Source organism: Orcinus orca, chromosome 4 (assembly GCF_937001465.1).
Source record: "Orcinus orca chromosome 4, mOrcOrc1.1, whole genome shotgun sequence".
Classification (NCBI taxonomy): domain Eukaryota; kingdom Metazoa; phylum Chordata; class Mammalia; order Artiodactyla; family Delphinidae; genus Orcinus; species Orcinus orca.
This window is the reverse complement of record NC_064562.1, coordinates 95,340,803-95,412,891: the sequence shown is the minus strand read 5'-3', so window position 1 is coordinate 95,412,891 and position 72,089 is coordinate 95,340,803. Positions and strand designations below refer to the sequence as shown.

The 72,089-nt window shown below is 35.3% G+C and overlaps 1 pseudogene; it reads right to left on the bottom strand.

Annotated features, from left to right (window-relative positions):
• Positions 1-13,692: 13,692 nt before the first annotated feature.
• LOC117200076 (small nuclear ribonucleoprotein Sm D3-like) lies at positions 13,693-47,572 on the bottom strand (annotated as a pseudogene).
• Between the last annotated feature and the right edge of the window lie 24,517 nt (positions 47,573-72,089).

Here is a 72,089-nt window from a genome sequence, read left to right as displayed (position 1 = left end):
TTGTTGTTGTTAACGTTATCTTGGGACAAAACAATCTCACAAAGAAATGTGATTATTTGGGTTTAGTATGAAATCTTTTTATGATCTGAGTTTACTATAATGTATCACGCAATTAATACTAATTATTGGTATTATTAGTATTTTTTCTCTTTCTTTTTCTCCTAGTTTATGTATTAGCCTATTGGTTTGCAAACTGGACCCCTTAGAGGCAAAACTGAAGAAGGAGGCAGACCACTCCAGATTGCAGGTGGCAGGTTTAATAAGCAAGGGAATTTATACATGAAGCTTGTCTTGGGCGGCTGCAAGACCAGTAGATTGCCACACCCGCCTGCCAGAATCTTAAAGTTTATATAGAGAACTTAACTGGGTTCTGTCACATTTACCATCCAAATGGTCTCAATATCACATTGCTATCTCAAGGCTGTGTCCTTGGGCATCTTCTACTGTAGGGAAAGCAAATGGAACAAACATTCCAAAGACAGAATCTGATTGTCCAGATTCTACACTAAGATCAACAGGCAATCACATCCTCTCAATTACCTCCTCCAATTCAGCCATGTGCAGATTTTACTAAAAAAAAAAAAAATTCCTCCGTGATATCCACTTTGCTCTTTTGAAGATATTTCCAGGGGTGAAATAGTGTGTGGTGGAATGGGGAAAGGATAAAAAAAAATACATTTCTGTCTGATTTCTTCCTCAGCTTGTGCCTGGCAGTCAAAACTAATATTCAGGCATAATCCTGAGCGAGATGATGGCAGGTAGTGTGTCAAGGGCAGTCCTACAGGAGAGGGGGAGGAAGATACTGCTAAAAAGAGATAAGCACTATTGATCGTGCTTTCTATCCTGTTGCTTGTTATTCTAGCAAGAACAAAATAGAATGAGTTGATGATGCAGACTATGTCTCATTTATTTGATCAATATGTATTGAGTGCCAACTATAGAGGAAGCATCAGTCTAAGCTCTAGGCGTATATCAAAGAAAAAAATAGAAAAATCACTCTGTCTCATGAAGATTAGATTTCCCCATCAGCACAACTAAAGCTCTTTTAAACAGTACTTCTCCCGATCCAGCCCCAAAGCTAAACAGTGACAGAACAATAAATAAATACATAGCTTCCGTTCATGAACGATTATAAATTTGCATTGTGGTACGACACCATGATGAGCAGTTCACCCACGGCCAGTTAGCATATTTTATATATCTATAGTGTAATATGAGCATTTATGCTACATATTCTCTCTTCATAAATCCAAATTATAAATCATGGTAAAATGACCTGATTTCTAGTCAGACTTCTAGCAGTTGCTGTAAGCTGCTTGACATAATTGCCCTTTAGTTCCTGAATCTGTAAAATGTGAAATGTGAATGGTAATACAGTGAATTCAATTTTTTTACTGAGTGGATCAAGATGAAGATCATTCCATAAAAATGGATCTTCCTCAAGGGTGGTGATACATATGTGCCATTTAACTTAATGATTGTACAGGGGAGTGGGTGGGGAAAGTCAGTCCTCTATTCTACTTTACCACTGAAGGGGACAATATGTACCTGCTTTTATCTTCTCTTGTATATTTTACCTTTTGTGAGTGAATTACGATGTAAAACAACTCAATTAAAATGACAAAGGTACATAGTACTCTTAAATATTGCTGTCTGATCATACATATTATCAAGCTGTTATTCCCATTATGAGAGTTGACAGGCGTGTAAGGACCAGTTCTCCTCTTTCTCCCTTCCCTGCCTCATTTGGCATCAGTATTCTACGTTCTATTAATACTGCAGGCTCTTGAGAGACCTCAGACTTAACTGAGCCAAATTTCATGAGACACGTGTTAAAAGGTTTCTCCCTCACATCTCTCAGAACGGAAGAAAGCCCCCCAGGCCATATTCTCTTGTAATTTAACTGTGTCTGACACATGGAAAGATTTTAAAATATCAATTTTTTAAGGAATTAAAAAGCAAGTTAATTAATATATAAAGAGGCTTTTCTATAGAAGAATATTCTTCTATTAGCAGTCAAGGCTAATGTGTCTTCAGTTTTAATTGATAACCTACATAAGAAGAGGCTGTTTTTTACTGGGGCCTCTAATCAAAATTGATTTCTTAAATTTGCTAAAAGCACCAGCATGTCTGAGGAAGGCTACTCTTTTTGGATTCCTGACCTATCATTTAATGGGAAACTGAAAAACAGGAAGAGGAAAATAGACCAGATTGCCATAAAACAGTTGACATGTTAAGATATAAAGTAGAACACCACACACACACACACACACACACACACACACACTCTCTCTCTCTCAGAAATCATTATATGGAGATCAGGAAGAGAAGGTCACATTCAAAGCATGCTGGTGAATATCAATAGAAAAGAAAGATAATCTATTGACAGAACTTACAATTCAGGTTAAAAAAAGTGAGTGTATTTGTGACTGTTTCTTGAACTACTATGCAAGTGTCATATAATAAAATTATCTACAAATTTAGGAAGGTAAATGAAATATTGATCCTCAGCCCTTTTGTTAAGCACGGGGAGAGTCCCGAAGCATGCTGAAAGGTTAGAAATTCAGTGATCTTATTGCTTCTTGTGATAGTGAAGCTTGCTGCACAAACATTTGTATATGGATAAGTGACTTGGAAATAAGGGTATTTTCATCATCCATGGGCAATGTAAACACAATGGAATTTGATTTGAAGATTCTGTTGAAATGTTGGTCTTGAAAAGGTAAAAAGTTACAGCTTGCGATATTACAATTTATTCTATTGATCTTTGTAATTATCACAATGAATATATGTGAGCAGAGGTAGGGTTAATAAGAACTTCTGTTTATTACTGTTTGATAACATTATAGATGCCACCTCTAAAGCTATACTGGGTGTTCTACAAAATAGAAATATTTATTCCCCAATCATAAAGTAAGAGATTGCCTAAAGAACATTTTGTTGTCTTAATTTTTGTTTTTGGTGGTTAAATATTTGTCTAGGGCACTACTTCAGGAAAGGAGAATTTGGTCCTGACTAAACCATAATGCAAAATATTTAAATATTACCACACTCAAAATTGTACTAGCAGAATTTAAATGTACTTTTATCTTAGTTTCTATTAAAAATGCCAACATAAATGTAGTCAATATTTCTGTTGAGTTTTTAAAAATCAATTTCTTCTTATTACTATCTCTACTGTGTTTAGACAACTAAAGATAAACTACTACTTTTGTGTTGAAAAATTTGGTTTATCAGAAAAAAATCATCCTCTTACAGAAGCAGATTTGTTTAGAATTGTTTCTTCCTGCTTCATTCACACATATGTGCGTGTTTTAGGGTATTTTTATATAAGAATATATGCACTTTTCAAGAAATAAGATTGTCTTTCTCTCTTCATGGACTTAAAGAAGGACCTAGGCCTGATCTATTTCCATTGTAAGCATTTAACCAACATAGGCTCACTTGACTTCTCAAGAAATCCTGGGCTCTTTGTCCACAACTGTGGACATTATGAGAAACTGTAGTACAGTTGTAAATAAATTTTATCAAAGCAAGTCAAGGATGAGCTCTTAGGATTATACTTTAGGGGGGTATGTGGCAATCTGGTCTATTTTCCTCTTCCTATTTTTCAATTTACCATTAAACTCTAGGTCAGGAATCCAAAGTGAGCAGCCTTCCTCAATTAAAAAAACCTACTTAATTCTGTGAATACATTCATTCTTCTACAACATTAAAAAATTGAAATGTAACTTCTTGTTGTATACAAATGCATATAAATGTACGTATGTGCATAGATGTATGCACACATGTATATACATACATTATATGTATACACATACATTCATTATACATATGTAATATATAATATATATGTCTATTACAATATTACTCTTTGGTTTTAGATGCTTTCCCTTTATTTTTCATGAAGGAACCATTGCAAGCAGTCTAAAATACTCATTTTTAAAACTTCATTGAAATTCTGTTTCTTATTACTCTCATTTCTCTATGCCAAAGAACATTTTTAATTAAGGCTATATGCATCCAGGGTCATTAATTATCTGCAGATTAATTGCCACCACATGATTGTAAGATGGCTACTCCAGAAAGGTTATAAATTATGTTTAAGTTCTAAACGCTAGGCCATTCAAACTGAATAGAAAAATAGTGAGGGCTGATTAGTGGAGAAAATGGAGGGAAAGTAAGGGCAAGAAAATAAATAGTTTAAAAAACAATGTCTTTTAACGATGCTAGGTTGAGTATTCCATTCACCTGTTTTGGTAAACTTCCAGTTATGAAAAATTTACTAAATATAAAAGTAATGTCAACTCAGTTGACTTTAGAAATGTCTACATATGCAGATAGAGGTACTATTGTGTTGTTTTATTCTAACTTTTTCATATAACCCTATAGCTTATAAACTATGGTACCATCTTAAATTTAGCCATTAATTATATAAGAAATATATGTAATTTTAGGGACTTTCCTGGTGGCACAGTGGTTAAGAATGTGCCTGCCAATGCAGGGGACACAGGTTCGATCCCTGGCCTGGGAAGATCCCACATGTTGCAGAGCAACTAAGCCCGTGCGCCACAATGACTGAGCCTGCCCTCTAGAGCCTACAAGCCACAACTACTGAGCCCGCATGACACAACTACTGAAACCTGCGCACCTAGAGCCCGTGCTCAGCGACAAGAGAAGCCCCCACAATGAGAAGCCCGTGCACTGCAATGAAGGGTAGCCCCGCTTGCTGTAACTAGAGAAAGCCCACGCGCAGCAGCAAAGATCAATAAATAAATAAATAAATAAATAATAAATTTTAAAAAATGTGCAGACAGATGAGTAGTTTTTAGTATATTCACAGAGTTGTGGAACCATCACTACTATATAATTTTAGAATATCCCAACAACTTACAAAGAAATCTTGTACATACTATCAGTCATTCCCCATTCTCATTCTTCACTCCAGCTCCTCTTTCCACACACCACCAGCTCTAGGCAAACACTTATCTACTTTCTGTCTCTATGCATTTGCCTAATATGGAAATTTCACACAAATAGCATAATACATTATTTATAATTTTTGATTTGCTCATTTCACTTAGCAGAATGTTTTCAAGGTTCATCCATGACATAGCATTTATCGATACTTTATTCTTTTTTATTGCCAAATAATATCCCTTTGTATGTATATACTAAATTTTGTTTATCCATTCATCAGCAGATATTTAGGTTGTCTCTAGATTTCGTCTAATTTGAATAAGGCTGTTGTGAATATCTGTGTATTCGTTTTTTGTATAGACATATGTTTTCATTTCTCTTAGGTACATACCTAGTAACTGAATGCTGGGTCATATGGTAACTCCATGTTTACCATTTAGAGGAACTGTCAAACTGTTTTGCCAAATGGCTGAACCACTTTAAATTCCTACAAAGAATTATGCCTTTTTGTTTTGTTTAAAGAGGAACTTCTATGTTTTCTATTCCTGGCTATTTTCAAATTTGAGAATGTCTGTCTTTTGATTTAAACGGTAACATTTAAGGTGTAACTGTCTTGGACTTCTTTGTCGACTCTTCTGTTATCTTTTGTAATTGGAAAGAAAGAAAGAAAGAAGGAAAGCAAGAAAGAAAGAAAGAAAGAAAGAGAAAGAAAGAGAAAGAGGGAGAGAGGGAGGGAGGAAGGAAGGAAGGAAGGAAGAGAAAGAAAGAAAATTTGGAGAAATTGTGCATCTACCTTCCTTTTTCTTTCTTTTTTACTTATTTTTCCCTCTGGATGTCAAATTGTTTTATGTTTGGCAAAATCTTAACAATCATGTATTTTGGTGTTCAGAATTTTGCTTTGAATTTCGGAATGCAGAACAAGCTCTCTATTGTCAGCTACAGTATACCCTTCATTATATTATCAATGATGTGCTTTTGATTTTTTTTTAAACATCTTTATTGGAGTATAATTGCTTTACATGTGCTTTTGATTTTGAGGATTTGTTAAATACTTTAGGCCAATGATATATTTGTTTAGTTAGGACTGTGTATATCCTGCTTCAATATGCATTTCATGGCTTTGGATTTATAACACAACTCAATGTATAGCACTGAGGCTTTGACTTACCAGAGAGTTGTCCCAGTTATTTACTTTCCATGTTTCACCAGTTTCTTCCACAAAGCTGTTTCTTCTATTACCTAGTTAAAGGAGAGACGATGTAATGAGGATATCCATGAAGACTGCTGATTTTCAGATTTGAAGCTATTCATCAGAATTTTGTTCTCTATACCAATGTGACTTCTAGGTATAGGGATATGATCAGGAGCCTTTCCACAGTGTTTATACTGCCTCATTCATTTCTCTCCTCTCTCTCTCTCTCTCTCCTACCACCACTTACTGAAGTTGATGTGACCCTTCTTTGTTTAAGTACCAGTGGTGACAAACTCTGTGTGTGTGTGTGTGCACGTATGCATAGGTGTTTTAGTTCATTAAGTCTCAAATGAGTACAATTTGCTTCTGTGGTTTCATCCTTTTAAGAATATTCACACATTATGTTAATCATTATTGGTTGTACCTTAAAGTGTTTTTCAAGTATGCACGTGTATATAGTTTTTAATATGCTCGTTTGTTGATGCCAATCATATACAACTACCTTAAGAGATGTATCTGTTACACTTTATATCTTTATGTAGTATTTAATTGAGTTCAGGGTGTTTTATTTTTTCTCTCAGAATAAGCTATGTTACGTTTTGGTAGCAAGCAATACCAGAATCTCGGTGACATTAGAGCCAAAGTTTATTTCTTGCTCATGCTTTGCCGTGTCAAGTTTGAGTGACTCTCCAGGACAGCTGAATTCCATTTTATGGCACAGAATTCTGGACTGATTTAACCGTATGCCAGCTCTCTATCAACTACTATGATTACTGCAAAAGTGGAAGAGGGAGGGCTGTAACTTGTAGGCAGATATCATTGCTCAAAGGAAAATATTTGGCAATACTCAAGAATATGGGTATAAGTAATATCCACTTGTGCCCAGGAGGAGAGGAGGATGAGGATTAATGGTGAACAGCATTAAATAACAGAAATATATTATTAAATTTTAAAATATATTCATATCATTTTCATCTTATAACTGGAACAACGAAGAAAATGCAGTAGGACTATAGCACTTTCAAATGTACATCTCTTCTCCAAAGAGAAAGAATGAGACTAGTCCAACTTCTTTCTAATACATTTCCTTTGTAAACATGGAAGCTTAAAATACAATCTGAATTTTACTACCCCTGAAAAAGGTAATGCATTTTTCTCAAATGAAAACTGACTAGCTGCTTTATTAAAAAACTGATATTGATTGCTTTATTATTTTCTGAAATTTGCCTTGTTTAGTACAATGAAGGTCAGTAGATGTTAAAGATTTTTTTTTCCAGTTTCAAAAAGTTAGTCTTCTCTTAGTTAATAAATCACAAAGTAAAACATGAGGCATGATTTAGAAAGTGCTTAAGTGCTGAGCAAAAATTTAGATTAAAGATCTATAATTTGGCTGTCTATTAATTATAAATGGAAAAACCTGACAAAATATGTCAAAATTATAAGTAAATTGAAGCTAAAAAATTAACAGTGATTTTTCAAGGAGAAACGGATGCTTTATTTAAAAATCTTAGATATGTATATATGTGTCTTCTTCAGGTTTCATGACATGGCACTGAAATGTAAACTGAAGGGTTAAGCACCACACTAAGAAAGAGAATAGAAATAGAAAGCTAAGGGGAAGAGGAGGAAAAGAAGAGAAGCAAAGGTAATCCCCGGGGATGCAGTGAATGCCAGATGTCATTTTCAGTGTTGTCTTAAAATGCTCTACCTTTTTTGGTTTTCTTTGTTTTAGAAAATATCGTGTACCAGGAGCTGCAGCTTTGCTCTAGTTTCACGGCCTGTCATAGTCACAGTTGACAAACCTGGTCTTTTTACCACCAGTCTGAGTTCAACTATACTGCTGACTTCCTCAGTGAGAATGGAAAATTTATTTATTTAGGTGCACTTTATGCTTACAGCTATTGCAGCAGTGCTGGTAATAATACACTGACAGAACCCCAAGCAACTGCTATATGTGACAGAGGAGAGTAAATTCCTAAACACAATGTATCCCATATTGTATGTGAGGATACGGTTTAGTAAACAGCCCTGCACCACTACTGTGAGGTCCTCCATTAGCAGCCATCATTTCCAATGCTTGAATTATTTAGTATTTATTATTCATTCATTTTAACAATGAAGCAAACCAAGATTTTGTGCATGTACCATTTGGAATGTATATCTAGATGTTAAAAACATGATTAGAGTAAAAAATGTCTTCCAAGGTTTAGAGCTTACACAGTAAATGGAAATATCAGGCTTCGATTTTAGGAAGAAAAGAAAGAGTTTGCTTTTATACAAAGGAGTGAAACTTCTGTTTTTAATTTTAATATTTCAGGGTTTTCATTAACAAAGACAAAGGTAGTTTAAAGTTTCTTCCACTTGCAGCAAGGATCAGGATTCAAAAGTACAGTGTTTTCAGACTCTTCACTTACTACCTGTATGAACTTGAGCCAGTTGCTCATCAGCTGGTACTAAATCTTCTAATCAGTAAAATGGAAGAAATCAAAATACCTATTCCCTAGCACTGTGGCAAGCATGAAAGGAATTAATATGCATAAGATAAGTGAATGAATGTCATGTAGTAAATGCCAAGTAAGCTTAGCTATTGTTACCAGAAGAGTTTATCTTATCTCTTCCTTGAATGCCCTGTAAAGTCTGACCCTATATTTCCTATTCAAAGACATTTGAGTCAAAGTCCATCATTCTGGCACTTAATACCTTCTGTGACTTGACACTATTAATTCTTGAACATTAAAGGATTGAATCACTTTGGGGAAATCTGAGGTCAGTCCCAAACATATCTTCTACGTTGTATCCCACGTCATTAAGAAAAGGAAAGCACCATCTTCCCTTACTTCAGTTCAGTATCTTTATCTCACCACCTGACTGCCCAGATTTACTCAGCCCTGGTTCATTGACCATTAATGCTCACTCCTATCCCTTTTTGCTGTGCCCTCTGGAAACCTCAGCAGTTTTGTAGAAGGCTTTCTCCACTTTATGGATGTATCTGAAACCTAATCACCTTAGAACAGACTACTCAGATACCCCTCTTCTATATTGACTCCTCTTTCTCTAGCAGTTCCTAAACTAAATGTACTCTTTGGTTTGGCACATGGTATCAGTGGTATGCTTCCTATCTTCCTCTCCAGCCTGATCCCTGCCAGAATCTGCCCAGCAAATTATATCTTCTCATCAGAACATGGCTTCAAGTTCTTTGCATATGCTGTCACCTCATTGATTTATTCACTCATCCATGCAGGACTTCGTACATCACACAGTAATTGAGTATCCTCTATGGAAGATGTCAGCTATTTAGCTCTGAACAGAGGCAGAATTTTACCCTGTACTCATGTTGTTCCTAAGGTATGCTGTCCCAAACTTTCATTCCTTTACTTATGCTTTCTTCTGTCACCAAAAAAATAATAAGCATCTTTTAAAAATTAGGTAAGGAATTATCCAATCAGGGCACTTTTTCTTACACTTTTCTACCCCTAATCTGAGATAGATACCCCTACTCTTCATGTAAAGACCATGTTCCCCTATATGTCTACTGTTATGTTTATCAAATTATTTTGAATTATTTGTTCCCAGGTTAAAGGATTTCATCAGGAAGGGATTATATTCATATGTCCAGCTCCTAGAACCGTGGCTGATATAATATCTCCAGCTCCTAGCACCGTGGCTGATATATACTAGAAACTCAGTAATTGATTGGGTGCAAATGATATATTAACTAAAGGGAGAGACCCAATGCTCCTTTTATCATAGGAACTCATTAGACTGACGCATTTCATATTTGACTCCCTTCTACATCTGTCACAACATATAATCCTGTAGTTCAATACTTAATATGTCTTGGATAAGTAAACATTAGCCATTTTTTGAGCACAGTTAAAAGCTTGTAGGAAAAGATCAGTATAAGGTAGAGATTTGTCATTATTTAATATCCCTTAATGTCCTGTATCAGTGCTGGGAACATAATAGGTACTCAGTGAATATTTGATATCTCTCTGTGTAAAAATATAAGATGCTAGGCCTTACACTGGTGCTTTGCAAATTTCAGATTAAAAATACTTCAAGGTAATTTTATTAAAGATGACTATTTACAGCCAAAGGTGAAACTGAGGCATTATGACTAATGTAAAATACAAAGTTAGGGCTCAGAGTGCCTCATGGTTTTGTGCAATATATATTTCTGACAACAAAACAATTGTCACTTGCCATCTGGTTCTGCAAGAATGAAGTCACTAGCCACTGAAGTCACTGACCTTCAACACACCCTGAAATGTGTTCAGGGCAGAGATCACAAATGAAGGACTCAGTGCTCTGGAAAAACTGGCAGAACAGGCCTTCAGTTAGATATTTTCAGGAGAAAATATTATGAACCCAGTTTCTTGCATCTTCTCATAACTAGAAAAGCACTAAAATCATTAACAGAGATATCTTCTCCTGACTAGAAGCAACCTTCTACCGAGATGTGTGCTTGATTGCAAATACCCTCTTCACCAAAAGCACACATATACCAACCTCCCCCCTTACCTCTTTGGAGCAGTTCCTCAGAGCTATCCAATAGGCTGTCTCCCAGGCCATAGTCCTAAGTAAGTCCTCAGATAAAACTGAAACTCACAGCTCTCACATTGTATGTGGGTTTTTTTGTATTTATTTATTTACTTATTTTCAGTTGACAGTTCTGATCTAACCTTGTCTGAAATCTGAAAGTTAAAATCATGGTCTAATTTAGAGTAAAATTTTCCTAGATATGGAACAACATGCTCATTTATCTTTGAGATTCCTTTGTGAATGATATCTATATTAGGGACTTTTTCTGTAGTGTAACCATTTCTTTTAATTATAAATGTTTATTTTCAAAATGTATGAAGGCTTTAGTTTGTGTCCTTTTAGTGAAATATGTGTCTGCTGTGTTTTCTTGACAAATGGTTTTATCATGAGAGGTTTACTGTAGTGTGTCTTTATTTTTCACATCTATTCATAAACAGCCACCCAAGTAATAAAAAATAGAGGATACTGCTAGAGTTGAGGACACAGGCAGGGTGAGCAAAAGATGATCTGGAAACTTATAAAGGGAAGTTATTTTAGGAGATGGTCTCAAAATGTGGAGAGAGTTAAAATAATATAAAAATATTAAATAGTGGGACTTCCCTGGTGGTCCAGTGGTTAAGACTCCAAGCTTCATCTGCAGGGGGCACAGGTTCTATTCCTGGTGGGGGAACTAAGATCCCACATGTCATGTAGCCAAAAAAAAATAAAAATTAAATAGTACTTTGAGTATGTGATTGTATGATTATATGCATTTGTTGATTCCTTTTACCCTTCTATTTGTCTGGTTCATCAGAGAAGGAAGGTAAGGCAATGTGAAACCATGAACACTTAGTGTAATATTTAAACACACTACCAGTAGGTCTGACCAAGATAATCTTACAGTCCCCTTGGCTTGACTAAACTTCAGGCAGGCTTCTTCTTGACCTTGCTTTTCTTAGAGTTTTAGAACACTTACAATTATAGATTCTTTTTCTACCTCTTTGAGATATAAATCTTCTGCAGTCCAGAAATGTCTTTCTCAAGGACCTGGGAGCCTTCTCTTTGAAATGTAATCAAGAAAGGTTCCCTGTCTCTAGGTTCTGTGGGAGGGTAGGAGCTTAACTTCAAGTGACAATTAGCAAACACAGATGGCCTAAGCACATTGACTAACCTCCCATTTAATATCCTCCAGTACTCTTCCATTATCTCACTCTACCTTTTAAAAATCACTCCACCTTCTGCTTTAGTGGCTTTGAATGTAATCTCTCTCCCTGATTGCAATAATCTTGAAAAATGTCTTCCTTGTCTGTTTAACTGATCTGATGAAATTTTTCTTTTAGAGTTCTTAGGAGGTACAAGGCCAGTTGTCCAAAGATATGCAAAATTCTGTTACTATTTATACGCTTCTTTTCACTTTATCTTACTTCGTATTTTCCTAATTTGTGATAATTAGTATTCATATTGTCGGTTTCAAGTAAAATAAATGGAGCATCTCTTTCTCTCTCTCTCTCTCTTTCCTTTTTTTTTCTTCACCATTATTTTAAACCAAGTTCTTTTTTTTTTAATTTTTTTTATCTTTAAATAAGGCCATGGGAAGTATAAGTTTATCAGGAAATACATATGAGTGCATGCCTGAAGGCAGTATAAATGAGGAAAGCAATTTGAGTTCCTCAGACCTGACCTAAAATGTGTTGCATAAAATACAAATTAGTTAACCCACTTAGAAAAGAACTCATTCAAACACTGAGTCTAAGATTCATGAATCTGGAAGTGTATAAGGTGAGGCCTGGCCTTAGAGTCAGATTGGTCAGAGAGTTGCTAACCAAATCCAGGATCTGTTCTAGGTTAAATTGTGAAGTGGTAGAGGTGGTCTTCAAACTCTCTTATCTCAAGATTATTCTTTTACCTTCCTCCCTCTTTTTTTGATCCCTGATTGAAGCCTTTATTTCAAGATCTCTCACATGAGCACCTTTACTGAACTTACCCCTTCATAAACTCACTGCTCTGTATTTTTACCAAGCATCTCTACACCAGATCAAGGCTTGCCTATTCTAAATTCTATTTCTTCTGGGTTCTGCTCACTGACAAGTCAATCTGATAAGTTACGTGAACAAATTAGGTTTCCCCTTACAGGTACCATATTTGTGTTTTAACAGGGACCTCTGGAGAGAGATTTAATCCTAGTGTGACTATACCTTATGCATTGATTTTCCCAGTACAGTTATTCATAATATGCTCCTTTACTCACAAAAGTGCTCCAGTTTGGACGTAAAATTAAATAGTCATCCTGTGTGTTAAAATATTAGAATGGTCACCCACTCTAATGATGGAAGTTTCAGATACAAAGGCAAATTGTTTTTAGAGAGAAGACTGCCAGATTCTGGGGCCTTAAAAATCATAACATAAGGGGACATCTTCACATGATTTATAGTCCCAGGGAATCCAACATTCTGGTGGTTAATTGCCTTAAAGTTACCAGGCCCTAGGCAGCATTGCTTCTTACCTGGGATGACTGTTCAGGCAGGAGATTTGAGAGGACTTGTCACAAATACTCAGAAATTCCAAATATGTAGGGGAGGATAACAAAACCTGGACAAGCAAATGTGTGAAATAATAATTATAATTAAAATTTTTATAATGCTTATAATTACCAGGCATTGTTCTAAATATTTTACTAGTATTAACTCATTTAATCACAGCAAGAACCCTATGAGTATGAGATTATCATTCTACCCATTTTATGGATGAGAAAACTGAGGCAAAGAGAGGTTATGTATTTACCCAAGTCACTAAGAAGTAGTCAAACTGGCAACACAGTTTTATATTAAATTTTCATGATCTAATACATAATTCTGTACTTCCTCTCAGGAAAAGAAGAGAGGGAACAAGAAGGAGAGAGAGAGAAGAAGAAAGAGAGAGAGTGATATATTCTGCTTTCATCCACAGTAGATATTAGGCCTATGCATGATCCTTTGTATCTCGTGATATCTACTCTATTTATGTGCTACACTTCTTCTCCTACCCTTGAGATCCACCAGTCTGTTCTACTCTTGAATTGCCTATTCCCGTTCCCCACTCAACCCTACTTTCCATCTTATCTTGTTCTCAGCCTCCAGGGAAGGATGTTGGACTGTCAATTCCTTCATGTTCCACTGTTGCATGGCAGTCATTGATTCCAGATCCTAAGGAGGAAGAAAGAGAGATAAAAACATCATAAGGAGATAGTATCACAGTAGACTATTATGATGAAAGTGCATGTCAATTATCACTATTTCTGTGCCTTATTTTAACAAGAATTTTGTTATCTGCTCTGCCATAAGTTGCATTTTCAAAGCCCTTTTCTGTCTATCTTGAGAATCTGGAAGCTTCTTGGACAGAGTGGTGTGTGCATGGGTAGGGGGCTGCTATGCAAGGATCTATGTGATGAGAAGCAAAGACACTCAGAGTAAGTATATGACAAATGCAAACCCTTAGAAGCCACTTCATGAACTCTGTGTTGAGCCAAAATATAACAATCTATCCGCTTCTAGAATGAGTGAGCTTGTTTCATGTAGCTCTCCCTATTTGATACTTCTATTGTATTTTCAGTATGTATTAAGAGTCCATTCTATTAATACACTATCAGGATATATCTGGATCTATATAAGATATGCAAATGCTGTACTCTATGAACAAACTGAAGTCAAGGAAACCTCAAGGTAAAATATTCCTAAGAATATACTTCTATAAATCACACATTAGTGGCCTATATTTCTCTAATTTGACATGATTATAAAAATAGATGTGTCACCTCATTCATTGGCATCTTTGCTCTTTAGTTAATCTACCAAAGTGCAAACTGTAAAAGTAGAGAATTTTTGCCCTCTTGTACCTAATTGCAAATGACACCAGAATTTCCAGCCAAATGAATCATGACTGGTCACTGCATGTAACTGCTTCTAAAGTTGTCAGGTTCTCCAAGACACCATGAGGATGCCAGAAAAGTTTGAGGGCAATGCCTGTTAGAAGGAGGGTCACCTATTGAAGGATGGCAGTGATTAGAAGTCTCTCTAATTTTAAAAGTAGAAAAATGATGAACTCTAGAGCAATGATACTGAAATCATAAACTAGTCCAAGAAGTCCAGAAGGAAACAACATTAAGACACAAGAAAAGGAATTATCAATATATAGACCAAAAGCAAACACAAAAATCCTATTGACTTGATGATATTTTTGACGACTTTCTATATTCTCAAAATGTATTTGTGCTCAAAAACGTAGACTGTAGAAATATAATCTGATTTGATAATACTAGAGTTTTACTGATCAGTGAATAACAAATAGAAATTAATTAGAATTTGAGTTTTTCACCTTTGAATTTTAAACTCATCATAAAAAATTTGAATGGAGTCTAATGCAGAGGCAGTAACATAGGAGTTAAGAATTCAAGCTCTGAAAATGTAAAAAATTGGAGGTTGAATTCTAGTTCCATCGTTACTAGCTTGTTAAACACTAATTTTGTATTTTTAGAATAGAGTTAATAATCCTCTTTCACAGCGTCTTTGCAGGCATTAAATAACATACTACCTTCTACTGAGAGTAATATAAGTAATAGTATTTGTATTACTATAATAATGTATTTAAGTATTTTAATGAATAATTTTAAGGTATTGATAAAATAATATTGCTTTTGCTATAAAAATATTTAGGTTTGTAGAACACTGTCATTGACTCAGCCTCAAGGGAGTAATTTGTTCTTTGTGTTTCTATCAATTCTTGCGGCCCCTCTTCAATATATAACATCTTTATCTACACTGTGGTAGTTTCATATTTATTTTATATTGTTTCTCATCAAAAATTTATAAGTGATTTTTAAACTTGTCTCCCTGACCAACCCCCATGCCCATCTTTCCTCACTAACAGCTTATCCTCATTTTCCTTAAATGATAATTGCATTGCTTTTGATTAGAAAACATGTTTGGTTTACAACTGTAAATTGTGCTAGCATTTTAGTGGCACATACCCAACTTTCTGGTAGAAATTAAATATTTTATCTCTATTTCATTCTCAGAATAATCTTATAAGTTTCATAATATTACCTCCAATATTGATGATAAAATTTGCAAGTAACACCATGGCAACGAGGACCATCGAAATCTGTTCCCACCTCTGACTATTCCAGATCTTCTTATCACTGCTTCCTTCCTTCTTTATTCCCCAAAGCAAGTACTTGCTATAGCTATATGGAATATCTTGCATCTCCTAGAATTTCTTATGGTCCTCTACATTTTTTGTCTTTGAACATCAAATTTCTTCTGTTCAGAATGACCATCTCTAATTTCTGTCTTTGGAAGATTTCACCTTGTATTAGAACCAGAAGAGTTCTCAGCGCTTTTCATAATGTATTTATCTTTACTATAGCATATATACAGTGCATGTGTGTGTGTGTGTTTCTGTGTATCTGCATCTGTGTGTAATTTGTTTGTTTTTTATTTTTCCAGCCTCCTAGAGTAAAATATCTTTGAATAAGTCATATAGTCAAAGGTCCTTATTTTAATTTATTTTTAATTTTTTGGTCAGAGTTTCTAACATAGTTTCAGGCACATTATAGGTGCTCAAAAATGCCTGCTTTAATGATTGAGCAAATGAATAACACTATGATGTTGATATTTGATATCATGAAATCCACATACTATGCAAATTATTGCCACTAGAGAAGATCATTGTGTTCGCATCTAGCAATTGTTATTTGTAACCATAGTTCTGATTTGATATTTTAAATGATCTGACCTGTGACAATTAAGAAAATAATTCAGAACTGTGTTTTCTAAATTTATATTTTAAACTTGACTTTAACCACAAAAAGGTAGGAAACATTAAAATTTATTTCTTAATAGATTCCAAGTCTCTTTTTCATAACATTACATTTTTGGCAGCTGATACTTATGGAATAAAAATGATGTGAATCTAATAATAAAATGTATGCTAGATAACTCTATTTCCTACAGAACTCTATAAAATAAATTATAATAAACCAAACTCTTCTAGACAGTAATGATGGATAATTCCAATTTATCTTATTTCATGAATAAAAATATACCTATCATAAATCCTTTCTTTTAACATAAATGACTACTGTTAAATTTCTGATGATGCTACCTCCCACAAATTATCACCGGAGAATCCTTAAAAAGAAGCTGAAATATATTATAGATGATTTCATTCTTAGGATTCATACTGATCCATACGCTGCATCTGACTTATTGAAATCATTTGCCTTTCTAAAACATATTTTACTCAATGATTGTGATACTTCATATTAATTCATCATTGTGTTGCAAATACAAACTACATCTAAATATAAAAGAGCTGCATCATCCTTAAACAATACATATCTATTGGTCTTACTAGTATAGAAAATGTATGCACAAAATATAAAGAGCAAGCAAATTTTATTTTAGTTAATACAGAATTCAATAATTATATTTCTCCTCTTTTCCTTTATTTTCCCTGTTTTAACATTTTGTATTCTGTATCCTTAACTTTCTGGTCATTTATATCATTTTCTTTGCTGTCATGAGTAGAAGTGTATAAGATAGAAGAAAGGGTAAATACATTATTTTTTTTCAGTATTTAATATGTTAAAGGCACTGCAGGTATCAATTTACATACACTGTTCCATTGGTAAGATGAATGTTATTTCCCTCATTTTTTACAGATGAGGAAACAGAGATACAATAACAAATACATAATGCCTAGTGTGCTAACCGATAGATGGTATAGTATCTCAAAGGAAAAGCTATTTTAAAAGGCTGACTTAGAGAAGGCATCATGAAAGAAGCAAAGTGATGGAAAAGATATGACATGTTGAGTTTGCATTAGGTAATAACTAATACAGAATGTGTTTAAGGGAAAAGCTGGTGATACACTTGAATTATTTATATTATGGACCATAAAGAGTATCAAATGCCAGATGGGGGTATAAAATTTATTTTATTCTAAATGAGATTTTTATTTCTTACATGATGGTTTAACATGTTTTAAACTGTGTTTTAAGAAGGTTATCCAGCCAACAATGTTTCCAGTAGAAAATCTATTGGAACAAGAAGAGATGGTCAGGAAATTAATCATTTGGAAAATTTTGCAATAGTCCACAAAAGAGAGTTAATGGAGGGATTAATAAATGGCTGTGACTTTGAGAATAAGAGGAAAATATAAATAAATCTGAGATGAGAAAAATTAAAAATTATAGATTATACACAAAAGTTATCTAGAATTGGAAAGAGAAAGAGGTGGACTCAGAGATGACTTCAGGTTTCAGAAATGGAGGACTGGAAGAATGGTACCTAGGAAATGGTACCTTGCTTTCCTAGGTACATTAGAAGCAAGGTTGGTGATTCCTGTGATATCTCCACTTAATTCACTAGGATGGATCCTACAGTAGAACCACAAACCCTGGATGATACTATTCTTGCACAAACTCAATTTAGTAGCACCAATTTTATTCAGTATGCCAGATGTGATAACTTTACTAGAGAAAATTTACATGATCTCCAGGACATGGTATGTAGACACTGATTTTGTGAATGCATTCTTTTCTATCCCTACCATTAAAAAAAAAAAAAGATAAGGCACAATTTACATTCACATGGAACTGACAAGAATATATATTATAATATTATATATTATAATAATATTGTTCAAAGGTATTGAGAGCATCTAGACATCCTGCAGAACATTAAATGGTGCATTATAATGATGACATGCTAACTGGGTTACAGGAGAAAGAAATGCCCAGCATGTTAGAGGCCTTGGTTAATACATCCACTCTAGGGGGTGGAGGATGAACCCTATGAAAATCACTACATCACATTACCACTCCATTTACCTCTTTAGGGGTTCTGTGGTTAGGGGCATCTTGACACATGACTTATAAAATATGAGACAAATTATTACATCTTTGCCTGTAATTGTAACAGAACTATAATGCAGTGTACGACTTTTTACATTATAAAGGCAGTGTATTTGACATCTAAGTAATACTGGTCAAGGCCATGTTTACAGTGACATTGAGGCTGCCAGTTTCTAATGAGACACAGAGCAAGAAAGTCCAAGCTGTGGTGTAAGCAACCCTGCCACTTGGGACTTGTGATCTGCCAAAATTGTATTAGTGGTGGAAAAAGATGTGTGGCATTTATGGCAAAACAACAATACAAGACACCAGAGATCTGGAGTAAGGCCATATCATCTTTTAAAAAACAACCCCTGGCATATTCTGAAAGTTAGCATAGATGAAGCACACAAACACAGGGCTTCAAGTGACCATGATTTGGGAATTCTAATCATGAACAGAATTCTTTCTGCTCATTAAGTCATTAAGGTTGGGCAGGGCAAGCAATAGTCCATTATAGGATGTAACCAGTACATCTGGGGTAGCACAAGCAAGACCGGAGAGTGAAAGCATGAGCACATTGCCCTGAAACCACTATATTCCACCATATTGCACCAGCTCCTCTCTTTTCATTCACACTCATGGCTCTGTGGAACGTCAGTTAAGATCAACTAACAGAGGAACAAAAAAGCCAAGTGTTCCTTAGACACAGGTTAGCTCAGTAAGTCTGTGCAAGCTGAAAAATGGAAAGTAGGTGCATTACATGCTCACTCAGGCACAACCTTGAAAGACATTGGTGAAAGTATATTTTCCAAAATATACTTTGGTGGTGCACTTGATCACCTACTTGGTGCACAAAGGAGCAGGACAAAGGTTTGAATATATTTGGAATTAAAAAGCATTCCATAAAGAACTATAAAATTCTCAAAGGAGGGATGCCTGTGTCTGAAAATAGAGCAAGAGTCTCATTGAACTATAAGCTCTGGTGGCCAGCTGGTCACTGTAGCTGCTTTATGTACAGAGACCAGCAGGCATGAAGAAGAGTTATTGTGGGAGGAGTAGTCGGCCTGATAACAGGAGGAAATAAGTGCTGCTGTTACATGATGAAGGGCAGGAAAGTGTATGCTAACACACAAGTAACCTGCTCTGGTTTCTCTTGATACTCCCTTACCTGATGATGATGGTAAATGTTTAAGTGAAGCAACCTTAAAAATATGGTGACAAGGGACTCAGACACCTTGAGGATGACTTCAGTGGCATCCCCACAGGTAAGCTAAGACTAACAGGTGTTAGCAGACGGAGAGAGGAATCTGGAATGGATAGTGGAGGAAGGAGGTGATAAGTATAAGTTGTAGCTCAGAGATCAACTGCAGAGTTGGGACTTGTAGCCCATCCCAGTACCCTTCCTTTTCCAAGTTTCTCCCAGAAAGAAAGACTTAACAGAATTATGAAGGAGTTGCTCCTTGAACAAAGAAGTGGATCTGAGTGGCACAAAAGATGGATGGGCTAGGATACCCCCATTAGATGATGAACTTGTTGCTTCAGTTGCTGTTTGTGCTGCAGCAGACAGCTTCAGCTCTTAGCCTCTTCAGGGATGCTCCAGCATAAAAATCTGCCTCTCTCACAGTGACATCCTTCTGGATTGACCAATAGGTGGAAACAGGGATATAAAGTATCTGAACATTTTAACTCAATGGGGGGCTACTTTGAAGTGCTGTTTAACACCAGTTGACTGAGTCTTTTAAGCCTGTATCGAAACACAACTTCTCTCTCTGCCCACTTTTGCTTCCTCCCTTCTCTTCCATTGTGTCCTCCAGTAAATTTCCTGCCCAGTGCACTTAGTATGTCTCCTTCCTCGAGAATCCAAATCGCTAGAATTGCTGTCATATAAGCCATGTAAGTTATGAGAAGTATGAGCATCCTACAAAATGACCACACTCTAGAAAGCATTATTTACCTTTTCTCACAAATGTCATTATTTTGTTTAATATTTCTAAACTACAGTTTTCTTGAAGTCATTATTTGTTTAGTACTTTAAAGTAACTATCCCTCTAGTAACTGCTTCCCAACATTGCTTATAAGATTAAACTAGCGTAGTAGGTTGCTACTTTTACTGCTATCTGCCATCAAGTAAGAGATATACCGTAGATGGGTTAACCAATCTCTCTGGATTCAGTTTCGTTATCCAAGAAGTAATGAACAAAAGTTATAAAGTTACATCCAGAGAACCTTTGTTCTATCAGTACATACTGAAATATTGTGCCAAAATCAATGGTAACAGAAGATCTATAAGACTAACAAAGTGATTTTTAATTCAAGTCTGTGATTTAGATAAAGCACTAGGATAGATAGGTTGGATATCTTGGTTTTGAAGTGAGATTTCTCAAGATCAGAAATTTTTATTCACTATCCTCTAATAATGAGGCAATTCAGTCACCTACAGTGCTAGATAAAACAAAGACACTGCTATTAGCCAAAATATACGTATTTGCAAAAACAAATGAAATCTTTGCTTTATTCTTTTTAGGATATTCTTTCTTTGTTCAACTTAGTTTGAAAACCTCCATTTTTTATTGCAGCCTGCAAAGAGTGACTATAGCTTCTAAAAATTAAATGAGGTTCAGATTATATGAAGATCTTTTATGTGAAGTTTAGAAGCTTAAGATACTGTGTGTGCCCTGAAGAAATCTCATCATCAGATGCGTTTGAAAACCGTTATTTGTGTTTCACTCTGTCTTGGTATATCTTTAGTTTTTTTAATCAATGAACACAACTGCTACACACAGCCCTAAAGGCAGGAGTTGCCATAAATAGTCAACTTTCAGCGTAAGAAAAAAGCAAACTGAAAGGGTGTTCCAGCGTATCACTGACAGAAGTTTTCAATCACCCTATGGCTACCACACATTGTGAAGGGAAAATGAATCTTTTCAATAGAATCAGTGCCCTTCATATTCTCTGGTAATTACATTTTGGTGTCAATTTAAAAAAGTAAATGGTTGAAGAATTTTTTAAAATATTTGATTGGTTAGGCAAGTATGACAACAAAACTTCTAGTGAAGGAGAGTTCTTTAAAAATGATGTCAATTTGTATAGATTTTCTCTATCCACTGCTTAAATAATAAAACAAATAGCTGAATAAATTTTGAGTTTTTTTAACCTATCCAACAAAACCTAGGAAGGATAGAGGAAGAGCTTAGCATAGAAGACATAATCATAGGCTGGAGAGTAATTCTGTATGTGGCAATGAATGGTTAGCATTATAGCATCTAAGTTAAGAGTATAGCCTGTTTAATTAGGCAGTTCTGGTAATGTTTGAGTTCTACCAGTCACTAATTATGTAACTTGGTTAATGACTGAATTTTGCTAACTTCAGTTATCTCTTTTATAAAATGGGGATATTAACAGTATTCACCTCCTAGGGTTGTTTAAAGTACAAAAGGAAAATGACATAAAGGAGTTGGCGCAGTTTATATGAAATACATTTTGCACTTCTCTTCCTCCTCTTCTTCTGACTCTTTCTCCTTGGCATTAGGAGTTTATGATGGTACTAGGAATCTGAAAATCTGGCAACATTTAAAAAATCTCCCTGGACCTTGCTTCTTATCCTGATGCATCACCCTCTGAAGAAGACTTCCCATAATACCAATCTAAATTTGTCCCCAAAAGTAATTCTATCTTATTACCATATTTTATTTGTTCTAGCATTTAAAATCACTATCCTGGGCTTCCCTGGTGGCGCAGTGGTTGAGAGTCTGCCTGCCGATGTAGGGGACACGGGTTCGTGCCCCGGTCCGGGAAGATCCCACATGCCATGGAGCAGCTGGGCCCATGAGCCATGGCCACTGAGCCTGCGCGTCTGGAGCCTGTGCTCCGCAACGGAAGAGGCCACAGCAGTGAGAGGCCCGCGTACCGCAAAAAAAAAAAAAAAAAAAAAAAAAAAAAAAATCACTATCCTGATTATTTAGCTATTTACTATTTTATAGTTAATTTTCAATCCCAGTGTCTGTCTGTGAGAGGAAAAACATTGTCTTGTCATGCTCTTTTCATCCTGACATGTACTAGGCACACTATAAACAGTCCTTAAATGAAGGAATGAATGCTCTTCCTCTTCTTGCTTCTTCACCAGAAGTGTGAACTATGTACTCCAAAAAAGACCACCAGAAAGACCTGTTGATGACGCATAACTTAGACTTATTGCAGCAAGGGAGAGCATTAGCTTGACAAAGGTCTTATTAATGTCTCAAAATGGAAAATTGGGGTATAGTATAGTCAGGATTTTAAGAGCTTCAGTTGAGTGATTTTGAGGTGAGTCTTACAGGACTGGAAAGTAGCTGGATTTCTATTACGACATTATAGTTTTTGAACTGATGTGCACAGCAAGATGAAGGACATGAAAAGAATCGTGATAAGTAAGATGTTTAGTTGTTTTGGTGTCTGACTTTCTAGGAAATGGTATTTCTTGCAGTAAGCATGTGAGTTATTTTTGCTTATTCTCAGTATTGCTTAGCAAAGAACAGGAAATTATGCTTCATTCAAGAATTGTTTAACACAGACCAGAAAGTATTACTACACCAGTTATTATTTAACACAGGGACAGAGAATTATTTGGTTTCAGTTATTAAAGCTTTATTTTGCCTTTGACCCATGGATTCCTGTCTTATTTTTGCACTGTCTTTACTTTTGTATATTAGCTTGACTCAATTTTGATTTGTTTTCATTTGTGTTTTTGCATCACGTTATTCTAGAGCTCCTCTTGCAGTTTTTTCTGTTTGCTTTACAGAATAAACTTACATGGTTCCCACATGTTCAATGCACATCCAGATTCAGGCCTAGGCTTCCTTGAAATTTTTAATTTGCCCTTATTATTCAGCTATACCACCCATGGTCACATCTTCAAACGTAATCTGTTTGCAGTTGACTTCTAAATATTAAAGTTTTATTATGAACTTTCTCCTAAATTTCAATCCACTCTTGCATATAAACTAGTCCACACTTATAAGGTATTGTTCCGTCTTTACAGCTTTGTCCGTATATCTAAATATCAATCAGTGGGAATCCTTTTGTAGTATTTTTTTAAAAAGTTCCATCAGAGATTCTATTATTCGGGTGGACTTGATGCTTTGGAAATAAATTTAACTTTGTTCAATCCCTGACTCCTCACCCTCATCCTATTATAATTTTTAGTTGGTATTAGTAAAAATAATTGCCATCTCTCCCATAATAACCTTTCTGTTTCATTCCATGGCCAAGAATATAGTTTAGTCTCATCAACTGAAGTGTGATTTTTAAAAAGAAACTTTCCTACGGTCTCTTAAAAACTTTCTCTTCAACCCCATATTCACATAGTAGCCAGATTAAATTTCCTAAAAATCTGCTTGACCTATTATTTAAAAATCTTCAGTGACATGGAATTTCCAATCATTTAACATCTTTATAACACCACACTAGCTTAATATTTATTGTTGCTTATAATGAGACCTTGGTCAATCTTAGATTTTAGGTAAAAAAATTTCTGTATCATTGAACTAGCCATGCTGGACCACTTGCTATGCTTTGCATTTTTCTCCATTCCTGATCACATATTCTCCCTTAGAATACTCTTTCTCTCGGTCCTATTCATCTTTTATTTCTCACTTCAAATTCCTCTTCCATGAAACATTCCCAAAGTAGTCTAATCCACAGGGTTAGTTAAATCTTAGAAGTAAATGGACTCAATGACAATGTTCCTCTGTAATGTATATGTTGTCTTGACATTGACTGTCAATTCCCTGTTTTTATTTGTTTGCTTTGTATCCTCATATTCAATACACAAAATCTCATGATTAGAGAGTTCTTCATATACCCTTTTAGACACTCTGAAGACTCTGCACCTTATAGTTTAAAATTAATATCTTCGTTGTTGAGTGTCATCATTTCAGAGATTTGACATTCAGAAAGGCATGGGCATAGTACACAGAAAGCTCTCTGAGGAGCTAGGGCCATGAGGTAGAAATGCAGGGTGATTTGGTTCACTGGGAGTTAACAGAGAGGTAAATGAATAAGCAAGCTAAAGCATCAGAGAATTTTTCTGAAATGAAAAATACCTTCAGGCCTTTCAGGCAGCACAGAAAATATCCTTATTTAATAGGCTATAGTATTGTTCAGCCTTTTCTTACATAATGTATTGTCTTTGTTTCTATCCTATTATACATGTGAAATATATTGAAGTCAATTTGTTTCTAGTCTCTTCATGAAAAAAAAAATATATATATATACTTTATCATCTTCTAGGACTCTTCAAAGTTTTAAAAGAGAAAGAAACTGCATTTTCAAATATTTTGCACATAAGACTGTTTCCAAAGTAAAGCCCAGAATATTTTTCTTTAGCTATCCAGTTTCCTTTAGGAAAAATATATAAACATGTTTATTGCTTTATTGCTTCAACTGTTGCTCTTTGAATAAATGCAGCTTAAAAGTAGAAAATAGCACATAGTATGTCTTCAAGAAGCCCTTATTCATGGAACGTAAAGGTATAGGGTAGTCAAATTCAGTTTTTTCTCTTCTGTATTTTTACATATTACTGCTTAGTTAACTAAATAGAAAATTTTTATCCCCAAGTATGTAATTGATTCCCTCTCTAGAAAATGAAACAGGGGATTTCTAGAAGATTCTAACTTCATTTCTTTTTTTTTTGTGGTACGCGGGCCTCTCACTGTTGTGGCCTCTCCCATTGAGGAGCACAGGCTCCGGACGCACAGGCTGAGCGGCCATGGCTCACGGGCCCAGCCGCTCCGCGGCATGTGGGATCCTCCCAGGGGACACGAACCCGTGTCCCCTGCATCGGCAGGCGGACTCTCAACCACTGCGCCACCAGGGAAGCCCCCATGGTATAATACTTTTATAAAATATTATAAGTATGTGTCATTATAAACATTAAATAAAAAAATATAAGCTCCGATTTTTATTTTTAGCTTCAACAGAGATAATATAACACTTTCACATTTCTAGAAAATGCAAAATACTTACATTCAATTTCTCTTTTTAGACTGAGCCTGGTTCACAAATCATAGTTTGATTAGCATAGTTATAGTATACATTGTTTGCCAGGATTCTAGAAGTTTCTTTAGGTTAGTTATAGAAATAATTGATAATAATATAAAATTAATAACTTTAAATGTTTTCAGTAAACTCTGTTCACTTGGGATATATCATATTCATTATTTTCCATATTAAGAGGAAAACAACCCACGGTCTAGTTGGTTCCTTACCCTTTCTCCAGCCTACTTTTCTTTAGTTTGGCTTTTCCTATACATAAATGTATTTGTGTAAAGTAACATTTTGTTGTTGCTGTTCCTGCTACAACTTATAGATTGACCTTTTTGTGTATTGCAGTTTATTAATCTTCTTTTGGTCTAATTCATTATTGGAAGATCAATGGGGTTTGGGCATAAAGGTTTAAGGATCTGACAGGAGAGGTTGGAGGATCAAGGATCAGCTAAGGTGAAGGATAAAACAGTGACTATAATAATGTCTTGAGCATCTTCTTCAAGTACTTCTGATGTTCACTTAATGATTCATCACATATTGGCTCTGTTAAAACACAGTGATACTGAACTCACTTAATGTCAGAATCCTCGCTGTCTTGACAGTTTGATTTGGATGGAAGAATTATCTACTTCTAGCAGCCAGTCCTTAGCCTTGGCCAGTTCCTTTGTTGTGAACCAGAGGAGTTAGAAGGTCTGCCTCAGTGCTTCCTAAATTCTCGATTGCAGCATGTGACTTGGGCTGACTTTTGGGGGAAGATTTGAAATTATCTGTCTGTCTATCGTCTATCTATCTATTATACATTATCCCTCAGGTCTCACACTAAATCATAGTAGCTCAGGAATCTGAGGTAGAGCCAAGTTTACATCACTACAAACCCCCAATGCCATTCTGATGTGCAGCCAGTTTGGGAAACTAATTCACATGGCATAAACCTTTGGGTGAAGTAGGATTATGTGACACAGGGTACCTTCTTTTTCAATCTAGCTCTCATACTCTCTAAGAGAGTTTTGGGGGTAGGAAATTTTGAGGAGGCCCATATCTGTCAAAAGTAGTGGCATTTCAGCCATTACAAGATTAAATACCTTGGTCAGTACGTAGATGATTTTCAAGGTTTGGGCAACCACATGTATGCGTGTGGTCCGTGGAGTTCTCCCAAAGAACATAGGGGTTCTAGAAATAGCTGCTATTATTTAAAAATAAAAATCATTGCAGGGATGTGTGTCAATTATTGAATCATCTGCTTATAACTTTCAGCTCTTCTAGTTCCACATTTGTCTATCTCTAATCTACTAGCTCTAAACTACTTTTAATTAATTAAATAATTTTGCTTTTAATCTTTACCTTCTTAGCCATGTCTGCCTCTGATTTATTGAGCTATCGATGCCTTTCTTAATCAAAACTGACTTCTGGAACCTGTCACTGTGCTGACCCTGGTCTAGTCTCCACCACACACTGCCTCGCCTGCTGACTCTCAGAGTTGCTATCAGTCTACTGTAGTTTTCTTAAAGGTGTAACTATTGATATAGCAATAATGGATTCTGGGGAAAAAATTAACACTTTGTTACTACCTGGACTCACCAAGAAGACCTTAAGATTCCTCTCAGCTTGACTAAACTTTTAGAGAACCTGTTTCCTGCATCTAGACCTCTGACCTCCCTTTTCTTACAGAATTTATTTTAGAAAACTTGTAACTGCAAAGTTCTTCTCTGCCCTTTTGATATTTAAAACTTTTTAAAAGCCTTTGGGCATAAAGGAGGCAGGAATGTACAGTGGAGAAAGGACAGCCTCTTCAATAAGTGGTGCTGGGAAAACTGGACAGGTACATGTAAAAGTATGAGATTAGATCACTCCCTAACACCATACACAAAAATAAGCTCAAAATGGATTAAAGACCTAAATGTAAGTCCAGAAACTATCAAACTCTTAGAGGAAAACATAGGCAGAACACTCTATGACATAAATCACAGCAAGATCCTTTTTGACCCACCTCCTAGAGAAATGGAAATAAAAACAAAAATAAACAAATGGGACCTAATGAAACTTAAAAGCTTTTGCACAGCAAAGGAAACCATAAACAAGACCAAAAGACAACCCTCAGAATGGGAGAAAATATTTGTAAATGAAGCAACTGACAAAGGTTTAATCTCCAAAATTCATAAGCAGCTCATGCAACTCAATAACAAAAAAACAAACAACCCAATCCAAAAATGGGCAGAAGATCTAAATAGACATTTCTCCAAAGAAGACATACAGACTGCCAACAAACACATGAAAGAATGCTCAACATCATTAATCATTAGAGAAAGGCAAATCAAAACTACAATGAGATATCATCTCACACCAGTCAGAATGGCCATCATCAAAAAATCTAGAAACAATAAATGCTGGAGAGGGTGTGGAGAAAAGGGAACACTCTTGCACTGCTGGTGGGAATGTGAATTGGTACAGCCACTATGGAGAACAGTATGGATGTTCCTTAAAAAACTACAAATAGAACTACCATATGAGCCAGCAATCCCACTACTGGGCATATACCCTGAGAAAACCATAATTCAAAAAGAGTCATGTACCAAAATGTTCATTGCAGCTCTATTTACAATAGCCCGGAGATGGAAACAACCTAAGTGTCCATCATCGGATGAATGGATAAAGAAGACGTGGCACATATATACAATGGAATATTACTCAGCTATAAAAAGAAACGAAATTGAGCTATTTGTAATGAGGTGGATGGACCTAGAGTCTGTCATACAGAGTGAAGTAAGTCAGAAAGAGAAAGACAAATACCGTATGCTAACACATATATATGGAATTTAAGAAAAAAAAAATGTCATGAAGAACCTAGGGGTAAGACAGGAATAAAGACACAGACCTAGTAGAGAATGGACTTGAGGATATGGGGAGGGGGAAGTGTAAGCTGTGACAAAGCGAGAGAGTGGCATGGACCTATATACACTACCAAAGGTAAAATAGATAGCTAGTGGGAAGCAGCCACATAGCACAGGGAGATGAGCTCGGTGCTTTGTGACCACCTAGAGGGGTAGGATAGGGAGGGTGGGAGGGTGGGAGGGAGGGAGACGCAAGAGGGAAGAGATATGGGAACATATGTATAGGTATAACTGATACACTTCGTTATAAAGCAGAAACTAACACACCATTGTAAAGCAATTATACTCCAATAAAGATGTAAAAAAAAAAAAAAAGCCTTTGGGCAGTTTTACTACCCAGGACTGTCTTTCTCAAGGACCTGAGCCTTCCCTTTGAAATGTAATCAAGGAAGATGGCACCCTATCTCCCTGTCTGAGGGAGGGTAAAAGCCTAACTGCAGTGGTTGCCTTGGTCCAAGCTGTAAAAGGACCTCCAGTCATGAAGATAAAAGAAAGTTTACTTTTCCGTTGTATAAGGCCAATTAGCAGACTCAAATGGCTTATGATCTCCTGGCCCCTCCAATACAATAGCCTTGAATAAAGTCTTCCTTGCCTGTTTTAGCTTTGTCCTGCACACTTTTTGCTTATTTATTTTTCATATGTTAATCTAAACTTTGAGACTAATAAGATATTCTACTACTAATTTAAAAATTATTAAATGACTATGAAAACCTTTTCTTTACAATCATTGTTTATTTTACACTGCCATTACATTATTTTGTATCTGATAACATCAGGCCACTTTGCATCACTGAAATATAAACATATTCCTCATAATTTATATCAAACTGTAGAATATTATTTTAATTGTAGACTATTCTTATTTATACACATGATGAAATAGAATAAAATTTGTATGCCAATTAAGTAATAATCCAGATATTTTTCTAAACACCTATTCTGCCTTTGAAATGCTCAAATGTCTAGCTAAATAGTGCATGTCTTGAGTTTTCCCCTTTCATATTTGCTGTATTATGTTGCATTAGTTTTTACCACATGATTCATCTGAAATGATGGTCATCATCATTCCCTTATATGATGTAATTTTATAAATATATCTGGTTATTTCAATTTTTAATAATTCTGGCTCTATTTTTAAAGACATCTCTCTGAGTATCCTTTTATTATTTTAACTTGCTTTTATAATATTTTCTAAAATGAGACTTGAAGGAAACAGTCAAATATTTTAGACAGTTCTTGTTGATATTTCTTTTCTTTGTAAAAGTTTATATTTTTTATTGGGTTTATTTTTCAAAAGAGTGTTCACTGTAAAATAAAATAGAATTATAGTTTCTGGACTTTTCAATAACCACTTGGTGAATGATAAAAGCCTTTTGTAATATTCAGATTATAACTGCTTATCAGTCATCTTGACATATTCTTACTGTTTTGCCACCAGAATGCATTTAAGGACTATTTCTTACTTTGAATTCCAAATAGTAATATTTAAATGTTATATTTAAAGCATTAAGGATATATTATTTAATGTAATTTCCTGGGCTTTTTTGGTTTTTTCTTCATATTCAAAGACTAGCTGTAGGTTGATCCATGGCTATTAACTCTTGTGGATGCACCTTCACCAAGCTCATGACAAATTAAAGCCTTGGTTTAGAAGGTAGACAGGTAAGATTGGAGATGAGGATTTTTAACTGTATTTTGTCATGTAAGACAATTCAGTTGAATTTGATTTTTTAGGTTAAAGAAATAGAAGCCCTGAGAGGTTAAGTAAGTTGCCCAAAGTTACATTGTCAGTAGGTGCATTAACAAGGACCTGACTCAGGGCCTCAGGAAGTGAGTGTGTATTTTCCGTCTCTGTTCCCTCAAGCATTATGTGGCACATCTTTATGATTCAAGGTCCCATTTTCTCTATCCTTTTGATCATCTTCCACTGCTAAAATTCATTGATCTTAGGAAAATCACCCTGTGTGGTAGACAATGCTAAACTAAATGTGAAATACAACAGTTCAGTGGTCTGTAATCACTGGTCTGTAGTATTTTGATGTGCTCAGAGGTAACTGTATGCCTGGATTTTGAAGTAATGGATTTCATGTATTTTGAAAACTGTTCTTCTCTAGTCCCAGTTTCCCCTTAATTTTACATTGCTTGATGTGCTTTCTGCAGCCTTCTCGCCCCATCCCAACACAGAGCAGAGGGTAAGCATCCACTGAAGTTACTCGTATTCCCTTTCTTTAAATTAGCTGATTATGGGCTGAGATAGATGTCATTCTCTATGAGATGTGGAACTTCTTTCTCTAAAATGACCAGTCTCTACAGACCAATTAAGCAAAAGAATGCTGAGCCTGCTTCCGACAGGTAAAGCTCTCAAAACACACAGCAACTGCCAGCCTATGTACCTCTAAGCAATTTCTGTGAGAGGATTTTCTGAAAGGTTGAGCTAATGGGTTTGAGTACAGCTGTGCACAAGGTTTTGCAGAGCCAGCAAAACTAAGAAAATGTCAGTTTTTGCCAGTTTCCTAGAAGAGCAGTCCTCTGCTTGCATAAACAAGGTTTGTAGAAGTGCAAAGGATTCCTAAAGACCACTTTTCACTTGGGGTAAGCAGCAGGTTTGAACTCAGACCATCCTGTGGCCTTCAGTTGCTTAAACATAAAAGGGCAAGTCAAGTTTTATTGAGTAGATTTGGCTAAGCTTATACTTTCATCCTTTTCCCTAAGCTTTTATCTTCTTTGCAACGGAAATTTCTCAGCAGCCTTTTCTGCATAATGATATCTGAAATGCTGTCAGCCCTAATCGATCTCGGACTTTTTTGAAGGAGTATCGTATATTACTTAGGAATCAAACTGCATATATTTTCTTTATTTAACATTAAATTTATTTCAGTATAGAAAATGGAATGAACCTAGGCTTCAGAATCCAATAGGCTTGGATCAGAACCCTGAGTTCAATTACCTAATAGTTGAGTGTTCCTGGATAAGTTAGTGAACCCTTTCCTACTAGCCTTATTATTCTCAATCCCCAGCTCACAGATGTGGTAGCCACATCTGCTTGCATACCTGCAATGTATTTAAAGAGTGCCTGACACAATATGTACACAATGAGTATGTCTGCCTTATCCATACTCTGTATACTTCTAAGAATAAAATCAGTCTGATTTTTTTAAAAAAATTATGTTTTTAGTAGAAGACCCTGCTGAGTTTTCCAACCATGCTCCTATGTTTAACTAACATTATGATTTTCCCACTCAGGAAAGAACAGTGTTTTGGACCAATCTGATGAACGAACAATTTTTCTATGGTCCACGAGCTCAGAGTTATTTTTACATTTTTAAAGGTAAGATACAAAAATAATAGTTTGTGACACAGGAAGATGATATGAAATTGAAATTTTGGTGTCCATAAATAAAATTTAATTGGAACTCAAATATGCTCTTATGTTTAGATATTGTGTATGGCTGTCTTAGTGCCACAAAGGCCTGGTGAGTAATTGCAACAGAAACCAGATAGCTTGCAAAGCCTAAAATATATATTACCTGGTCCTCTATAGATAAAGTTTACAGACCTATGATCTGGAATATTGGGTATGATCATGTCAGTATACTAAGAATGACTTCATTAAGTAGATCATTGCTCAAAAAATATCAACCCAGATAGTAAAATTTAATATGGAACCAAACAAAATATTCATATTGACTTTATCGTTGCTTAGTGTTTGTTTGTTTTCTGGGATGTGAATCACAGAGATGGGGGAATGAAGTCCAGCCACATACTTTATTCCAGAGAACTCAATCTGGAGTCAGGAATTTCTAAAGCCCAAATTTTTTTAGTAAACTTTTCTTGCCATTTGTGTAACCCATTGTCCTGCCTAGGAGTCAAGTTTCCTATTTGTAATCAAATCACCACTAGGCCCAGTCATATCTAAATTTCTAAAATTTAAATTAAGTTCTAACTACCCTTTGTCCCTTATCACTCTTAGTATTTTATTTAATAAAATAAAAATTATGTTAATATTTATATAATTTTTTTTGAAGAGCCTACTCTTGAACTCTTTAAGTTGGCCTTAATGACTTTTAAATTCAGTTGGCCAGAGTTTGCTTTAGGAAATAATAGAAAACACAGTGCATTAATTTTTTGACACTGTGACTTCCTGGACTATAAAATAATTGAAAAGCACATTCTTTTGTTCTTTGCACTTCAGTTTTCTTTATTATTCTAAATATTTCTAAAGATACTGTACTTTGAGAGCTCTATAAATTTAGTGCCTTTATTTAAATAATAAAATTAGAGAAATGTTGGGGAAAAAAAGTAGAGGAAAGGTACACATCATCTTGTATTTTCTTGTGTCCTTGTAACCATTTCATGTTCTTTTCAATTTTTTGATCCCAAAATAAATGTGTTCATGCACCTACACATTCAAATGAAAAGATGGATGAAGGACAAAAGGATTTAGCTCCAAAGAAACAGGACAGTAAAATAAGCTGTTAAAAATTAGGGCAGCATGATAGGCAGGAAACAATTAGGGCACTGCAATTCAGACATAGGGAGAAGTAGAGGGCAAGGAATAACATAATACGACAAGTGAAGAATGAGCTGGGTCTTTACATTATAAAGGAGGAAGATGGAGCACCTAGATAGGGAAGGAAAATCAAATGAACATCTGCTGACTCCAAATAAGGTGTCAATACTCCAAAGGTGAGATATGAAACTAAACAGGAAAAGCAGTAAAGGGCTCCAGATTGTTTATTAGAAATTAGAGATTCCATGAAAATGAAAGAGATTTATCTGTTACTGTAACCAAGTTTTTAATTGCTTTTGTAAGTTTTTAATAGATTTTAAAAATCCTAATATATTGTCCATGGTGCATTTGATTTTAAAATACCACAATTGAAATGATTCTGTTTTACTTAAGTATTATTCAAAAATTCAGATGGTGTCTTATATGACTGAATACTTTAAAACTTTATATAACCCATTGATATTCTGCATCATAATTAAAAATTAAAATAGTTATAATGTAATAATAAATTTTTTCATATAAGAAAGTAAAATATAAGGTCCATATTTGTATTCTTCCAATTTCACTGCTGGTTTGTTTCCTAAAACTCATATTTCAAAAATGTCTTGACATAATTAAACAAACAAGCAACAATCACTTTTCTTCCCAAAATAACAAGAACAAGAATAGGAATAAGAATTAGAACAACAACAATAAAAAGAAGGGCCAGATGCGCTAGATAACGTAGGATGTTTTTTAACTGAAATTTCCATCTAAATGATATGAGCACTACACGAGGAACAGTAGTTTGAAGGAATATATATACTCTCAGTGTGAGACAAACATCATTTACCAAAATCTCACTGACTTCATAGCTCTTGAGAAGAAAACCAATAGAAACCAGTAAATGTCATCCCATGCCTTAACCTGTATCAGTACTCTGTGCCCCGAATGCTCTACTTACTTAAAAATAATTTCTGCCTGAATCTTTGTGAGCTCCCAGATGATAACAGTAAGGTAGTGATTTTGCCACTAATTCAGCAAGGATGAAATTTATTTGCTAATATCTAGAGGCATTTTGACAGAGTTTAAATGTGAAAAACTGACTCCAAATATTTAGACTCAATTACCCATGTGTGGAGAGGCACTTTTTAAAAAGAACTAATGACAATCACAAGGATATTACGCAGCTAAGATCAAAGAATAATTTACTGTGATGTGAAAAAAAAAATAACAAGATTTTGCAGTATCTCTTGTGGAAATGGAAATTCACTTCTTTTTTGTTATTCAAGGATAAGCCCAGAGGGAAATTCATCAGTTTTATATCCTCAGGTGAATCTATGAAATATATTCTGTAAGTAGTAAAAGTAGGTTTGTCTTCAAAGTTTCTTAACTACAATTTGTATTTATTGTTTAATGAAAGCCCTCCTCCCAACCCTTGCCATGATTCATCCTTTTTAATTCTGTTACGACTTCTCTTTTTGTACTAATTTCTTTGATACAATTTATTCTTAAAATACAATCTTAATTGCTTGCCAGAGGACCAAAAGTCTCAAGACAGTACCAACATTCCATAACAGTTTATAACCATTGGAGAGCTATGGTGTTTGCTCTGTACTTAAAATTCCCCATAGACTTAGATGTTCAACTTATTGGAAGCTAATATAGGCAATTTTGCCATGAATCAATAAACTCATACACATATTTACAAAGAAAACAAGGAGATTATGTTGCAAGAAAATTAATTCTATTATTCTCTAGAACTTGAAATAACTGTGCTTTAAATCAAATATTTTGTTTATTATTTACGATCATTCATATTTAGATTACAGGTACCAAGTGACAATGTATAATTTCCTTCAAAAAATAACATAACCTGCCAAAATGATAAATAAGCACTTACATTTTTTCTTAGCTAAATCTTATGCAATCCCTCCCAAGGGTATTTATGTCTTTGCATCCCAGGAGCCCAGCTGTATTCTAAATCAAGTAACAAAGACACCTACACAAACCACCTGTGTGCTACTAAATCTCCAGTCTCAACTCTACCCTCTTTTCCTTGCCAAGAAGCTATAGTCCATCTCTTGCTTTGATCAAGATTTTATATTTCTTGTCATTATCATGACCACACATTCCTTTTTGGTCCTAAAATAGGTATCAAAGAACAGATTAAGCAAAATTATGATATACTGATTTCCAATTCAGAATCACCACTTTAGGGAACAAAGACCTTCCATGCTGCTCCCAGGAATAAGGACACAGTGACATGGACCTTCAAGAAACACTATCATTGTCTTTGGTGTCTGATCCTTTAATGATTCCTGGGTTGGGATTTCAGGTCTGATGTCATTCCTTCATTCCTTCATTCAATTGCTTGTTTAAGAAAACTATTTTTAGTGTCCATTATGTGCTAAATACAGCCATGGTACGGGGCATAATAATAATAATGGCCAACTTTATTGGATGCTTACTATAGTACTGAGTTAAAAGCTTGACACTTATTTGTCATGATATATCTTGCTAAGTTGTCTGAGGTATGTGCTAATGTTATGCCCACTCTAGAGGAGAGCACAGTGAGGGTTAAATAAATTAAACAGCTTACTTCAGCAGGGTTACACAGCTAATCAGGAGCAGAGTACAATTTGAATCCAGGCACTAGAACTCCAGAGATTACACTGTTTATAACTTAAAAAAAAAAGGATGTCTGGTGTAAGAATTCTCATAATCTAGTGGTAGAGGTCAATAATTAATCAGATAATGGCACCGTAGTTAGACTAGCATAGAGCTATGCATATGTTGTTTTGGTAAAATATAGAAGGTGCAATAGTACATTTAGAGGGAAAATATTTTTTGGATCAGCCACCTAAATTCATTACCATATTGCTTCCAGTGCCTTTAAATAAGTTGTTATGCAAGATAATACATGGAAAAGGTTCAGTGTATCCTATAATTTATATATGTGAAATTATGTTTATTTGTATTTTTGTCTTTTCCATATCTATCTATATTCATGACTGGCATTTTCCACTAATTAATTAATTAATCCATTTATTTTATCACTGTCAGCAAACATTCATTTTTTGTTTGCTTGTTTAAAGAACTTTTGTAGATGCAGGAGATTTAATTTTGAACAATTCAGACAATATCCCTATTCACACAGTGTTTTTTTTCTGGAATATTTTTGCGGAGATGAATCTTCTCTGATTCTTAGGACATTTTGACTGTAACATGAAACTTCTGGCATTAGAGCATTTTAGACTCTCTGAAGGGTACGTCTAATGCAATGTTGCTATATTCCTCTTTGAGGAAAATTGTTTAAATACTGCAAATTTTAAATTGGTGATTTATTATTCTACTCAAAGATACTTCCTTCCAGATATATTTTTAATGATTATGTATTTAAAAATCTATACTGCTCATGCCATATATATAAAATATCTATTGCACTCCAAATACAGGAAGTTATTTGGTCGAAATAAGATTGATAAGTAACTGATGCTTGAATTTAATATATTTCAGACGCTGTAAAGTGATATGCATAGCAACAGAAATAGGCATGGTTTTATCCTCAATGAGCATATAACACAAAATCATATTATCAGCACTGGCAGATAAAAAAGAAAGGGCTAATACCAAGAGACATGTGAAATGCAAACATGAATGGAATACTGCATAGTAGGTACACACATAATATCTGCATATGTGATTGACTGAACATGAAAGTTATACATTGAAAAGGTGAGGGACAAAGAAAAACGTGCTGCTGAAATGATATTCAGCCCCAGACACTATCTCGTGTGTCATCTTTTGATAGTAAAATTCTGAACATAACCAGGTTAATTAACTTAATGAATACGAGGCCCAATTGTGACTAACACGTTTAATACTCACATGCCTTTTAGATTCAATCACTCTTAAAAACATATTTGAGTGCCTGCTACAACATACAGCATATTAATATCTGTTCTATATTATGAAACATAGAACCTGCTGAATTTTCATCTTTCTAATAATTAGCTACAATACTTCATGATAAATCTTACCTTTATATTATCTCTCCTGCATATCTGTTGATAATTGACACATTTATATTTACTCAAAGTGACAATAAAGCATGTTTAATGGATAAAATGAGTGCCGAGAGAAGGAGGATTTAGATTTCAGGTTTCTCTTCTGAGTTAATATACCAAGGATCTTAGTCTGCTTGAGACTCCAAACTTTAGAGCAAGTTTTCTCAACCCTGATAGTACATAGAGAAACTTTAAAAAGATATCTATATACAAGCCCTACCCTTGGAGATTCTGATTCAATTGGCCTGGAAGTAGGGTTCATCATTTTCTTAATGTAAATTTTAACATCTGTGTTATTTCAAAGCTTCCCAAATGTTCTGAATGGCAACCATGTTTAGGAATCACCCATCCAAGTAAGATGTATTGGTTAAGATACTGATGGGAAATAGATGCCACATTTAAAGAATAGCAAAGATCTTTTACAGGGAAGTGGGCAGAGTTCAAACAACCAGAAGGGATGGGATCAGCAACATCAGGAAGTTGTTAGTTCTCCAAGTTTGTAGGGGCAAGAGGAGGGAGTGATTTTAATAGAACCCAGCAAGCACTATGGCCAGCAGAGAAGGGGCTTCAGGAGAGGAACCTTGGCTATGATTAAATAAAACAGCCATACCAAAAAGTAAGATCATGTGGAGAGGGAAGACTTGGGTGTATATATGACAAGGGAGTGGGATAAATAGCCATTCCCTCACTACTGCTGTTTTGCAATCTCTGGCCAGCACCTCCCTTCAGTAGAATCTGAGCGTTCAAGGACAAGAGAGCTTAAGATTCAGGCCATAGTAGTCAGGTGGATACAGAGAAAGCTCTGAGTACACTAGATGGAAAATAACCAGCACACTGAAGGACTTTCCAATTCAGTATATACATAATTTTTTTAGTTCAATCTTTCTTTTTTTAGTCATGATTCCACATCTTTATTATATCACTTTATTCTTAAGTCCTGGATTTAAATTTGCACAAAGTATGCTCTTTGGCTTTATGCAATGTTTTTTAAGTATATAAAATTGAATTTGAAACATTTATTTTAAAAAATACTGCACTGATTAGTTTAACTCAAAACTGAAAAAATTACTATTATAAATTCTGGGATAATCTCATTAGTAATAGCAATGAAGTTGTAGACACCCCATACCTTAGTCCTGAAAGATATGGTGAGGTTAAAAAATACTTTAAAATATTTTTATATTAAAAGCTTACTGTAGTCACTTAAAAATAACTTGGTAATAAGTATATTATCAAAAGTTTATAAAACCATTTATTGCACATTATTTAATTGACCCCCCAAACAGTTTTGTCAGTTAGCTTTTAAAATCATTTGAATTCCAATTAAAAATGAGAAATCTAAAGCTAAGAATTATTACAGACACTTGAGTTGTTTTTAGACTGTTTTGTTGGCTTTAGTTTATAATATAATATTTGTGAATGATTTTGCACCCCTTTCAGATGGGTTGGACTATATTTTTCTGCAGAGCATCATATAATTGATGAGGAATTCAACCCCTCAAAAATTCCTAACAAATGATAATTTCAATAAAATAATTTGTACTGATTGCCTGTGGGCAAGACGCATTGTTAAGTATATAAAGTGATGATATACAAAAACAAAGAACTGATGTTTCCCAGGTCAACTCTTTGAGGTAGAATAGGTTAAAATATATACCAGATAAGAGGCTAATAAATAGTTATTTCTGTGGCTCTAGCTCTGCTCTCAAAATTCAAACCTTCCAGATCTATAAAAAAATCCCTTTGTATTGCTAAAAACTTAGGAGACCTGGGGATTTCTTGCAAATGGCCATTTTCTCCATATTCCCTCTGGTTTCCTGGCTTTGAGATTCTGGTTAGGCGCCATGATAGTTTTTCATCTATTTTATCATATCATCTAGTGTGATCCCCTGCTAAAAAAAAACAAAACCAAGGGCTTCCCTGGTGGTGCAGTGGTTGAGAGTCCGCCTGCCGATGCAGGGGACACGGGTTCGTGCCCCGGTCCGGGAAGATCCCACATGCCGCAGAGCGGCTGGGCCCGTGAGCCATGGCCGCTGAGCCTGCACATCCGGGGTCTGTGCTCCGCAACGGGAGAGGCCACAACAGTGAGAGGCCCGCGTACCGCAAAAAAAAAAAAAAAAAATCAAAACACCAACATTGTGGGACAATCATCCTTTTCTTTTTCCTAAGTCCCTTTTAATTACTTTCCATCTTGGTGATTATTTCAGTCACAGTGACCTCTTTGAAATATGCCTGGTATACTCAAGCCTCGGGCCTTTGCACTGTGTTTTTTCTTGATTCAAAAGACCTTCACTCATAGAAACAAATGGCTCACTCTGTCATCTTCACAGATTATATCACATCGTCAGCAGGGTCTACTCTGAGTAATTACAAACCTGTCTTCTTGACCAGCAGGCTCCACCCATTCACCTTATCTATTTGTTTGTCTCATTGAAAGTACTGACTTCTAACAATGATATATTTTATTTCTTTTAGTATTTTTATTTTGTATCTCTCTCTATTACAATAGTCCCATGAGGGCAGGAATCATTGTCTCCCAGTGTTTGTTCACTGTTGTAGCCCCAGAACCTAGCCCACTGTAAGCACTATAAATGTTTGTTGAATGAAACAGACATATCCACCGTGACAGCACAATATTCTCATATTCAGTATAATTTACTTGATTTAGAAATAAATGAAAGCAATTTCTGTAATTGATTTATAAATGAATGTTAAAATAATAGCTATCACAACTTGTGGGATACAGCTGAAGCATTATGTATAGGGAGCTTTTAACGCTAAATGATTAATTTTCAGAGAAGGCAGCATCAAGATAATTAGTGAAACATATGAGCTACAAAGTTCAAATACTTAAGGCAAAATATGCTGACAGAAAGCCAAAAGAAAAAATAATAAAAATTAAGTGAAAATTCATTTATTTCATAAAAGAAATGATATAGGCAATTTTGTCTAAGTGATTAAGGGAAAAAAGAGAGAAGACAAACATACAATTTTTATAAAAAGGGATATGACAATCAATGCTACCAAAATTAAATAGAAAAGTGCATATTGTGAATAATTATAGGCAATATATTAAAAAATGTAAATAAACTAGATGGAAAATTACGATAAATTTACAATTTAACAAACTGACATACTGAGAATTGTAGAATCTGAACAAGCTTATAGTAATTAAACAAATAGAATTAGTAGTTAAAAACTTTTACCAAGAAAATATCAGGCTCCTAGAAGGATTTACAGGCATATTTCATCAAACATTTAAGGAAATGTTAACTCCACTTGTACACAAACTCTTACAAAGGAAAGTACCACACCTTCCTAAGATAGCCTCAATGAGACTAGTACACATGGTATCAAAACCATTAAAAGACATTATGGGAAAGAAATATTTAAAATTAAATTTACTGATAATCACAGATGTCAAAATCCTTAACAAGTTATTTAACCAAATCTCACAATTTATACACAGAAGAGAATACATCTCAGCCATATAGATTTTCTCCAAGTATGTAGTAGAATTTCAGCACTAGAAAATCTGTTGTTGAAATCACTACATTATCTTTAATTTTATTATATATGGGACTAAAATGTTTTGATAAAATTCAACAACCTATCTTAATAGCAACTATGAATAAAGACTAATCAAATAAAGTACATCTAAAAAATCTCTACCTAATTACATAATAATGGGAATGTCAAAAGCACTTTCTTAAGATTTTGAAAAAGATAATGACATTAATTTATTTATGTTTTTATGTTTTTTTAGGGCTATTTATGTTTTTTCTAGGGCTATGGTTAGTACATTGTAATGGAATAAAAAATGTTAATAATTGAAAAAATATGTAAATAAACATTCATTATTTGCATTTGATAAAATTGTCTACATAGAGTGTCCATAGACAGATGAATCGATAAAGATGTGGCACATATATACAATGGAATATTACTTAGCCATAAAAAGAAATGAAACTGAGTTATTTGTAGTGAGGTGAATGGACCTAGAGTCTGTCATACAGAGTGAAGTAAGTCAGAAAGAGAAAAACAAATACCATATGCTAACACATATATATGGAATCTAAAAAACAAAAAAGGTTCTGAAGAACCTAGGAGCAGGACAAGAATAAAGATGCAGATGTAGAAAACGGACTTGAGGACACGGGGAGGGGGAAGGGTAAGCTGGGATGAAGTGAGAGAGTGGCATGGACAGATATACACTACCAAACGTAAAATACATAGCTAGTGAGAAGCAGCCACATAGCACAGGGAGATCAGCTCAGTGCTTTGTGTCCACCTAGAGGGGTGGGATAGGGAGGGTGGGAGGGAGACGCAAGAGGGAGGGGATATGGGGATATATGTATCTGTATAGCTGATTCACTTTGTTATAAAGCAGAAACTAACACACCATTGTAAAGCAATTATACTCCAATAAAGATGTTAAAAAGAAAAGAAAATTAAATGTTTAAAAACTTAAAAAAACTGGAACTAATTTAAAAAATTAAAAATAAATTTTAAAAATCTGGAACTAATAAATTTGTTTAGCAATACTGCTGAATACAAAATTTATAATTAAAATTGAGTTGATTTGCAATTCTATATGCCAGCAATAAGTAGTAAGTAAAGTTTAAAGAATACCATTTGAGAGCTTCCCTGGTGGCTCAGTGGTTGAGGGTCTGCTTGCCGATGCAGGGGACACGGGTTCTTGCCCCGGTCCGGGAGGATCCCACATGCCGCGGAGCAGCTAGGCCCGTGAGCCATGGCCGCTGAGCCTGTGCGTCCGGAGCCTGTGCTCCACAGTGGGAGAGGCCACAACAGTGAGAGGCCCACGTACCGCAAAAAAAAAAAAAAAAAAAAAAAATTGAAAAACATATTTAGATAGATACATACCTACATACATTGTGTGTGTGGGTGTGTGGAGGGGTATATTTTAGGATATATATCTAAATCTAAGAAAAAAATGTCATTAAATATGTATAAAAAATTGTAATTCAATATATGCAAGACTATTATGGAGAATACAGTGATTGAAATATAAGCAAATGCAGAAATATACCATGTCTGGATTAGAAGTCTCAGTATTACTAAATGTCTGTTTTGTGAAAACAATCTTTAAATTCATTCTAATTTTGGAACATTCATCACATTTCGTTTGTCTATTTTTCTATCCTGAGAAAAGACCATTCTTCTATATAAAATTTAGATTTAGTTTTTCTGTTTCTTTAATAATTCCTTTCTGGAGTAAGGAAGAATTGCTTCAATAAGACACACAGAACAAATGATGAAAGGAATAATTGATTTATTAAAATAAGATCTTAAGTTGATCAAAAGTCAAGCCACATACTGGGAGAAGGGGAAATATATTTGTACCTGATTAGTATACCAAATATACTATACCAAATATATAGTATACCAAATATATGTGGAAATTATTTTAAAAAATAAAATATACAATAAGAAAAAATGACAATAATTAATATAACATTTCTCAGGAGAGAAAAAAGTGGTCCATTAATATTTAAAAATTCACTCAAGCTTATTAATAATCAGAAACTGCAAACTAAATTTACAATGAGAAATCCATTTCACACCTGTAGTCAAGTAAACAGTATAATTTCCAACAATTTCTGAACCTGTATAGGTTGTAGAGTAACCCACATTTTGGCACTAACTAGTAACTTTGAATCTTATAGTCTAATAATTACATTCTTTGGTTGTTTCTTCACTGTATAACAGGGGATAGCAAACTTGTTCAGGAAAAGGTGAAACAAATCCAAATGTTTATGGACAGTAAAATGGATAAACATACTGTATGCACATGTATAATAAAATATAGTGGGTAAAATAAATAAATGGTATTTATATGCATTAATATAAATGAATCTCTTTTTTTAATGAATCTCTTAAATGTGAAAAAGAGTCATAGAATACATATATGTATAATATTATGTAATACATAATATATATAGTAGTTTCCATTTACAAAAAGAGTAAAATTAAACAGTTTATATAGAATGGATTCATAAGTGATAACATCTAAACACTGAAAGGGAAAAATTAATAACATTCAGTACATTTGTCTTCTTTGGGAGGAGAAAGGCACATGTAATCAAGGAGGGTCATGCAGAAGGAAAGAAGTACTGGCATTGTTCAGTACAGAGGTGTTTATTTACTATTTTTCTTTAAACATATTCTCTTTTAATATATATTTCACCATAATTATAAAAGAGATATGCTTTCTAAAGAGTGGAAGCAAAACTCTTTCAAAATGCATGGACTTTCCCTTCATTGAAGTTTCTGGGAATCCAGCGGTCTGGGGCTTACTGTGACATCCTTCCAAAATGAAAGTAATGAAAGTTTTCTAAACTTTGAATCCAGTGTACTGGGCAAAATGTAAAAACATGTTGGGCCTTCGGGATTTTAAAAGAAATTGTTTGGCACATTCAGAAATCACTTCCCCAACCTATTTATTGTAGAAAACTGTAAGGCTGCCTGGTTTAAGCGATCTCAGAGTTGAGAAAGACTCTCCTCTGTCCTGTCTGCATAAAAAACAGCTCTATTGCTTGACATTTGAATCAACAAGTGGAAAATTCAGATTCTCTCTGGAGGAAGTAGCAAGGTTTAATTGGAGAATTACACTGAAGACCACTGTAGTTTTGGAGCACAAACATGCCCTTTTTCTCAAATAACTATTTTCTCTTTGAGGATCACAGTCTCCCTCTTTGATTGATCTCCATAGGGCCTTAAAGTCTAAGCTGCTTTTCAAAAACTGCATTTCTTTGGACGTTTCAAACAATAAAGGTATTTGTGGCTAGCAATATATCATTACCAAGTAGAACTGGCATACTAGTTACATAGAGGGAAAGGCTCCCAGAACTCCTGAATACACGAATACTTGCCTGAGCTGACAACTGATCGTTCCAGTATCTTACTTCTGCTGTATTGCCACCTTCCTTTCAGCTGACATGCACAGCTTTAAAATTTCAAACTTAGTTGGCTCTGCAAGATATACTGTCACCCACCAAAACTGCTGCAGTAGACAGCTCCCTCAGATGTAGTCTGAAGGAGAGAGAGAAAAGGATATCTTTCCAATTGCTAAAACTTTAAGTATTGTATGCCTGTTCTCTTTCCCTGGAAGGAGAGACAAGAGGTGTGGATATATGTCAGTATATGAAGAGTGACTAATCATTTGGCTGGATGATCAGGGATTTCCATATTTAAAAAATGGAAGCTAGGTGACAAGGAGTTCTACAGATCATACTTTGTAATAGAGTATTCTAAAAAGGTCTACTACTGTGAGAATATTTTTTAGTATTTTTGTTTCCAGTTGCACGCTCATTTAAAGATTGCAGGGAAGAAGTTGGAAAATAAAATAGAAGTCATTCAGCCTCTTTCTACAACAATATTCTTGGAAAAAAACAAAAGCAGCCATGAAATCACAGAGGGGTTTATTCTGGGGCATCTCACCAAGGCTGAATTGGCTAAGTGATGCATAAACCTTTAGAATTCACTTAAATGCTTTCAGGAAAGCAAGCAATGGAAAGAAGGCTGGAAGGAATGAAGGGAGGGAGGAAGAGAGAGAGAGAAAGAAGGAAGAAAAGAAGAAAGTAAGGAAAGAGGAAGGAAGGAAGGGAGGGAGGGAGGGAAAGAAGGAGGGAAGGGGGAAGGGAGGAAACATAAACAAACACGTGCAAAAATAAAACAACAAAACCCCAAAGCAAACTGCTGTTAGATACAAGATTGAAAGTAGATCTCTGGCAACAAACTAGGTTTCAGGACATGCCACTTTCACTCAAGTTACTAGAGCCTGGAGAAATTTTTAAAACTCAAAGCATAAAAAAAATCTGGGAGAGAAAGATAACCTGGCTTACACATGTGGATTCTCAGGAAACTGCTCCACCCATTAAATCCTAAAATACCTGAGTACTTAGTTAATTGTCAGGTGCTTCAGTTCTCACAGAGTTACTAAGAACAACTTTTGAATTCCTTGGGCTAAGAGACAGAGGATGTCAGTTGAGTTGGCACACAAAATTAAACATCTTAACTACTATATTGTCAACTTAGCTTCTGATTATTTTCCAGAGTTCACTGACCCACTTTACTTCCAGATGGCTAGCGACATGTGATGTGCAGAAGGGAGAAGGCTAGGTTGAGGAAAGATTAATGCTGGGTTGGCTTAAATTGCTTAAATTCACAGATTTGATTTTTTTGATTTGTTTATACGTAATAACGTGTTAGCAAAATTGCTCAAATAACATAATTATTTATCTCATTTGAGTATGGTATGAAAATAATATATAAACAGTAGGTAGTATTATAGGCATTTATTTCATAGCATTGCATTTTAGTTATAAACGTTTACTTTATTTGTATTGCAATTATGATATTTATTTTGGGAGAAAACACTTTACTGTGGTGGGTGGATTAAAACAATGGCCACAATACTTCCTCGCATCCCTGTACGCACACCCCTTGGCAAAGTGAGTTTACAGTTCCTTCTATCAAGATCTGGATTCTATTTTCTCACCCCTTGAATGTAGCCTAGTCAGATGGCTTGCTTTGTTGAATAGGACTTTGGCAAACATGATGCTGGCATAAGATTCAAATGTTCTTGAGCATTCGGGCTTGCCCTCTCTTGCTGTGGTAAACATAAGACCATCACTCTGTGAACAAATTACTAGCCATTTAAAATACACAGTTCAGTGACATTTAATACATTCACAATGTTGTAAAACCACCACCTCTATGTAGGTTGTGTAGGAAATATTTCCATCACCTCCAAAGAAAAACCCATACCTTTTAAGTTCCTCATCGACCACCCCCGCCCGCCCCCTGCTCCAGCCCCTGGCAACACTAATCTGCTTTCTTTTTTAAATTTTTTTTTAAATTTTTTATTTTACTTATTTATTTATTTTGCGGTACGTGGGCCTCACACTGCTGTGGCCTTTCCCGCTGCGGAGCACAGGCTCTGGACGCGCAGGCTCAGCGGCCATGGCTCACGGGCCCAGGCGCTCCACGGCATGTGGGATCTTCCCGGACCAGGGCACGAACCCGCGTCCCCTGCATCGGCAGGTGGACTCTCAACCACTGCGCCACCAGGGAAGCCCACTAATCTGCTTTCTGTCTCTATCTATGGCTTTACCTATTTTGGATATTTATATAAATGCAATAACACAATATGTGACCTTTTATGTGTGGCTTTTTTTGAGATTAGCAAAATATTTCTGAGGTTCATGTACATTGTTGCATGTATCAGCACTTCATTCTTTTTATGCTGAATAATATTCCATTGGATGTATATACCACATGATCTTTATCCACTCATCTGTAGATGAAGATCTGGATTGTTTTCACCTTTTGGCTAAAGCAAATAGTGCCTCCATGAACATTCATGTACAAGTATTTGTTTGACTACCTGTCTTTAATTCTTTTGGTATATAAGCTAAGAGTGGAATTGCAGGGTTAGATGGTAATACTGCATTTAATTTTTTTGAGAAACTGCTAAAAACTGTTTCAACAGTGCCAGCAGTAATGTTTCATTTCTATTATTATTATTATTATAGCTACTCTTGTGGATGTGAAGTGGTATCTCCCTGTCATTTTGATTTGCATTTCACTAATGACAAATAATACTGAGAATCTTTTCATGTTCTTGTTGGCTCTTTGTATATCTTTAAAAAAAAATGTCTATACAAGTCCTCTGCCTATTTTTTCCAGTTTTATAGAGAAACAATTGACATATATTACTGTGTAAGTTTAAGTCATATAGCATGATAGTTTGATTTACATATACTGTGAAAGGATTACCACAATAGGTTCAGCTAACATCCATCTTCTCATATAGATACAACAAAAAGAAAAGAAAGAAAAAAGAAAAAATGTTTCCCCTGGTGATGAGAAGTCTTAGAAATTACTCTCTTAACAGCTTTCCTATGCATCGTACGTCAGTGTTAGCTATAGTTGTCACATTATTCATTACATACCTAGTCCTTATGTATCTTATAACTGGAATTTTCACTTTTTGACCAACTTCATCTTTTTTTTCTCAAAAAAAAAAACCACCCATATTTATTTAGTTAAACATTTCCCCTGACCTAAAGAGAAAGATGTCAAAAACAAACAAACAAACACCTAGGACATATACATAAGCATGTAGCCCCACCTCCACCCTGGAACCCAGATAACCTACAAGCAAAAATAAGGGCGAAGTTCCATTCCAGAGATAAAATTGTCTTTGCTTCTGGAAGATATTTCCATATCCCCTTCCTCTCTCTTCTTCCCATAGCCACTTGGGCCTTCAGAATAGCAGTTTTTCCCTGGCCAGCCCCAGAGCCTTGGTTTGTATTTTTCATGTTCTTTAACATGGGTGCATTTTTCAGCATGTCAGGCAAAATCGGAAGGCAGATTTTGCTGCCATGGATGTACACCTGCTCCAGCTGTGCCACTAGGCTGTCTTTGGACTGTGATGTTGGACAGCTACCTGTCCATGCTGTGCTTCACCTCAATGAGCTTACCTTTATACACCTTGCTGGTGTTTGTCTCACCTGTCCTGACGTGGCCCTCGGCCCCATGTAGGGCTTTAAATGGCACAACGATAGACATCTTGGTGGGAAGAGAGTTGACCTACAGTTTTTTGATTGGCTTATTTGTCTTCTTTCGTTGAGATCTAAGAACTCTTTATATATTTTGGACACTAAGCCCTGTTAAAATATTTGATTTGCAAGTATTTTCTGCCAACCTGTATATTGTCTCTTCCCTCTCTTGGGACAGCTAGAATTCTCATACATTGCTGTTTGGAAGGCAAAGCTGTATAGCCATTTTGAAAGTAGATTGGCAGAGTCTTTTCCTGTTAAACAATTATTTATTATATAACTCTGCATTTTCACTCTTAGGACATTTTCCAAGAGAAAAGAAAACTTATTTCAACACAAAGACTTTTATGTGAATGCTCATAGAAGCACTATTTATAATTGTTAAGAACTAGATTTAATGCAATATTCATCAAATAGTGACTGGATAAACAAAACAAGTTGTGCTCTATGCATATTAAATATCAAGGACACATAAATATAATTATCTATATACTATTGACTCACTGTGTTTGACCCACTTAATTTCAAGAAGTATTTATGTGGACTGAGACTACTCTTGCAATGTAAGTAGGACTTAATTTCAAAATCATATTTTTAAAATTTATATTTCATAAATCATTTTTATTAAATAATAAATGTTCTACTATTCATTATTTGATATTTTACTTATATTTTATACTTTTCTGGGAAGTTTAATGACATAGTAAAATAATTACAGAGAAATGAAGCAAATACAGTATAATTTATTTTATCTTAAGCTTATTCCCTGAAAAAACAAAGTGGTTTGATGCATTTTAAGCATGTCAAAAGCAGACAGACTAGTATCAAAAAATGCCTAAAATCTTAAAAAGAAAATTTTTTGCCATACTGTCATTTATGTAGTTGTAAATTTATTACTTTAACTTTTTGATTTCTGATAATATGTTTCAAAGAAAACATTTTAATGACAAATTATTAGCTACAAAATCAGCATTTTCAAACTGTCATTGACAGGAAAATGATAAAGACAATCATAATACTTTTATAAGGGGAAAATCCATTTGTGAGTCAATCAGAAAATTAAATAAGAAAATATTTATGGTAATGGCTCATTCACCTGCAGTAGTTATATTAGGTTACAGTTCCCTTTATGAAAAATATTTTCCGGGACAAAAATCACTTAAACATATTTTAAATGAAACTAATTTAATAATAATAGCAAATACTTCTATATTTTTTACTAAATTTCACACACTATTGTATTTGCTTTATATATATTAACTCAATCCATACAACCCTATGTCAAGAGTACTATTATTGTTCCTATTTTAGAAGTAAGAAAATTGAGGTGTAAAAACACAATTTGCAGATACTTATCCAAAGAATACATGATGCAGCTTAGACTCAAATTTAGGGGTCTAATTCAAAGACCTTTTTTTTTAAAAGAAAGAATTATGCTGTGCTGCCTCTCTTAAGATTAAAATGTTAACTTTAATGCAACAAACTTTAACTTTAATGCAACAAACAATATAGCTATGCTTCCAGAATTATGTCTGTGAGGAAATTCCACTTGCAGAAGAAATGCTTCTTGGGTCATCACTTGTTTTACAAATGAAGAGGAGGTTGCCAAGGTCATGCCCTCTCTTAAAATATGAGCTTGAACTACTGCAGTGGGAGCCAAGTTTAGTTCAGAAGAGCTCCCCTGAAGTGAGCTGCCAAGAGTAGTACTAGCCTAGGGGTAAAGCCTGGGGCCAGAAGCAAGGTGAAGAATTCTATCTGAGCACATCAACCTGAAGTTAGGGACCACAAGTCAAAGTGACTCAAGAAAAATGAAAAACCTGAAAGATTCTATAACTATTAAAAAATTCCATTACTCTAGGAGATGGCTCATAAAGGATATTGCTGCGATTTATGTCAAAGAGTGTTCTACCTATGTTTTCCTCTGAGAGTTTTATAGTGTCTGGTCTTACATTTAGGTCTTTAACCCATTTGGAGTTTATTTTTGTGTATGGTGTTAGAGAATGTTTTAATTTCATTCTTTTATTTGTAGCTGTCCAGTTTTCCCAGCACCATTTATTTAAGAGACTGTCTTTCCTCCATTGTATAGTCTTGTTTCCTTTGTCATAGATTGACCATAGGTGCGTGGGCTTATTCCTGGGCTTTCTATCCTGTTCCATTGATCTATATTTCTGTTTTTGTGCCAGTACCATACGTTTCATGACTGTAGCTTTGTAGTATCAGCCACTATGGAGAACAGTATGGAAGTTCCTTAAAAAACTAAAAATAGAACTACCATATGATCCAGCAATCCCATTCTTGGGCATATATCTGGAGATAAACATAGTTCAAAAGGATACATGTACCCCAGTGTTCATTGTAGTGCTGCTTACCATAGCCAAGACATGGAAGCAACCTAAATGTCCATCAATGGATGAATGGATAAAGAAGATGTGGTACATATATACAATGGAATATTAGTCATTAAAAAGAATGAACTAATGCCATTTGCAGCAACATGGATGGACCTGGAGATTATCATACTAAGTGAAGTAAGTCAGACAAAGACAAGTATCATATGATATTGCTTACACGCAGAATCTTTAAAAAAATGATACAAATGAACTTATTGACAAAACAGAAACAGACTCACAGACTTAGAGAATGATCTTATGGTTACCAGGGGGAAGAGTCGGGGGGAGGGATAAATTGGGAGTTTGGGAGTGACATGTACACACTACTATATAAAAAATAGGTAGCCAACAAGGACCTACTGTATAGCACACAGAACTCTGCTCAATATTCTGTAATAACATAAATAGGAAAATAATTTGAAAAAGAATAAATACATGTATATGTAAAAAAAAATTTTTTTAAACGGTTATAAGAGAAAAAAGTTCCAGTACAAATATAATCTGTGTTTCTAAAACAGTAGCCCACAATTTAAATATTGGAATTTTAAATTACATTAGTAACAATGGCAGTGAAATTAAAATTATTGAGAATAAATCTGAAAACATACATGTAAGACATCTGTGCAGAAATCTGTAAAACTGTTGAAAACTTTGAACAAGGACTAAATTAATGGAGAAATATCCCATGTTCATTCATAGGAAATATCAGTATCATACAGGTATCTGTTATTTTCAAATTGATCTATAGATTTATTATAATTTCAAACAAAATTTCAATAGGGTTGTATGATAAATGTGACAAGCTGAAACTAATAATGAATGAGGAGAGCCAACTTTTCCAGTATGCAATGTAAGCACAAGGATAGAAAACAAATGACCACGAGAAAACTGTAGAGAACCCAGGGACTTACCCCTAGATATTTGAAAATGCTATATATATGACAATGATGAAATCAAAAACTTGTGGAGGAAAACAGAGTATTAAATAAATGAAACAGAAAATTATGTTCATAAGTAAGATAAAAAAAAGTGATGCTTATACCTTACAAAACAATGGATCTCAGATAGATTAAATAGGAAAATATATTTTTTTAAATTTTTAACTAAAAGGGCATTAATATTTCAGCACTGAAGGAGGAAAATGTTTCTTAAGCAAACTCTCGAAATGACTATTTGTAAAGAAAAAATTGATACATTTCACAATATAAAAATTTAAAACATGTCAATTAAAAAAAAAAACCACTGTAACAGAACTAAAAAGACAAGTCTCTTGGTTGAAGGCAATAGGACTATAAAGAGCTGAGGATGGATTAGTATACAGATTCATTTTTTTAAATTAAAATTTAAAGTAACAAAAATAATGTAATGAGATGTGCAGAAATTTCCCATAAGTCTAAGTACATATGGACAACTAATACAGAGAAGTATACTCTGTTTCATAAAAATCAGGAAAAGACAAATTAAGGACAAAATAAGAAAGTATAAATTAAGGACAAAATGAGAAACTACATTTTACTAAACAGTTGGCAGAAATATGGGCTGGGATGTGGGTCATATGGAACTACCTGCTGATGGCAGCGTACGTTGATAAAACAAAGTTGGAAAGCCTTTGGTTTTGTCTTGTAGGATTGAACATAAAATCCTCTATCTTCTAGCCATTCCTATTAGTATAATCTCTGGAGAAACTTTTGAACTTGGGTGCAGGAATGTACAAGAACATTCATAGAAATTTTATTTTTAAATATTTTTTAAAATAGGCACAAATTGTCTACCTGCATGACAATGGATAATAAGTTGTGATAAGGTCACCATAGTCTGTAGTAGTGTAAATGAATGAATTACAACTATACACAGCAACATGGATAAATTTTAAAAATCACAATGTTGGAAGTCTCAGGATACTACCTGTATGGTGATGTTTTTATGAAATTCAAAAATAAGCAAAACTAAATTGTATGTTTTATAACTTGTATATTTTACATCTATTGTTCACTCTATTAAATATTACTGTGAAAGGATAAAACAATGTATTTTTACTTACATTTTATTTATTTATTTATTTATTTATTCTTTTCTACTGTCTTTTTAAAAAATTTTATTGGAGTATAGTTGATTTACAATGTTGTGTTAGTTTCAGGTGCACAGCAAAGTGATTCAGTTTTACATAAACATATATTCATTCTTTTTTAGATTACTTTCTCATACTGGTTATCAGAGAATATTGAGTAGAGTTCCCTGTGCTATACAGTAAGTCCTTGTTGATTATCTATCTTATATGTAGTAGTGTGTGTATGTTCATACACATACTTACATCTTAAAAAGTGAATCCAGAAAGTGTTCACTCATTTCAAATCTGACCACTCTCCACTACAACTCTTTTCACCACTGACTCTCCACTTTAGTTGAGCATTTCTACATTATATCCTCTAAAGCTAATCTGATTATTTTTCTTTTATGATAGTAATTAATGTTTATCCTTTTAGACTGAATTAAGACTTTTTTTTAGTTATAACGTGCTTCAGTTAAAAACCATATCTAAATTTTTGTGGCTAAAATATAATGATAATATACTTTATCTGATTTTAATTTCTAAAACAAATATTTAAGGTAGTTATGTGGATTATTCTAAACTAATTTATGCACATGTAAATAAAAATAAAACTCAACTAGCTTAAAGGGAATAAAAGGAATCTATTGTTTCAGCTCTGAATACCTCTGGGTTATCATTTTTAGGTAACTTTATCCATATGATGTGTGGGATCTCCATAAACAGATCCAAAACTACATGGTCATTACATCTGTTATTGTGGAAATAAAGACAAAAAAAGACTGCCATGTTCTTTGCAATCTGCATGCTCACGGTTAAAACAGTTTTCCTTGCATTTAGCGGTCTCAGAACCGCCTTTGATTTTTTTTTTCTTTTTCTGTGGATAGGGCTTGGTTGGTGGGAGCTGTGCATATGTCTAGCCAAGGAGGAGTGAGTGGTGTCCTCATAGGTAATTTCAAGAAATAGATGTCTTTGCTCTATCCTCACGGATACATCAAACGTCATGAGAGTCTCTGGCCCGAGCAGGACATAGTTGAAACATAAAAGGCAATTTCTTTAGAGGTATGGGAACGGAGCAAGATTCTTTGTAGATATGAGTGCATAAGATGAAGTAAGAACATAAAAAGAGCAGTAGAATGTACCCTTTCAAGGAAAGTGAAATAGAAGAGAAATAACGAGTTAAGTTTAGAGTGGAATGTGGGGTTAAAAACATTGAAAAACAGAGGGGGCACTCCAGAGTTCATTTTGGAAACAATCTGTTTCTTGAGCTATCAAACTGCCAAGTTTTGTGGCTGTATCCAGTGTTTCTTAGTCAGAAGGTAGGAGAGAGAACTGGATACAGAATTCATTTAGGTTTGGGTCAGCAAGGTGTGTTTCAAACAACAACAACAACAAACCCCCAACAAATCAACAAAGCAATGGATTTGAGCATTTTGTCCAGAGAGGTCAAATTTATGGATTTCAGGTTCTTGGGGTTTAGGTACTCCACAAAGAAAGAAAGTAAAAATTGAGATACTGAAAGACAATATGAAATTTAAGAGATGTTATAGTGATTATACAAGATGAGTATTCTAGGATAGACATTTCTTTTCTCATTTAATTACTAGGTCAAGGTAAAAGGGTCATAGGTGAATGGCATGATGCTCAAAGGAGGACGATGTGATGAGTAATTGATTGCAAAATGGTGGAAAGATAATCAGTTAGTATATGAGGGAGATTCCTCATCTTTGCAGATACCATCCCACCAATGGCAATATTTGTCATCTATATATTGTAACTCTCAACTAATTTTCTTAGCCCAGATTTTTCTCCTGCAGTCCAGGCCTGTGTTTTCCAATATCTTCTTGGTATTTGGACAGATTACATAGGCACCTAAAACTCAACATTTGCAACACTGCATAGTATTATATTTTCCCTAAAAATCCCCCTCCATCTTTTTTCACAAGCATGGTGATTGGTACCATAGTCCCTCTCCTTGAACAAATCATATATGTGTGTGTCTTCCCTGACTTCATTTTTCTAACTCCTGCCTCCCGTTTCCAAAACCTTACAATTTCATATGATGAAAATATTGTAAATCATGTATTGTCTTTTCATCTCCATTGGCATTGCAAATATTTATTTATCATTATAATTCTGATCTCTATATCATACTATTTCTCACTCTAATTTTTCACTTATCTTTTGTGTGTGTGCATACATGTAGAATACCTATTACTACTGAATTATAAACTCTTTTTAACAAGTAAGGTGTATTCCTAATGTCTAGGTTGTTGATGATTTTCTGGCATTTATTTACAGTGGACCGAGATTTCCAAAAACAGAGTGGAAATGTTTAGGATGGAAGGAAAACCAGTAAAGAAGCACAAAGATGTGTCAGAATGAGATTACAGATGAGGGGAGAAGATAGGAGACTTGCCAGTTTTTAATTAAGCCATTGTTTAATATGTATACCTGTTTTTGTTTCTTGTTTTGTTTCCTAATAAAGAGTCCATAAGATAATTCTGATGAAGATAGGACTTTCTTAATCCTTACTTAATATTCAAAAAATAAATTTTGTAAATATCAGGGTTTTTCCTTTAAAATCACGTGTCCGGAGTGTTGGAGAGATAGGGTTAAGCTAATTCTGAAGATACTGACTTTTTTTGTTTTTGTTTTGCGGTACACGGGCCTCTCACTCTTGTGGCCTCTCCCGTTGCGGAGCTCTGGATGCGCAGGCTCAGCAGCCATGGCTCATGGGCCCAGCCGCTCCGCGGCATGTAGGATCTTCCCGGACCGAGGCACGAACCCGCGTCCCCTGCATCGGCAGGCGGACTCTCAACCACTGCGCCAACAGGGAAGCCCTGATGCTGACCTTTTAAAGGAAACATACGGCTCAAGTGATAAATACCAAGATTTCTAACTTAGGAGGTAAATTCAAATAAAATGATAAGATTTCCATTTTGAATAACTGGATAGATGGTGGTGCTCGGGCACCGAGGGAGAGGAAATGGAGAAGGGGCAGGAAGTGGAGGACAAAAATGAGGAGAAGGAGGAAGAGAAGGAGAAGGAAAAAAAGGAGGAGGAGGAGGAACAATTTCCAAATGAAAACAGGGTTGGGTATAATAAAGGTTGACTTTGAAGCAGAATGTGTAAAGAGTGTACAGTAGAATGATGAAAACACAGGGATTTGTTGGAACAAGTCATTACTAAGGATCTATTTTTGAGAATTACTTGCTTAAAATGATTGTTGACATTAAGAGACTATGAAAACATACGGAGGAATTTTTATAGGTTTCATCTTTAATTACCATTTTCAAAAAAAAGTACATGATGGCAGCTTTTCAAACACTCTCTGGAAGTAGGTAATTCCAGTATACACTCGTTCCTGTAATAATTCTAAACACTGTTAGATATAAATGAAGTAAACAATATGCACAACATTTCATCATGGTAATAGTAAATTATATTTCTTCCTTTTTTATAGATCTTTATTGGAGTATAATTGCTTCACAAAACTGTGTTAGTTTCTGTTGTACAACAATGTGAATCAGCCATATGCATACACATGTATCCCCATATCCCCTCCCTCATGAGCCTCCCTCCCACCCTCCCTATCCCACCCCTCTAGGTCATCGCAAAGCATTGAGCTGATCTCCCTGTGCTATGCAGCAGCTTCCCACTAGCTACTTTACATTTGGTAGTGTATATATGTCGCTGCTACTCTCACTTCGCCCAGCTTCCCCCCTCCCCTCACCATGTCCTCAAGTCCATAATCTATGTCTACATCTTTATTCCTGCCCTGCCACTAGGTTCATCTGTACCATTTTTTTTTTTAGATTCCATATATATGCGTTAGCATACAGTATTTGTTTTTCTTTTTCTGACTTACTTCACTCTGTATGACAGACTCTAGGTCCATCCACCTCACTACACATAATGCAATTTGGTTTCTTTTTATGGCTGAGTAATATTCCATTGTATATATGTGCCACATCTTCTTTATCCATTCATCCAATGATGGAACTTAGGTTGTTTCCATCTCCGGGCTATTGTAAATAGAGCTGCAATGAACATTTTGGTACATGACTCTTTTTGAATTTTGGTTTTCTCAGGGTATATGCCCAGTAATGGGATTGCTGGATCATATAGTAGTTCTATTTGTAGTTTTTTAAGGAACCTCCATACTGTTCTCCATAGTGGCTGAACCAATTCACATTCCCACCAGCAGTGCAAGAGTGTTCCCTTTTCTCCACACCCTCTCCAGCATTTATTGTTTCTAGATTTTTGGATAATGGTCATTCTGACTGGTGTGAGGTGACACCTCATTGTAGTTTTGATTTGCATTTCTCTAATAATTAGTGATGTTGAGAAGCTTTTCAGGTGCCTCTTGACCATCTGTATGTCTTTTTTGGTGAAATGTCTATTTAGGCCTTCTGCCCATTTTTTAATTGGGTTGTTTGTTTTTTTTTTTGATATTGAGCAACATGAGCTGTTTGTATATTTTGGAGATTAATCCTTTGTCCGTTGTTTCATTTGTAAATATTTTCTCCCATTCTGAGGATTGTCTTTTTGTCTTGTTTTGTCCTTTGCTGTGCAAAAGCTTTTAAGTTTAATTAGGTTCCATTGTTTATTTTTGTGTTTTTTTTTTGTCTCTAGGAGGTGGGTCATAAAAGATCTTGCTGTGGTTTATATCAGAGTGTTTTTCCTATATTTTCTTCTAAGAGTTTTATAGTGTCTGGTCTTACATTTGGGTCTTTAATCCATTTGGAGTTTATTTTTGTGAATGGTGTTATGTAGTGTTCTAATTTCATTCTTTTACATGTAGCTGTCCAGTTTTCCCAGCACCACTTATTGAAGTGACTGTCTTTCCTCCATTATATAGTCTTGCTTCCTTTGTCATAGATTGACCATAGGTGCATGGGTGTATTCCTGGCTTTCTATCCTGTTCCATTGATCTATATTTCTGTTTTTGTGCCAGTACCATACTATCTTGATTACTGAAGCTTTGTAGTATAGTTTGAAGTTGGAGAGCCTGATTCTTCCAGCTCCATTTTTCTTTCTCAAGATTGCTTTTGCTATCGGGATGTTTTGTGTTTCCATGTGAATTGAAAACTTTTTTGTTCTAATTATGTCAGTCTTTTTTCTTTATTCTGTTCCTCAGCAGTTATTTCCACCATTTTGTCTCCAGCTCACTTATTTGTTCTTCTGCCTCAGTTATTCTGTTATTGATTCCTTCTAGTGTATTTTTCATTTCAGTTATTGTGTTGTTCATCTCTGTTTGTCTGTTCTTTATTTCTTCTCGATCTTTGTTAAACATTTCTTGTATTTTCTCAATCAGTGCTTCCATTTTATTTCTGAGATTCTGGATCATCTTTACTATCATTACTCTGAATTCTTTTTCAGGTAGATTGCCTATTATTTCCTCTCCATTTATTTGGTCTTTTAGTATTTTACGTTGCTTCTTCATGTGTGACCCATTTTTGCCAGCTCATTTTTTTTTTTTTTTTTTTTTTTTGATGCATGGGATAGTGTTCCTGTCTAACTTATTGTGTTGTTTGGCCTGAGGCTTCCAACACTGGAGTTTGTAGGCTGTTGGGTACAGCTGGGTCTTGGTGCTGAGATGACGACCTCTGGGATACCTCACTCTGATGAATATTCTCTGGGGTCTGAGGTTTTCTGTTAGTCCAGTGGTTTGGACTCAGAGCTCCCACTGCAGGAGCTTTGGCCTGAACCCTGGCTCATGAACAAAGATCCCGCATGCCATGCAGGATGGCCAAAAGAAAAAAAAAAGAGAATAATAACAAAGTAAAATATAAAATTAGACTAGGAAACTAACACATATGTTAGAAAGAATGTAAAAATAAAATATAGATGAAAAACAAACAGAAAGTAAAACAGAACCCCAATAGTAAAGAAGAGGAGGAGAAAAGAAAGGTGGAAAAGACCTTGGCTGTGGAGGGCGTGGCCTAATGAGGGATGGGGTTTGGGTGGCAGGTGGGGCCTATGCTTAGGACCCACAGGGCTGGAAAACGCCCTGGAAGTGTGGAGGGTGTGGCTAAGGCTCATCGGAACAGAAGGGGCCCTGGCATGCCTCCTGCCTCTGGTCTCAGAGGGCGGGGGACCCCATCTGGATCTCAGCAGGCTCTCAGGGCCTGAGTGGGCGGGGCCAATAACCTCCGCTCCTCTCCTGCTCCTCTGGTCCTGGATGGTCCCTCCCACCTGCCTCTACTGGTCTCGCCCCAGCCTCCCTCCTATGCCCCCAGGACCAATACGGCCCAGATGGGACCTCTGAGGGCGTAGGACCTGGCCAAGGAGCCGGTCAGACTTTCCCAGCTGATTGGGCAGGGGAAATGCAGGGTGCTCTCCCCCCTGATCCAAGACCCCCCAGGTTCCCTCCAGGTGTGGGAACCCCTGCCCCCTCTCAGCCACGCCTCAGGGGCACCAGTCCTGTCAGGCCTCCACTTCTCCCCCCTCAGTCCCCCACATGTTACTGGTTCGCTTGGGGGTTCCTCTTGTCTCCTTGGGCATTGAGGTCCCCCACCAGCGTCTGCCAAGCGCCATAGTTGTGGGGAGAAGCAAACTCCACGTTTTCCCACACCACCACCTTGACTCCGCCCCCTGTAATAGTAAATTATATTTCAAATGTGTGCTATGTGTTGGACATGTGCCACTTACTACTTTACATGTTTTACCCTATTTAATCCTCACAAGTCACAACAACCCTTCAATGTACATAGGCACAGAGAAATTATCTAAATAAATGTCCACTGACATAAAGCTAGGGTGTGGTGGAGTGACAATTTGCACCTGGATAAACTGTCTCTAGAGCTGCTAAAGTAACCACATGGACAGTGAATTGTCACTTTTTGACTCCACCTATTCTATATCCAGTTACATTGTTTCCACTGGGCTGAATACCATGAATGTAATAGCAAAAGCAATGATATACCCTCTTAGGTACTAAGTATCTGGGAGAAGAATTACCTTGGAGATATAGAACATATTTAATTCAAAGAAATGACAGGAATTCTTGTAGAAGAATATAATTCAACAACTAGTAAAACAAATGATTTCAATTTTTAAGTGCTCTATTAAAATAGCATTGTGTTGTTGACTAAAATCTTCAGGAAGAATAGAATGAATCCTTAAAAACTCTATTAAAAACAATATTTACCAGATCTGGATTAATGTAAACCCAGGGAATGAGTTGTAAAATAATTTCACTAAAACATACACATTGAAATATAGATGCATCCTATTATTTTTTCTACTTAAAATAATCAATAACAGACTCAGGACACTCATATTACTTTCTTCTATTTATATATTTATTGGCTGCCCTGCGTGGCTTGTGGAATCTTAGTTCCCTGGCCGGGGGTTGAACCGGCCCCTCAGTAGTGAAAGTACAGAGTCCTAACTGCTGGACTGCCAGGGAATTCCTATGCTCATTTTTCTTAAAAGAATGATTGATTAAGTAAGAATATCTCTATAATAGCATCTATCACACTATCTCAAATTTTCTATTTTTAGTTGTAGGGCTATCCAAACAGTTATAACACAACTGATAGACCATGATAAGTCTGTAAATAAGTCTAAATTGGAGAAAAGAGAAAGACGCTTTTACTTGAATATAATTTGTTAGCTAATTCAGGCTGGTGAGAGACAACCTCTCCATTGTTTGTAACTGCACATTCTTTATTTGTAATTCTTAGAAGTTACTAGTTTTACAAAAATGTTGATGAGTTGAATATTTTATAAACATTATTTTTCTCACTAGACTTTCTAGCCTATCATTTATAATAAAGATTATTAAGCTCTGCTAATTTTTCCTCCATTGGTGATAGGCAAAAACAAATACAAGTTCCACTCTTTCCTTAAATTCCATAAAGCATAGTAACACTTCCCTACACACAAAAATAGAAAATGTAATAAAAATCAGTCCTTTTCAAATTTAGAAAATATAATTAAAAGTTAATTTTATTCATAATTTTAACAACAATAATACATCGTAAAAGCTCTTAGAATAAACCTCAGAAAGAATCAAACCAACAGTAAAATTTTACTGAAAGTTGTTTAAAAAAAAGGTCCCCCACATAGGTGAAATTCACCACTTTCCTGTATGGAGTGCCTAACAAATATTTGCTAAATAAATACTCTTTAATAAATGTATAAATTAAAATGTGTTTCTCTAGAGAAAGAAATTACTGACTTATTCTGATCCACTGCAGCCTCCTATGGCAAAATCTGAACTCCCTTGTGAACAGGTACGTATCAATATATCAAAAAGCAGAACTAGGAACTGGGTAGTCCATGTACTCCAATATATTTAAAAGGAAAGGTTTGCCACAGGGATAGTCCATGATATATTATGGATTAACCATTTCAAATTGTTCTATTTCTTATTGGGTGTTTAACCTGGGACAAATTTGTAAGCTTTGACAAATTCTAGATACAGATATAGAGCTAGAGATAAACATATAAATGTAGTTATAGATGACAAGTGTAGATACAGAAAGCCAATGTCAATATCTCATCTACACCTCTCTCTAAATATATTAGACAACTCGTCACATAAATTATTCATGGGGATTAAATTATGCCATGCATAAACTACTCTTTACATTCCCTAGCACATAGTAAAGTCATGATAAATATTATTGTTATTATTGTTATAATCATTTTAAACTATGTCTATGTTTGGCATGTTGCAACATCTGATCTGAAAGCCGTTAATTTTGCCAACATCTGAAGTCCTTGGTTTGAGTCTAGGACCCTCCACAAACTGATGTTATGGCACTGGGAAAGGACTTATTTTCCCTAAGTCTCAGTTTACTGATTCTAAATGGGGAAAAAATATTTTTACCTCTTAGTAATTGGAAATGTGTTTTATTCTAGAAAGAAGTATAAAAGAGTTAAAGCAGCATCATTAGTTTGTCATCATTACCATTTTTCAGGAGGTAGTCCCAGTGAAAGTCAATTGGAGAAAGACAAGAAACTGGGTTCTACTACAAAGAAGGTGGTGCTCTCTTTTAGTCATCTGACAATCCTAAATCACAACTGGATATTCTCAGTAAAGTGAAGACAGGTTTGGAGTAGTATTTATGGTGAGAATAAATGCATTTTCCCAAGGGTCTTAGAAATCACTTAATTCTTTTTAAAGTTCAAGAAGAAATGTGACCAAATTCTTCACACTTTCCCTGGATCATCTCTAACAATGCCATTCAGTAATGCTCAATCATTTGAGGTCCTATTACAAAAATTTGTATTATAAAATTTCTTTCAATATTCTACCATTACAAGAATATGTAAAGTTTATTTGTAGTTCTCTGTAGTTTTAGTTATGCAGAAATGGCTGTGCTTAAGAATAGTTCATGCTAATACTGGTCCCTGATTTTTACTGCTTAAATTCTGTTCACATGTGTGAATGGTAATATTTGATGATACTCATAACATCACTATTGCTTAAATGCCTCTTTTTGCCACCAAAAAAAAAAAAAAAAGATAGGAGACATTGCTTCATTCTCACTGGTAATCAAGGTAAGAAAAATTCAGTCTTAATATAGCAGAAAATATGTAATAATTTTCATAGGTTTTGGACACTTTGAATCAGAAATTCAATTATAGGCATGAATTTGGAGACCAAGAAGTAGATGAAGATGATGTGGCTCTTGTTTCTTTTACCCTTGTTCCTCAAAACTTAAGTGAAATATTGATATGAAAATCATGTTGTAAAGCACTACCAAGTTTTTCCTGTAATAAGGTGAGAATGAACTCAATCACATAAACATTCCTTTAAGAAACAATCTAAAACCTTATTATGATTGAGTGAACTTTTCATCATCTATAAAATTATTGGAAAATCTTTTATTATAATTTATAATTTTCCTCAACCTGTCAATCATCCTTACTTAAAAATTGTCAGAATATTTTTAAGACAAAAACACAAATTGGAACAAATTCAATGACATTTTCACTGAACAGAAAACTCCTATAATTACGATGATTACATTAACAGAATCTCCGCCTACGAAGAAATTTCAGATCCTAGGCTAAGTTTTTTTCTTGTTGATTTAAAAATAATATGTCTCAGTACATGGTAAAACCAATCCTTCATGTGGGTGCTACTGAATTCTAATCAATAATTAACTTTTTTGCTACAAGTAAGTATGTATCATTTTATGTGGCTGTGTCTTAGCAGGACTATTGAGATGAGTGGGGTATTCCCTGGGGCAAGCTCCAGTTAGGGTACAAATTGATATTTACTTATTTGGATAAGAGAATATTAAACTGGATAGAAAATAATATGGTGAATGCATTAGTCGGGGTCCTATCAGAGGACAGAAATCATATCACAAATTTGAACACAAGAATTTAACAAATAAGAACTATTATCTAATACCTATTCATTTAAAAGGGTTAAAAAGCATGCTAAAGAAAAAAATAATTATGAAAGCTATAAGGATCAGTCACTAATACTGAGGCAGAACCCAGAAAAAGAACCAACTTGCGAGAGCTTTGCTCCACCCCAAGTCTGAGATGCAGACTTCATTGGAAAGCATATGTCCTTAGTCCAATGTCTGATGGAGAAGTTTTCTGAGGTGCTATAGTCCAGGGTTGAAAATTGGGAAACTGCTCAATGGGACACTGGCAAGACTTAGTGAAGAGCTCTCTGGGGTGCTGGGGAGACTCATGGAAAATATTCTCACTGATGTGTCAGCAAGACCTATTGGGAAGCTGCCCACTGGTGTAATACTTTCCTTGCAGGAAAGCTGTCTGCTGGAATGCTACTGCAATTCACTGGACGATGAGAACCAGTAGGAGTCCAGCCATATTCTGGCAGTCACGCACCACAGGAACAAGAAAGAAAAGCTTACTGGAACCAGGAGGACAAGTTCCTTTCTCCTGCAGTATCCTTCTAGCGCTGTCCACTGACAAATTTAACTATGCAAACTGGTAAAGGAGAGATGTTTCCAAGTTTACTCAGAAAAGTATTGGCCGGCACAGTGGTATTCCAACAATTTCAAAAACTTTATCCCATAAGAATAACAGAGAACTCATTTAGGGCAGAAAAACAGCAGGATGAGCATAGTTGAAGGGGAATAACAGTGCACTGTAACTTTATCAAAACTCATCTAAATTCAAAATGTAAGGCACAATTAAGCTTTAACTATTTCTTACAGTTACCAGTAAATGGCCATATACATGGTACCATCTGTCAGGAGTCCCAGTGGAAAGCTTGGAGTGTTTAGTGGACTCTTCTGTTATGGTAAGCCTTCAACTCCAGTGTTTCTCTTCCCATTGTGAGGAGACTTTTAATGACTGATCAGCTTGTGCACCTTGTGACCTGGGCAGTTTATGGACTGGTGAAGTTTTTGAGAGAAAGCCAGCTCAGATTGTTGGCTTCATTTCTATGTACTTTGCTTCTCTCTGGTATCTTGACTTCTCAAGTGTTGATTCCTTGGTCATCCTAAATTTCAGCTTTTTTCTTCTAGCACCATGGAAAGATCTGTTAAGATTCTCTGCCTCTTGGAGATAATTCTTGCTCAGCATCTCCATGTTAATATCTTTATTATGTGTGTTTTTTCTGTCTATCATTTTATCCCCTAAGTTCCATAGTCCTATATAATTTATAATCTTTGTCACTCTGTTAAAGAGAACATATCCTTGTTTTATGTTTGGGTTTGTTCCTGTTTTCTAGTTGTTCTCAGCAGGAGTATTGTTCTGCTACATGCTGATTCATCATAGCTGAGAGTAGAAGTCCAAGAAAATATTTTAAAAGAAAATGAATTACTTACAAGATAACAGGGAGTCTATGATTTAGAATAAAAATTATTTGTAGAAAGGGAAAAATGCAACCTCTAAAAAATGTCTATTTCTTCCTCTTCTTTATTTCTGGTGACATTGAAGCAGGCTTTTCATCCATGTGGTTTCATAATTTCTATGAGGAAACATGCTGTGCCACATTCAACCCAAAGTCCTAAATTCAAAGATAATACCATTTATCATTCTCTTAACATCTCTTGTGAAGATCCAACTTGTTCATATGCTGAGGCAAAATGTTAGACTTTACTGAAATATAGCAGTAGAGACAAACTACTTTTTTACTGACTTGAGCATCAAGAGATTTTAGTAAATCAAGACTGCTTAAGTCAGGCTAGTCTATCATAAGAGCATAAAGGCATAAACCACTGCATTTTTATTATTTTAGAGTTTCTGCTTTCCTGAGTGAGATACTGCTGAATTTCAAGGTTGCTTTTCAATTAAATGTGACGTGGAATATAATCATGCATCCATTTAATAATGAATCCCTTATGCCAATGAGTGTCTCTCCTTTTACTAGTTGCATTGTGGTTTCTAATAAAGGATGGAGAAGATTGTTGTACTCTTGTTGCTACACACTGAGCCAGGGAGGTAGATTCTATACAAATGAAACACATAGAGAACAACTAAAGGCAACACTTAGGTGAGGACCAGACAGTATAAGTGATACACTACTTGTGCTGAGAATATGGCCAGAGTGGGCTCCTGTAAAGATGGGTTCCTACTGCAAGCACATAAATATATATTTAATTTGTATTCAAATGGCATATGAGAGAGGCACGGCACATCGCATACATTATTATTAGTTTACTTTTTCCTCTCAAAAACCTGAACTTGGAATTTCTGGTTAAAGGGTTTTCAAGAGAGTTCAAGTAAAACAAATAGCAACATTTATTCATTCAGCAAATATTTTCATGGTAGAATGCAGGCTTCAGGGTCATGCAGGCTCATTATGGATGACCAGTTATGTGATCTTGGTCAACTTTCTCAACTCTCTGAGACTCCATTTTTTCTATAATGTGAGTGCAGCCCTTAGGCCCCTCCCACCCTGGAATGCAATTACTCCTATTGTATTTAGGTTTTCCAATTCAGTGACCACAGTTCTCATTGTAAGGCCTGCCCTGAAGTGGACTATTCAGCCTGTTTTATTCAGGTTCAAATGCAAGCAACGTTAGTGGACACAAACATGCTTCAGGAGCAAATAGTCCTGATTGTCATGTCACTCACAATGATTGTACAGTGTCTCTTCCTCACCACACCCCTATAGTCCTGTTGAAAACACTTCATGGCCTTTTGACAAAAGAGAAAAAAATCTGAGCTTAGTTCATGGATGGGTTATCTCAGTATATGGTGCAGCTGAAAATGGATGGTGGCTCCACTATAGTTCCACTCAGGGATAGCACTGAAAGACAGTGATGAGGGAAATCCTTTAAAGGACAGATATTTTGGTAGTACATCTGTACTTGCTTTGTGTGGAAGATGAAGTAGCCCAAGTTTAGAACATAGGCAGACACACAGACAGTTGCAAATGATTTGCCTATTGGTCAGAGACCTGGAAGAAGAAAGATTGGAAGATTGGAGATGAAGATATGGCATATTAGCTTATGAAAGGACGGAGCAGTAGTGGTCACATAGCATGAAGATTATTTTACTGTGTTCTTTTTTTTTTTTTTTTGCGGTACGCAGGCCTCTCACTGTTGTGCCCTCTCCCGTCCGGACGCGCAGGCTCAGCGGCCATGGCTCACGGGCCCAGCTGCTCCGCGGCATGTTGGGATCTTCCCGGACCGGGGCACGAACCCGTGTGCCCTGCAACGACAGGCGGACTCTCAACCACTGCGCCACCCGGGAAGCCCTATTTTATTGTATTCTTAATGCCTACCAGAGCTCATCAATCCTGGAAGAGACACTAAATTACCAAACAGACAGAATGACTCAGCCAGTTGATATCAATCAGTCTCTGTCACTGACCATTCCAGGACAGGCGTGATGGCTATGTGAATGGAGTAGCCAAAGGGACAGAGCTTTAGGCTATACACGGGCTTCCACTCTCCAAGTCTGGTCAAACTGCTGATGCCCTTAAATGTCCAATCTTCTAGAATGAGAAATGAACACTGAATGATTAGTATAGTACTTCCTTCAAGGATATTAACCAATCCTTAGTGGTGCATTGATTAAATTGGAACTCTTCCATATTAGAATGGAGCAGCAATTTATTTGCTCTGCAATCACCATTTATTCTGCAGTTGAGTTTACCTTTCCTGCCCACACCTCTTCAACCAGAGGATGAGTCTTGGTCACCCCCCCAGGTGAATCGTCTTGATCTCAGAAGTGCTGATAGCTTAAGGCTGAGGGGGGAATTTAGTCATGTAGAGAAGGGAGAAAATGTGTTGCTTCTGGACCTGGGGCAGGAAGTGGTGCTGTAATTTGTTCCACTAATCTTTCTTTAACAATTTTTACCCAGGAAAAGAGGCCCACTGTACTGATGTAGCTGGTTGCGGGACTCAAACTAAGAAAGTGGATCTAAGTAGCATTACAAGAGGACCCTTGTGCCCTGCTTTGCCGTTCAAGACACAGAGCACACCCTCCTCCTACGCAGAGACTGACAGATTTGTTATTTTCTTGTTCAGAAGGTTATTATTTGAGAGCTCAGGAATTGTTCTTTGCTGAAGAGAGTCACCTCTCCTTTGTTCATGCCTTCTTCCCCATAAGCCCATGTTCAGTGCCTGAACAACAAAAAGGTACAAGGACTCTGCCTTCTGCCTGAAACTCGGGACAGCTGTGAAGGGCACCCCCATTAGTGTCAAAGGTTCTCCCAGAGTTGGCAGGGGTCTTGTTTTAACTGCATTGCTGCCCAGTGTCTCCCTCTGCTTAATTTTATTTCTTCTGTTTTCCTCCCAATGTCAATAACAAGAGCAATCACTAATAAAATTCTTGCACACATGTCCATCTCAGGGTCAAATATCACAAGGTGCATCAAAACAGACAATTATTATTCTGGAATGCTTGTTTAAAGCTGATCCATACAGCATGGCATGGAGATCAATGCCGGGATTAATATATCTGGACCGAAAATAATGAGGCAAAAGGTAAAAGTTTGTATGCTAGACAAGACCTACCTTGACAGCTATGAGAGACGCATAACAAATGATGCTTCTCTAAATACCTTAGTTATAACTATTTCAATATAGACATGTTATAACTTTCCTGGCTAATATTATATTATTTTCTTGCTTCAACTAACATTTGAGTCATTAGATATTGGAATCAGTAGGTATTCTACTGTTGTACTGTTGTGTTATTGCATTTCGACCAACTGTCATGCTTGTCTACTATTGTTATTTACCAATTTTTTTACTTTGGCAATTACATGTTAATTTAAAATTATTTTGAAAAACAAATCCTATTTTTTTATTACAGGTGTATATTTTTGTTTGAGTAATTTATGGAGAAAGGCAGTCATAAATTACTTTAATAAGCTTAAATTAAACTCCAGTGGGTAATTATTCTTTCATCAGGTTATAAAGTACTATTTCATTTTGAAATGGCTTGTGGTCCTATAATATTTATAATGAATACTTGCATTTATGCTAAATATTTTCTACCTGATTTCATATATTTGAAATATTTAACCTAACATTTAAAGTATTTAATATTTATTTTGATCAAAATTGTTGCTTCAGAATTTTATCAATTTGAACTGTTATTTTGTGTTAGTATTTAATATTACGTTGCTGCCCATTACAAAGAAAAATTTATAAGGAGTGCATGCATAGGAGCTATTTTCCTAGGTGTTGGAATTTGTACAGCATAGTTTGAATGTAAATAGTACTTGGAGAAATTTTTCAGAATATATTGAATAAAGAAGTGTTTGATTTGTCCTTAATCTTTGAATTTATTTGAAAAACCATAAGCTTACTGTGTAGACAGTTTAATTATTAGTTTCAAAATAGTATTAAAATAATATTTGTACATATTTTCCCTTTCTTTCTGCCATAACTATATCCTTTATGATAACCTCAGATGTTCACACGATAAAGACAAAGGAGAAAAATAAACCTCTTAAACTTCTGCATATTTCAAAAGCCCTCAGGAGGGTCTACACTGGGGATTTATACTACTTAGAACTTATTAAGAGTATATTTTGTTACTAAATAAACAATCCTCTTCCGGGGCAAGGATTTGTAGAGGAATATAAGCTTCAGGAAAGTGATACTGCTTAAGATCATAAAGTAGGAAGTGGTAGTAATTTGAAAATCTCATTTATCTGATTATGTGCAAGTGTTTCATATTCATTATTTTACATCTTTTCTAGTAGATAAATAAGTTACTTAAATTTCTCCATTTTACAAATAAGAAAAATGAAGTTTACAAGTAGTATAAGGTACCTTAACTAAGTTGTCTCTAAGTGGCTGCATGGAGGAATGTATCCAATTACCTTGACTTCAAGCAAATAAGTACAGTTTTCAATTTTGTATAAAATAAATCATTGAATGGATAGGAAGAAAAAATTAAAGAAAGAAAATAGGCTGTGGGAGACAAAGACAGAAAAGACAGAAGAGAATGGAAAAAGTAAGGGAGAAAACACATGAAAGTCCATGACCAAAACTTTCAGACAAAGATAATTTTGTAAGCTTATAAATGTCTAATGAGGGTACTCTGGCACTAACAATTTGAGATGTATTTTTCACAATCTGAGTGCATTTTAAAACATGTATGGGATACTGTGGCTTATATATTTAATGTGTTCTTTTCATCATTTCCCATTTATTCGGAAAACATACATTTTTCATGTTCCCAGGACTTTATTAGTTTTGACCATTTTGTTGAATGTGGTTCTTAGATATTATTTTTGGTGTCATATATTTATAAATATACAGAATCTCAGTGTTCAAGGGTCACAAATTTAACCACCTACTTGCTGCTATGTTCTCTCTTCCACTTCTTGCTAAAATATTTTATAGAATTATTTGTACTATTATTATGATCCTTAGAAAATCCTCATTCATATTGCCACATATTAAATATTTAAAGTCATCTATTATGTCTCACCTGAGTATTCTCTTAAATCCAGCTTATACTTTAAAAAATTTTACTTATAAACATTTTTGTGAGTTTCCAATAGACATAAAACAATGAGTTAATGCTTGCAAAAACCTCATTGCTTCAATCACAGGAAATGTTGGCTAAAATAGGTAGAAAAGATAGATCTCTGCTCAAATGCATGATACAACATTATGAGATAGTTCAAAGTCTTCAGATTGAGAGGGACTGTATTTAAAGAACTACAAAAGAGTAAATTTATCCATACGGTCCTGATTTAGATGGTGCAATTCTAGACTTTGAACTGATACCATAATGGATCAGACCTTTGGGGTACTTGAAGGAGAGAGTGTATTTTTATGTGGAAGAGATGTTAATGCTAGGGTTCAGAAAGCAGACTGTGGTAGCCAGCCTCCAAGATTGCCCCCAATGACCCCCTCCTCTTGGTGTTTATACTCTTGAGTTAGTCCCATCTCACACTGTATCAGAGTTTGTCTATGAATGTGGCAGAAATGATGACATACGACGTCCAAGGCTAAGTCATAGAAAACACTGTGGCTTCTGCAACACCTTCTCTTGGATCGTTACTTTGGTGAAAGGCAGCTGCTCTGTCATGAGGACACTCAAGCAACCTATGGAGAGTCCCACGTGGTGAGACCACAACTAGAACTAACTATGCCAGAAGTATATTAGAGCTACCATGGAGGTGAAGCCTTCAGTCCCATTTAAGCTTTCAGATAACTTCAGCTCTGGCTGACATCTTAACTGTAGCCTTCTGAGACACCCCAAGGCCAAACTACCTAGCTTAACCTTCTCAGAGCCCTGACCCTCGTAACTACTTGAATTAATAAATGTTTGAATTTTTTAAAAAGTGATGGTTTTTATTTCTTCCAGTTTTATTAAGATATAATTGACATACAATGCTGTGTAAGTTTAAGGTATAAATGTAATGATTTGACTTACATACATCATGAAATGATTACCACAATAAGTTTAGTGAACATCCATCATCTCATACAGATACAAACTAAAAGAAAAAAAATTTTTTTCCTTGTCATGAGATATCTTAGAATTTAAACTCTTAACAACTTTTATATATAACATACAACACAGTGTTACTTATATTAATCATGTTGTATATTACATCCCTAGTACTGTTATCTTATAAAAGGAAGTTTGTACATTTGCCCACCTTCATCCAATTCTCCTCACCCTCCCCACCCTGTAACCACAAAGCTGTTCTTTATCTATGAGTTTGTTTGTTGTTTTGAAGTATAATTGACCTAAACACTATGTTAGTTCCTGGTGCACAACATAGTGATTTGATATTTCTATACATTACAAAATGATCACCATGATAGGTCTAGTTACCTCTGTCACCATTCAAAGATATTATATTATTATTGACTATATTCTGTATATTTCATGACTCATTTATTTTGTAACTGGGAGTTTGTACCTCTTAACCTCCCTCACCTACTTCACTCATCCCCCCACTCTCCTCTCCTCTTGGAACCACCTATTTGTTCTCTTTCTCTATGACTCTTTCTATTTTGTTATGTTCGTTAATTTTTTGTTTGTTTTTAGATTCCACATATAAGTAAAATTATATGGTATTTATTTGTCTTTGTCTGACCTATTTCACTTAGCATAATACCCTCTAGGTATTAAATAAATGTTTGATGTTTTAAACTGCTAGGTTTTGAAATATTTTATTATATAGCAATAGATAACTGAAGTAAATTTGGAAGGTCTAAAGAGGCTGAGGAAGTAGGAATCCTGGATTGGACACAGTATGCAAGGTTAGAACACATCTTTACCTAAGTCGTAGGAAATGTACTGGAGAGAGGAGCACTGCTTCTTAGCATCACTAAGAAGTTCACTACTGTATCTTCTCTGCAGGCCAGGGCTGACAGTAGGTTACAAATCTTGGCTTATGCATATCCATGGATAACAATACCCTTCTTTCCTCCTCTACTCCACAAGTAATAGCAGCCAAGAGTAGGTACTTAAATGTCAAAAACAGGAGGTGCATTGACCATAGAGACTAAGGAGGCTAGAGAGGCAGCGAAAGTTTCTTGATCCACAGACGGTTTTAAAGATGATAATTAGAGCATGACATATCTAGGAGCAACAGAGTGCTAATAAGGTTCATGCTTAACATCTCTTACCAGAAAAAGAAATAAATGGGGGATCAGCAATCTTACAGTGGTCACCCAAACAATAAATCATAATCCCTTTCTCCGTGTCTGGACTTGAGTCAATTTTCAGGTATGGTATCCATTGACTGAAGAGGAGACCAGGTCCCTAGGAAGTAGGAGTCCACAGCACCATAGTTAGTACTGTAAAATCGCTCAAATACTTCTCCAAATCAATTTAAAGCCAATTACGTTGGTGAAAGGAAAATACCCAGGAGGTTTTGAGTCTATTGGACACAGGGTGTGTGATGACAGGGAAACCCAGAGAACTAACCATCACCCTGACACCTTCGGACCCACCTCCTGCCCCCATACTAGAGTAGTGGCTTATAGGGCTAGGTAATAATGGAGTCATGGATAAAGATTGGCTTGCACTCTTGCATGTGGGTGAGTAGAACAACCCAGCAGTATATATATATATATATATATATATATATATATATATATATATATATATATATATAAAACTGGGATTGATATACTTGGTAGTTGCAGTAACTTCCACATTGGATCCTTAGCTTATATGGTAATAGATATCATATTGGGAAGGACAAGTGGCAACTTCTGAAACTGCAGAAACAGGATGGATCCTGGGTAATGACTAAAGACCACTACAAACTCAACAATGTAATAGTCATAATTACATTTGCTGCATTGGACATGGTATTGGTACTGGAAGAAATTAGTAAGGCCTCTGGCCATCATAAGCAGCTATTGATTTAGTGATGTTGTTTTTTTCTATTCTGATTAGGAAAAAGAAAACAGAAGCAGTTCACATTCATGTGGAATGAACAATGTTATTCATTAATAGTTGCTTCAGAGTTCTCCTATTCTCTGTCAAAATATACTCTAAAGAGATCTAGACTATCTGTCCATCCCACAGAACATCACACTGATACATCATGTCAATGAAAGTTGTGGATTAGAGAGGAGGAGAAGCAAGAAGATGCTAATATATTGATGACCTTTATAAGCATCTATCATGGAAGGGGCAGTGAACCACTACATAGAAAAAATGACTTGACAAATGGTGTTTGGTTATTTCTTAGC